Below are 72,089 nucleotides of genomic sequence, written 5' to 3'. Positions count from 1 at the left end.
CATAAATTCGCACAGATGTTATAATGATTGCGTAGTTACAGCCTTGTTAGTTGTATAAGTCAATAGTTAGTACCTAGGTGATTAAATGAATGCACGGTTAGTGCCTGCATAGTTCAATGACTACATAATTTCTGCCTGCCTGATTGCAAGAGTACATGTGTAGTGTCTGGGTAATTGAATAACTCCATGGATAGTGAATCACTGATTTGATGACTGCCTGAGTAGTGGCTGAGTGACTGTATAAGTACCTGAATACTGCCTGGCTGTCTGTGGAAGTTTTCTTCTGAGCTATGTGTGAGTGAAATCTAGGTATCACAGTTAATATATAATTGCATACACGGCTCTCTAGAAACATACATTTATGTTGTTGCTAAGCGTGCACATGCATCAGTAAGTTTCTGTAACAGAAAATAACATTTCAAAATATTTTGAAGCATTTCAAAGCACAAAACCTTTTGTGAATGGCATACCTACATCATTCTCAAATACTTCTGCTTCTAAAACATATAAATAGCATATCTCAAACAAAAGTTGCACTTGAAATGAAGCGAGCGCAAGAACACTGCAGGCATTCTGCCCTATTAATCCTTCTCAATTTTAAACAAACCATGCTTAAAGAAAAGCACTGCTATCACCATATACATGAAATTTTCATCAGCCCTACTGAACATAGATCACTATGTAAACATATATCCAATTTCTTAATAGATGTACACCTTTAAGCCATCTTTCCCCAAAAATATACCTCTCTGCATCTTTAAGTAAACTTAAAAGTTCCACCGTATATATAGCTATGTGCAAGCAGAAAAACCATATCTCACCATCTAACCCTATACAAAGCAATCATATATGTAAAAAAACACATGGACAAACACTTCCCAATACATACCTAACACGTATTATTTCTTTCTATTTCATATACAGGCAGACAATATGTTTTTATCTTTTATTTACCACTGCACTATTCCTGTTTATTAATGTTACTACAAGTACTACAACTCCCAGAATGTAAATAACGGTTGTATCTATTCTGTGCATGATGTTCAGACGTTTAAAACATTCTTAGTTCCTCATTGCAGCTTTGTACAAGACTATACCATTATCTTTCAATAAATTACACAATGTAATAAAGAGGCACTAATTTATTTTTCTCTTACTTCCCAAAACATTCATCACTAACCTCTTAAACACATACCCTCTAATAGGTACAGTTCATCTCATATATTTTTTCACATCTTTTTAATCAAACTCCCATATACATCTTCATTTCTAATATATAATTTTAACTTAATTGCAAAGTTATACACATACTAGTGAATTGAGTTTGTAGAGTATATTCTTGTTTTAGCAATCTCTGGATAGTTTTGACTCTGTTAAAATTTGTAAAAACTAAGCACAGGAATGGTACTCTACTCTCTTACAAGCAGCTCTAAAATGGCAACTTCTTCAACTTTCCACTCTATCATCTTGAGAAAGGCAGCAAATGCAATCATGTCTTTAATTTTATTTTAGACTACTGCAACTCCATTTGTGAATGGTTAGCATCTGTTAATCCTTTCCCTCTCTTTCAAAACGAGGTTGCTGTCGGTGCGTTTTCACAATGTTTTCACGATCATCATGGAGTGATAGCGAATAAAAACAGGAGTTCAAACCTATATCTAGCTTAATTTTTCTGACATTTATATACTACACAGCAGTTTATTACATAGTCTGGAGTTGCAAATTAAAACTTGCTGTCACTTAAATTGTGTCATCACTACTCAACTTAAAAAAAACATGTTCTGTCTCTTTAACACCCTTCTCCCCAATACAGTCTTAGCACAGTGTACCTAGCAACCCAGTGGAACCAGTAGGTCACAAGTTCACAGCACATTCTAGAAAGAACATGCTGCTTCCAAATAAGAAACAGCAGGTGTGCTTTACTCCACAGAGCATATCAATGGCTGTATTTCATTTCTTTTCTTAAACAACAGCCAATAATAAGACTTCTTGCTAAGGCATCCAACACACTACCTAATTGTATTCACATTCATGCTGACAACATCCAATGAAATGTATCTTTAAAAACAAAATCCTCCATTTTAACTGCTCTTCCTTTGGAAAACTACCTCATTGAGCTCAAGCCTTCTCCAGACTACTTTTGCTCCTTCACTGATTAGAGTATGGATTGTAGGCCACAGCTATATCTATTGGGCTAAAGAGGCTGCAAAAAAGAGAGCTATTGACAGGGACTTGGGTTTGCCAAATGTGAAGATTACTTGGTGTGCCCAGAGAGGGTAAAAGTTTCATCTGTTGCTGGCTTTGGTTAAATCCATTGGGTATTCCCAAGTTCCTCACCTCATGATTGTGCACTGTGGTGTCAATGACCTAGGCACATTGACAGTGAATCCTAAGGAAAGAAACCTTTGCAAAACTGATGTCACTTTTCCCTCACACTGTCTTGGTGCACTCTAATATATGCCAACAACGGAAACTGAAGTGGTCAAATCAATTCTGTCCACAGATTGACAAAGCCAGGAAGCATGTTAATAAAGCTGTTTCTGAATTCCTCAGAGACCATCGCATGGGCTATATCTATAACAACATTCTGGGTTTTGACATGCATGCAATTTAAAGAAATTATGGAGTGCACTTTATAGATAAAGGTATTTCTAAGTAACCTGAAACTATGTATCCGGTGTTATATAAAGCAGCTATGTAGACACAACCAACGCAACTGCTCTTGTCAGAACCACCCTAGTACACAAAATATTGTGAAGCTTTTTTCTAAAGGGTTTTTTTTCTTAATTTTTTTAGGATTGAGCCCTGCGGATATGTCGCGAAAGCGGAAAACAAAAGCAAACATTCAATGGCCACCAAAACATCCAAAAATATTGTGCAAAGAAATCCATTCAGAACATTGCCCTACACACATCAACAACCATGTCATGAGTGATGTAATATGGGACGTCATCAGCAGTGCATTGCGGGGGCCCGAGTTATGGATAGCTGAAATTCAGCTGTTATAGTTAGCATAGCTAACTATAATGGCTGAATTTCTCTGGTTTTGTACAAGTGAAATGTAAGCCTAACTATAAAGTTCCTGTAACTTGTGCTTTTTTCAGTGAATATCTGTTTTTTAAATGCTAATTTTAAACTATAACATCCCTGAAACCTGTGTTTTTTTTCAGTGAGTTTCTAATGCTTTTTAAATGTGAATTTCTGATTATAACACCCTGAAACCTGTTTGTTTTGTGATTATATAAATACATATATAAAAAATATTTGTTAAATACATTTTAATGTTTTTATATACATTTTCTATATAATTTATATATATGACATAAATAGTTTTTTAAAATATAAAAATGGGCTGCAAGATGCTACCTTGCCATATTACAGGGAAATGATTGGATGAGTGCATGGGCATGCAGGAATCTATTGATAGTGCCTGTGTGAATGGTTGAGTGCAACAATAGTACGTGAATCGTTGGATGAGTGCATGGGGAGTACCTTAACTGAATGATTGAGTACAAGAGTAGTGCCTGATTGATTGGATGAGTGCAAGGATAGTACCTGAGAAAATGCAGAGTGCTAGTATACTGACTGAGTGATTGGATGAGTGCATCAGTAATGCCTTGGTGACTGGACGAATGAGAGGGTATTGCTTGGGTCATTGAATGAGCGCATTGGTAGTACCTGGGTGATTGAATGAGTGCATGGGTAGTGCTTGAGTGAACGGATGAGTCCAAAGGTAGTACCTGGCTCATTGGATGAGTGCATGGGTACTGCCTGAGTGATTAGATGAATGCATGGGTAGTGCCTGAGAGAATGGATGAGTGCAAGGCAAGTGCCTGGGTGACTGTATGAGTGCATGAGTAGTACCTGAATAAATGAATTAGTACAAGGGTAGTGTCTGGCTCATTGGATGAGTGCATGGGTAGTACCTGAGTGAATGAGTGAGTGTATTAGTAGAGCCTGGGTGATTAGATGAGTACATGGGTAGTAGCTGAGTGAATGGATTAGTGCAAGGCTAGTGCCTGGGTGATTGGATGAGTGCATGAGTAGTACCCGAGTGAATAGTAGACTGTAATAGTAGAGCCTGGGTGATTGGATGAGTTTATGACTTTTTCATGTTTGATTGTATGAGTGCATTCATAGTGACTGGTTCATTGGATGAGTGCATGGGTAGTGCCTGAGAGAATGGAAGAATGTATGTGTAGTGTCTAACCCATACAGTCACGCATACAGCCACTCACTCACCCAGACAGCCACTCATATGCTTATTCACTCACCAATAAAGACAGTCACACAACCACTCACTCAACCATAGATCTACTCACACACCCACTCACTCTTTCATAGAGCCACTCACACAGCCACTCACTCACCAATGCAGCCAGTCACGCAGTTACTCCGGCCAGGGTACACGTAGGTTCACAGTGTTGGACAGTGAAACCTCCATGTCTGCTCTAGGCAGCGAGGAGAAGAACTTTTCAAAGCCATCCAGATTATCAAACTCTTTATGCTTGCCATCGGTAATAGGTTTCTTAGTGGCCAGTTCCAGGAGGCTGTGATGGATATCAAGGGGCATATTTACAAGACAGTAATGCAGTGCAGTGCCAGAAGCAATTTTGATGGGCTGAGCTGCGTCATTGTCTAAGTGCAGGAATGCACCATATTCACAAGAAGACAGTACATTGCTGTACTCACCCCTGCTCCGGCACACAAACAGCTTCTGTGTGCCAATGCAGACAGCCTGCGTTGCAAAGATGACTGTTGTTGTGCAGTAAGGGAAACCTTCCTGCACAAAAACAATCAATAATGGTGTTTTGCTCTTTCTATGTGTGCTACAGAATGCAGCCCATATAGAAAGAGCAAAGAATGTGGGGAAATAATAGCACTTCTCCTTGTTGTGCCACCCTTATGTCTCCCCTGGGGTGGCCTAAGATTTTGTTGCTGCCTCATATTTACAATTAATTCCTTGTAAATCTGGGGGAGTGTCAAAAAACCATGGGTGTTGCTGGGAATGCCCACTGCACCATCCATTGCACACCCGTTTAACATAGAAAATGTTGTCAAAGAGAACAATATTTACAAGGCCGGGTTAAGACACGCAAAGTGGCTTAGCACTGCCTTGTAAATATGGAGCAGGATTAACACCACCGGAACACTGCAAAAAGTACCACTCTGGTGGCACATTGGCCTGGTAAATATACTCCCATGTTTTCTCAAAGTTGACTAGAGTGCAAAAAATGTCTTCCGGTCGATCACAGTGTCATGTAAGATGTCAGCTGCGGCATGGATTTTGGCAACGAAATAAAGAAAATGGCCATTATGTCCCTTAGGCACCATAATGACCTGTGTGGCCAGCTGATGTCGCGGAACCATGCAATAGTTGACTGTGGTGTGTTTAAACATGCTGGGAGGCATAATGAGGAGAAATATCTTTATTTCTCCTCATTTTGTTTCTCTTTCTATGTGTGCTGCCTTCTGCAGCACACATAGAAGGAGGAAAATACCTTCTTTTATTGTTTTGTGCAGGAAGGTGCCCCTTTCTGCACAAAAACAATACTTCCTACAACACAAACACTATTGCACCATGGTGCAAGGGAAGAGTACATAAATGTGCCATATCTCATACAAAGAGCTCCTCCCTTTTTATTTTGACACAGGACAGTGTAGCAAAGTGACTTGCTGCGCTGCCCTACATCAAAAACTAGTAAAGAAGTCCCTTTGTGTCCATGTGCATCTGATCCATTGGCGTCTTGATGTCTGTGAGATCTCTGATTAATGTTTCCAAGCTTTCATCTGTCATGGTGGACACAACAGTCGTCTGTTTTTCAAGCACCATGACGTGAACATAAGGTGGCATATAGTTTTACCTTTGGACATCAGCAGGGCTTGAGAGGAGAAATCTCAGAAGGAGGTAAGACGTACTTGCAGCACTACAGATCCACTCGGATAGGATAAGAGATGGGGATGTGGCCTGTTATGAGTGCGCACCCCTCATTGATAACCATGGGTAGCTGAACTGGTCTTTGAATCCTATAGTGTCACAAGCACAGAGCCCATCTGATACAGGGAACCAAAATCCCACTCCAGCAACTGTGGTCAAGGATAGAGGGTAGCCAGGGCATGGTCTTGCTGTACTGCAAGATGGCCGAGCAGTAGGTGAGCTCTGCCGGCCAAGTTTTTTTTCATCAGGGTTGCAGTGGGGACACTGAGTGCGGCATCAGGACTGACAGACTTTCACCCTCAGGCAATTTTGTGAGCTGCACTTGCAACATCAGGACATCAGCAGGCTGCGCTCCGCCACTGCAACCATGGGCAAACATGAAGGAGACAAACTGTCCTTTGGGAAAAAGCGCAGAACTGTGCCAGACCACGTGGAAGACTCAGAGGAACAAGAGCTGGACTTAAAAGAAATACTCCTGGATGTAAAAACAAGCCTGAAATACATCGATGACAAGCTGGACTTACTCACTTTGCGCCTAGACAAGGGAGAGTGGATGAGCATGACACGCATATAGACCAGCTATAAACTCGCGTGTTGGACATTGATGACAATAAGGTGGTAGCGAAGGAACAACTGCGCATGGACTAGGTCCTGGAACTTATCAAGCTCACGAACAAAGACCTCGCAGCCCGCTCGAGGTGAAATGACATCTGCATCGTGGGGATGCCGAAAAGCACGGTGATTGCGAAAATGGAGGACATTGTGGATGCCATGCTCAGAGAACACTTTGGATCTTAATTGTCATCGGTCTTCATCGTAGAAAGGGCCCACAGATTCCTGGGCCCTAGGTCCCCTCCTGGTGTGCCCCCAGGGCCATTAGTGGCACACCTGCTGAACTATAAGGACCGCAACATAGTACTCATGCTGGCCAGGGAAAGGGGACAGATCCAGTACAAAGGTGAGAAACTGTCCTTCTATCCTGACTTCACGGTAGCTGTGCAGGCTGTCCGGAGGGGCTTCTTACCTGTTAAGCACCTGCTACAACAGGCCAGTGTGCAATATGCTCTCCTATACCCAGCCAAGCTCGAGATCACACAAGACGGCAAGACTCACTATTATATGGACACAAAACAGGCCCTAAAGTACGCCAAGCAAAAAATTAAATCAGCGAGATCACCAGAGAGCTCATCACACTCCTCGGCAGAGGCACACCTGAGTGACAATGACTAGTAAATAAGTTCTGTAACCAATAGTGCGTGATGCATAAATAGCTAGCATACTGTCGTAGACATCTCGATTTAATCACTGTCTTGTTATATGTAGTTAATGCAGAATGATTCCAGGTTTTTGGATGCATCGGAACGGGTGGATGAGCCCCACCTGGGCCCTTACCTTTCGTTAGAAATAGCACTCACTTCCCCTGTTTAATGTCCTAACTGGCCTGCCCCAGAACAAACACACTCGGCCACCCAGCCTCTAGGGTGGGCAGTTAGTTTGGCGACACCATGCTCCCAATGGATTATTCCCGGATAAAGTTGTTGGGTTGGGGGGTATCACAACCTGATTAGGGGTTGGTGTGGAAGGAGGAGGGGGGAATTTATTCTCACTGATGCTAAGTTGTTGAGGTGGGAGGGGGTAGACAAGCTAGTTTTTAGTGGTTGGCCTATACTTGCAAACAGCCACCTAGACGTTCACTCCTATTATAGATCAGTATTTCATGCGATAGATATATAAATTAGAGTGCGCTCTCCCTAATGCTGTAATAGATGGCCACAGTTAAGTTCCTCACGTGGAATATACGAGGGCTAAATGATAGCAGAAAGGTGCAGCTCATAGATTCATATTTGATCAGACACTACCCAGACATATGCATACTTCAAGACAGTGATATGGGGGGGGATTTCAATATCCACCTAGATGACAGATTAGGAGGGGGAGGAGCACTAGGCAACCACACCCTGCAGCAGCATCAACTCTGCATTCAATTATCACCAATAACCATCTAGTAGAGATTTGGCGGGCAACGCACAGGGAGACCCGGGAGACCCGGAGGGCACCTGTTTATCATTACAACATAAAGTGTGGTCCAGGATTGATTTCTGGCTAATGAATAAATATGCACAGCAATGGGCAGGATCGATCACGCACCTTCCACATACACTCTCACACATACAGTTCCCACAAGCTTTGCAAAAGTATTTGCGTGGTGCCTCCCCACAGGATCCCTATGCAACATTGCATTACGAGTAGAAATACACAATGCTATAAATGAATTTTTTGAACTAAACACAGGGTCAGTAGGCTTACCCTTCATACTGTGGGACACATTTAAATTCATCATAAGTGGCTTCTGCATAGCCTAACAGCATGGCATATTAAAATCATTCGAGGCACGCTGTCAAAAATAGAAAACAACATCACTGCCTTAAAAACTGACTTCATCCACACCAATGATCCAGACACGCTGGCCTGTATCCGGGAACAAATGTCTATCTATCAGGAAGAAGCCCTCCGCGGCACATTTTTTTGACCAAGACACCCAGCGCTGTGTTGGAGCCAGCCTCGTGGCGTGGTCCTGTTCACCCTCGCTAAGCCGCACGAGGTCCCATGCACCTCGGGGCTCCTCCATTTTGGATTATACGTCACTCCACGTGACCACCTACGTGACCCCGCTCCACCCGGCCTCTGTCCCAGCGAGGCCCGACATCGAGGCGCCAACCCCTGGCCCGGGGGATACCACATGAACCCTTCCCACTCCCGGCGGAGGGCAGTATCGATGGGACCCCCAACCGTCCTTCCACACCTAGGTGCGATCACCCCACAGCTCTCTGGGGCCTGGCGCCTCTCCTGCTGGGCATCTGGCCGCTCCCTACCCGGCCTCTCCGCCCCCTCCGGGCGCAAGGGTCCGGACATCAAAGGGCTCCAGTCCTATATCTGGGGCGACCCGACAACAGGACAACAGTTGTATCCTGGAGTCAAGAGCCCTGCTGATCGGATCGCGGCTGACCCTACGGAAGAAGACTCATCCTGAACCCACACTCTGAGCCCTGCTGACACCGTCGCGGCTCCACCGTGCTTAAAGACCTTCACGAACCTTGGGGCCCTGCTGACGCTGTCGCGGCCCGACCTTGTTGAACCTTACCATCAGAGCCCAGCTGACCTCGTCGCGGCTCGACCGAAGCGGACCTACCACCGGAGCCCTGCTGACTGTGTCGCGGCTCGACCCAAGCGGAACTACCACCCGAGCCCTGCAGACGCCGTCGCGGCTCCCCACGTCCGAGCCGCTCTGAGACCAGCACTCAAGGTCTGGCGCAGAGCCCTCCCGTACCTGGTTGGTACTAAGACTGTCCCGCTACCCTATCCCTCTAAAAGACATTGAGACTCTTACTGGATCCCTCGATCCCACTGTAAATATTGAACGTACTACTGTTGATAAAGAACCAAGTCAAGCAACTGATATCGAGTCCTGTGTGGTGGTATTACTGGGCCTAGTACGATCTTAGGAGAAAGACCTCCCCGAGGGGGCTTCTCAGCGGTGCTCGGCTATAACTTTGCGGTAGGAAGGTGCCCCGGAATAGTCTCCCCGACTCCCCGGTGGCCCTCCCTCCAACATTTGGTGGCCAGCGACGGGATCCGAGCCAGACGCAATCGTACAGGCAAGTAACGCACCCACTACCTAACCAGACGGAAAAAGAAAAGGGAACCATGGACGGCCAAGAGGCAACCGTGGCCGCAGCCTTCCAGCCGGAAAGGTTGGAAGAATACACCCACAAAGAACTGAAACAATTTTGCAAGAACAAAGGGATCCCAACCACAGGATTGGGCACCAAGGAATAAATGCAGAAAGCCCTGAAAGCCTGGGCAGAACCCGAGACTACTCCACCCCGAGCCGAAGGGACCTCGGCCCGGGACAGAAACCTGCCGACCCCAACCCCGACAGATGGGGGGCGAAACGTCCCAGAAACCAGCCTTTCCCACGAAGAAATGCGAGAACGGGAGAGGGTCCGGACACACGAAATGGACCTCGCCCGACTCCGGCTGGACGGTGAGCTCCTACTGGCGGAGAAGAAAATAGCCTTGGAGCAACTACGGCTGCAAGAGGAAATCGAGGAAAAGAAACGGCATCGGGAACTAGAGGAGAGACGGCTAACCCTCGAGCACGAGAGGAGCCTCAAGGAACTTGAACTAAAATCTAAAACGGGGGAGACCAGCACCCCCGGAGCCCGGGATGCTCTGCCACTGACCGAGCCAAAGGTTCATATCCCCAAGGATGTCGTCAAGGAGTACTATAAAAATGACGACACCCAGCAATGGTTTCGAGCATACGAAGTAGCCATGGCCTCCCATCGGGTACCCCGGAAGGATTGGGGTGCCGGCCTATGGGGGAGGTTCCTCAGCGAGGGCCGGGATACCCTGCTGCAACTCCCTGACGCGGTAATGACATCATACGACCACATGAAAGAAGCCCTACTCACACGCTACGGACTATCAGCCGAGATGTACCGGCAGCGCTTCCGGGACTGCAAGAAGCTCCCCGGTACCACGTGGGTCGAATACGTGGACTTCTTCAGCCGAGCCTTTGAAGGGTGGATAAAAGGGAGCAAGGTCACCTTGTACAATGAACTGTTCGACCTCATTGTCTGGGACCACCTCGCCAACAACTGCTTTGTTGAACTAAGGCAACACCTCCTGGACAGTAAACTGACCGAGCCCCGGAAGCTCGCCGCCGAAGCCGACCGGTGGGTCAACACCCGGGTCCCCCGGAACCCCGTGGGGGACTACCAACAGAGTACCACGGGACCTCCCCGCCAGCGAGGTGGAGGAGGGGGGTCCCACCGCAGTCGAGAATTCCCGGCTGGTCCGGCCAGAAGCCCGCCACGAGGCCAAGCCACCAACCACACATCCCCGACCCTGGGCCGAAGGGGGACCCCTATCGCACGGCCTGGACCACGACCGACAGTGACCTGCTTCGGCTGCCAGCAGACCAGCCACTATGCGAGCGACCCGGCCTGCCCCGTGAACCGACGGAACGGGACCACTGGGCCCCCTCCCCGGCAAAAAGCCGCCGCAGCCATGGGGGAGGGAGAAGACGAGGAGGAAAACCACGACGGCGGGTCCCCCGAGTGGGAACCAGCTGCCATGTCGCTTGTATGCCTGGGCTCCCGAGAAATGGTGCCCCGAGCTGCCATCCCAAGCAAGACCCAGAAGTACCATCAGTGGGTCACCATCAATGGACGACGGGCTGAAGCCCTCCGGGACACTGGGGCCAGTGTGACCGCTGTCCGCTGCCACCTGGTGACCCCCGAACAAATCCTGCCACATGTCCTATGCCCTGTCCGGACCGCGGACAACACCGAGAGCATGTGCCGGATGGCCAGGATCCCCTTCGAGTGGGGAGGAGTGTCCGGCACCCTAAAAGTAACTGTCCGCGACGACGCCCCCGTGGACTGCCTCCTGGGGAATGACCTCGAGAGCTCCCCCTGGGCCCAGGTGGAACGCCGAGAGCATCTGGGGATGCTAGGGCTGCCCGAGTGGGCCTGCGCCACCACCCGGTCCATGACCGCCCAACCAGCCGCGGCCGCAGCCCTCGACAAGCCGACAGGCCCCGAACTACCACCCTCCTCCGGCACGGAGGAACCTGACGAGGAGGTCGGGCCATCCGAACTTTCTCCCGAAGAAGCCGCCTCCCTCAGCGAGATCCCCGAGCTGGCCCAGTGGCGTCACGACGGGGGCCCCACCCGCGAACAATTCCAGCAAGAGCAGAAGGCCTGCCCGTCCCTCGAGGGGGCCCGACAGCAAGCGGCCGCCCAGGCCGCGGGGGACCCCACGGGAACCCACTGGGTCTATTTGGACTATGACTTATTGTATAGCGAGCAGAAAGTCGCCGAACTAGGGGCCGGCCGGGTGCTGGTGGTCCCCCTCCGATTTCGAGAGTTCCTCCTGAACCTGGCGCATGACGTGCCCCTCGCCGGACACCTCGGGCGGGACAAAACTTACAGCCGCCTAGTGACCCATTTCTATTGGCCCCGAATGAGAAGAGACGTGGACCATCACTGCCGGTCCTGCCCGACCTGCCAGGCTAGCGGGAAGACTGGGGGTCGAGTGAAGGCCCCCCTCCAACCCTTTCCAGCCGTCCACACCCCGTTCGAACGAGTGGGGATCGACATCGTGGGGCCCCTCGACCCCCGAACCGCCCTGGGACACCGCTTCATCCTGGTACTGGTCGACCACGCCACCCGACACCCCGAGGCCATCCCACTCCGCACCGTGACATCTCCAGTGGTGGGCCGGGCCCTGATGGGCATCTTCTCCAGGGTGGGGTTCCCCCGAGAAGTGGTGAGCGACAGGGGTACGAACTTTATTTCAAAGTACATGAGATCCCTCTGGCAACAATGTGGGGTCACCTATAAATTCACCACCCCTTACCACCCCCAGGGGAACGGACTGGTCGAGCGGTTCAACAGAACCCTGAAGGGGATGATCAAGGGCCTGGAAGAGCCCCTGAGGAGGAGATGGGATGTCCTGCTGCCCTGCCTCCTGTTCGCCTATCGGGAGGTACCACAGAAATCCCTGGGCTTCAGCCCCTTCGAACTATTGAATGGGCACCCCGTCCGAGGGCCCCTCAGCCTGGTCAAGGAGGGCTGGGAGGCGCAAGTCCAAGATGCCCCTCCCGACGTCTACCGGTACCTCCTGACCCTGCGGAACCAGACTCGGAAGTTCCGTGCCCTGGCAGAAGCCAACCTCGAAGCCAGCCATGAAACGCTGGTATGACGAAAATGCCTCAACCATCGAGTTCGAGCCGGGCCAGCAAGTCTGGGTCATGTCACCCGTGGACCCCTGCGCCCTGCAGGACAAGTGGACCGGGCCCTTCAAGGTAGTTGTGAGAAAGAGCCCCGTCACGTACCTGGTCGACATGGAGTCCCCGAGGAACCCCCTCCGGGTCCTGCACGCCAACCGGCTCAAGCCCCACTTTGCCCGAACTGAACTAAGCCTGCTGCTGGCTGCCGACGATGGGGGCGAAAGTGACTCCGAGCCCCTACCAGACCTCCTGGGGTCCTCGGGCCAAGACGGCTCCTTGGAGGGCGTCCGCCTCTCCGCCACCCTGACACCAGAACAGCGCCATGACTGCCAGGAGCTGTTGCAACCCTTCGCTGCCCTCTTTTCTCTCACGCCCAGGGTGACCCCCTGGTGCGTCCACGACGTGGATACTTGGGACACCCCCCTGTGCGACACCGCGCTTACAGACCGAGGTCTCCAAGATGCTCGCCCTCGGAGTCATCGAGCCATCAGACAGCCCGTGGGCCAGCCCGGTAGTCTTGGTGCCGAACTGCCCCGGAACTCAGATTTTGTGTCGATTACCGGGGCCTGAACGCAGTCACCAAGACCGATGCCCACCCCTTGCCATGAGCAGACGAGCTGATCGATCGCTTAGGGGCAGCCCGCTACCTAAGCACCTTTGATCTCAGCGCTGGGTACTGGCAGATCAAGCGCACTCCCGGCGCCCAGGAACGATCCGCCTTTTCCACCCCCGATGGGCACAACCACTTTCGGGTAATGCCCTTCGGTATGAAGAACGCCCCAGCGACCTTTCAGAGGCTAGTGAACAAGGTCCTGGCCGGGCTAGAAGCCTTCAGCGCGGCCTACCTCGACGACATTGCAGTCTTCAGCGACCACTGGGCCGCGCACCTAGGACACCTCCGGGAAGTCCTGGCCACTCTCCAAAGAGCCGGGCTCACAATTAAGGCCAGTAAATGCCAGATCGGTCCAGGATCTGTGACCTATCTGGGCCACCAGGTGGGGAGTGGCCAGGTGGCGCCCCTCCAGTTAAAGGTCGACGCCATCCAGGCGTGGGAGCCCCCCGCGACCCAAACCGCTGTCCGGGCCTTCTTAGGCCTCACAGGCTACTACCGACGGTTCATTAAGGATTATGGCAGCATTGTGGGCCCCCTTACGGAGCTCACTTCCAAGAAACAGCCCAAGGCGGTGCACTGGACGCCCCGCTGTCCGGCCGCTTTTGAGGCCCTCAAGGCGGCCATGTGCGCTGCCCCTGTGCTACAGGCCCCTGACTACAGCAAGGAATTTGTAGTCCAGACCGATGCCTCGGAGTACGGGGTCGGGGCGGTCCTCTCCCAGATGGACGCCGAGGGCCTCGACCAACCTGTGGCCTTTATCAGCCGCCGACTGCTGCCACGAGAACAGAGGTGGAGCACCATCGAGCGGGAGGCCTTCGCCGTGGTATGGGCTCTCAAGAAGCTCCGGCCCTACCTTTTCGGCACCCACTTCAGGGTCCAAACTGACCACCGGCCCTTGCGGTGGCTCATGCAAATGCGGGGCGAGAACCCCAAGTTGTTGCGATGGTCCATCTCGCTGCAAGGGATGGACTTCACCGTGGAACACCGGCCCGGCAACGACCACGCCAATGCTGACGGCCTGTCCAGATTCTTCCGCCTTGGCGAGGAGAACCCCCAAGGAGATGGGTGACTCTCCCTGCCTTCAGCTGGGGGGACGCGTGTTGGAGCCGGCCTCGTGGCGTGGTCCTGTTCCCCCTCGCTATGCCGCACGAGGTCCCATGCACCTCGGGGCTCCTCCATTTTGGATTATACATCACTCCACGTGACCACCTACGTGACCCCGCTCCACCCGGCCTCTGTCCCAGCGAGGCCCGACATCGAGGCGCCAACCCCTGGCCCGGGGGATACCACGTGAACCCTTCCCACTCCCGGTGGAGGGCAGTATCGATGGGACCCCCAACCGTCCTTCCACACCTAGGTGCGATCGCCCCACAGCTCTCTGGGGCCTGGCGCCTCTCCTGCTGGGCGTCTGGCCGCTCCCTACCCGGCCTCTCCGCCCCCTCCGGGCGCAAGGGTCCGGACATCAAAGGGCTCCAGTCCTATATCTGGGGCGACCCGACAACAGGACAACAGTTGTATCCTGGAGTCAAGAGCCCTGCTGATCGGATCGCGGCTGACCCTACGGAAGAAGACTCATCCTGAACCCACACTCTGAGCCCTGCTGCCGCCGTCGCAGCTCCACCGTGCTTAAAGACCTTCACGAACCTTGGGGCCCTGCTGACGCTGTCGCCGCCCAACCTTGTTGAACCTTACCATCAGAGCCCAGCTGACCTCGTCGCGGCTCGACCGAAGCGGACCTACCACCGGAGCCCTGCTGACTGTGTCGCGGCTCGACCCAAGCAGAACTACCACCCGAGCCCTGCAGACGCCGTCGCGGCTCCCCACGTCCGAGCCGCTCTGAGACCAGCACTCAAGGTCTGGCGCAGAGCCCTCCCGTACCTGGTTGGTACTTAGACTGTCCCGCTACCCTATCCCTCTAAAAGACATTGAGACTCTTACTGGATCCCTCGATCCCACTGTAAATATTGAACGTACTACTGTTGATAAAGAACCAAGTCAAGCAACTGATATCGAGTCCTGTGTGGTGGTATTACTGGGCCTAGTACGATCTTAGGAGAAAGACCTCCCCGAGGGGGCTTCTCAGCGGCGCTCGGCTATAACTTTGCGGTAGGAAGGTGCCCCGGAATAGTCTCCCCGACTCCCCGGTGGCCCTCCCTCCAACAGCCTGGAACTATGGGGAGAGAAATAGGCATGGTAGAACTCTAGCTCGTCTTCTTCAAAAAATGCACGCCTCCACCTATATTACCTCACTATTAGACTCTGAGGGCTGCAGCCAATCCTCTCCTATTGATATTTTGCGGACAATTGTCACCTTTTATAAGCAGTTATACTCCACCACTCCTGTGGCTGGTGCTGCAGAGCTGCGGGTATATTTACAGTAGTTACAATTGGTTTGACTTTCCGATGCACAGAGAGAATTTTTGAATTGCCCAATCACGATAAAATAAATACACCAAGCAACATTGGGTCTAGCTCCTGATAAGGCTCCTTGCCTTGACGGCCTGCCAGTTGGATTTTACAAACAATTCTCCCAACTCCTCACATCCAAACTACTAGAAATGTATCATGACTCTGTAGAATCAGCCAGCCTGCCCCCCTCCTTGAGAGAAGCAGTCATAATTACACATCTTAAGCCTGCAAAACCATCCGGCCAATGTGATTCTTACCGGCCATTATCTCTAATAAATATGACAACAGAATATTTGCCTAAGTGCTGGCCAACCACCTCCAACTTCTATTATCAGTAATGGTCAGACCGTATCAATACGGCTTTACCCCTGGCAGGTCAACAGCTCATAATCTACGTACGTTATTTGCAGCTCTGCAGCTATGCACTATCTACGCCCAGACACATCCGCAGCTATCACCTTTCTAGACGTGACCAAAGACTTTGACTCACTAGAGTGGACCTATCCATTCCCCTTATTGCAGATGCTTGGACTGAGCCACAGCTTTATAGTGCTAATACGTTTATTATACACATCCCCACTGCTCGGATACGCCTCAATGATCTGCTATCGGACCCCTTTCCAGTGGAGAGAGCAGGGCTGCCCACTTTCACCCATATTATTTGCCATCGCCATGGAGCCTTTGGCAGCATGGCTGTGGCAGCACCATGCCAACAGAGGACTGGGTTTTACAACCCAGGGGGGGTCCTCATATCTCTCCATGCCGACAATGCTGCACTGTACAATAACGACCCGGAGACCAACCATGGTCCTCTGATCCGAGAGGTGGTCCGTTTTGGCCACATCTCTGCAATCCAGGTGAACTGGTCAAAATCTATCCTTTTCCCACTCACAGGCAGGCCGACCCCCTTCGCCACAGAATACCCATTACTGTGCGCCACGGGTCCAGTTAAATACCTAGGTGTAATGGTAAGCAGGAACATCGAGGAGCTCTGGCAGTGCAACTTTGGTACAGCCATGAAGTGGCTGGAGGGGTGAATTCCTGTTTGGTCTTAACTCCCCTTATCTATGGCAAGACAAATCACCATAGCAAAAATGGCAGTGTAACCTAAATTCCTCTATCTGTTCGTGAAAGTTCCACTCCAGCTCACCATTATTTTTTTTAGGCAGCTCTGTTCTAACTTAATAACGCTAATATGGGCCGGCAAGCAGCCACGGGTGAAATACAAACTTTTAACATTACCGCAGTTGCAAGCCGGATTAGGGGCACCAGATTTTTAAATTTATGCACTATGCTCCCAAGCACACTTTCTCCATTACTGGACCCACCCCACACCATTCCAGCCACACATCACGATTGAGATGGAAAGAGTCTCCCCTTGGCCTCTGGCCACAGCGCTGCGTCTCCCATTTAAATCACCTGCTCCAGACATCGACAATAAACAATGCATGCGATGGGCATGGGGGGAATTTAGGAGACCCCCTTTGCAGGACAGAAGCGCAATCAGCCACACACTACGAATAGGCATAAGCACTTTTGCAGATCTATATCCAGGTGATAGCTTCCTTGACCTCACTGGGAAAGAGCTGGCACCGCTGGAGGCCCTGCTCTACTACCAGTCAAGAGCTACATGCTGTGCGTTACATGACAGTTTCCCAGCCCCCCGAAGACTCTACTAGCCCTGGAGCACACGTACACCACCTCCTCACAACATAAGATGATAACGCCCCCAAACAAACACATGCAACAGACCCCACCAATGACCACTCTGACGATGCGCGAGGCCTGGGATGCAGACCTACCTATTATCTTGACGGACGCACAATGGTCATTCTCCTGTAGTGAGCTGGAGATGCTATCTCCCAATTAATGATTGCGCTTGATACACTTTAAATTTATACACAGGATATACCGTACATCAGCATAGTTATTCCAAATGGGGCTGATCCCCGACTCCCGGTGTCAAAGATGCTATGCAGCACAGGCAGATTTTATCCACCTTGCCTGGAGCTGTCCTGCCGTCGCGACCTACTTGGGTGAGGTGTTTCATATAATAGAGGAGATCACGGGGATGCCTGTTGGTTTTTCACCACTAGTGGGGCTGCTTGGGTATGTGGTCGAGGTCGCCTGGAAAGTCCGGAGGTTGGTAGTGATATTACTTCTTCTAGCAAAACGGCAGGTAGCTATGCATTGGGGTATCGCGAGCTTCCAGGTCTCAAGATTGGCTAACAGACATTGTATATTGCCAAGAACGATTGTCTGCATAGTTAGAACTGGGGGTCTCTAGTTGGCAGAGGTAGATACCTTTGACCAAATAGGGACTCTTGCTTCTAGTCAGGGTAAGGGGGAAACACACTGTAGATAACCCCTGCTCACCCCCTTGGTAGCTTGGCATGAGCAGACAGGCTTATCCCCAATGCAATGTGTAAAGTATTTGTACCAACACTCACAGCAACACAGTGAAACACCACAAATGGACACCACACCAGTTTAGAAAAATAAAATATCTTTATCTAAACTAAACAAGACCAAAACAATAAAACTCCAGCATAGACAATTAATGCTCTTCTCTGAATAGTTCTTTGGAATATTCTCTTCAACAACAAGCTTGTAGGTTCTATATTTCCTTTTGCAGATTCAAAACAGTCACAGGTGCACGGTAGGTTACTTTGCAAAGACTAGGTTTGCTTTAAAACGTACTGTTATGAAAACTAGGCACTTGTCACCGGTGCTCAGTGCCCCTCTCAACCTTCAATCTGTTTAAGGGAAATTACTGACTCCGTGGTCAGTTACGGTAAAAGCATGCCCCCAACGGATTTGTCACTAAGCAGATGGCTTCAAACAGGCCCAGGTAATGCACCGCTCCACTATGCCGGTACGGGCCGCTATCGCAGTGAGCCTGAAAACAGTTCTCGTCAACCCAGCTATGGAGAGACAGTGTTGAGCAGTACCCCTGACAGGCCCACACGTTGTGACTCAGGATGGAGCCCTGAGCCTTACATGGAGAGATGATGCATGACCCGGCTTGAGGCTCCTTGGATCTTCGAATCGTAGATCCTCCACGGTGCTGCTCGGAGAGAGCTGGGCAGCTCCTTCTTGGTGGGGTGTGTGTTCACGCTCACTTGGCGATGACGGCGGACGTTCTACGGAGCTGCCATGGGTCGGGTGGCTCTTGGTTGCCGGGCAATGCCTTGTTGCTTCTGTCGATTGAGGCAGGACATCGCCGACAAGCACACAGTGTTGAAGAGACGATCCTTGGGGCACATCATGTGCAGGCAATGCGTGTTTTACGAATGGCACCAGCGGCATCCTGACACACGCACACAGCTATTTAGAGGCGATATGAAAAGCGAAGCACTGTTCAGTAAATGCGAGCCTCACGAAGGTCATCAGCTGAAGAGATGATCTTTGATATACCTGAGTTCCCACAACAGGAGGCCACCTCTCCTCAGGCCCTTGGAGATTTCCTTTTCAGAAGGGGACACAGCTCACAGCAACAAGTCCTTCCCCTTCCCCTGGCAGAATAGCAACTGCAAGTCAGCCGCAGAGCACACAGCAAGGCAGGCCTTTTTCTCAGTTTCACAAGCTCTTCTCCTTGGCAACATTTCTTCTTACTTCCAGGATGATCTAACTTACAGGGGTTTCAGCTCTCATTGTTATACCCCCAAAGTCTTTGTTCTCTATGTGTCAGGGGTCCTGGACCCAGTTCAAATCAGTTCTGGGTGCACTCTGCCAGTGCACAACTTTTTCCTTTGTGAATGTGGGCCAGGGTCCTCAGACGCACCGCAGGAGGTGGAGCCAGTCTTCTGTGGAAGGCAGATACAGCCCTTGTCAGGGACAGGTACTACTTCTCCCACCACTCCGAATGCAGATTGGCCTATTCAGCCCAGGCTAACTCACCCAGACTCCTGGAGCCACCCCAGCCCCTGTCACTCCACAGCCAGACAGTCAATCCACAACCAGGCAGAGGCACACAGAAAGGTTGAACAAGAAATAGCCACTTTCTAAGAGTGCTATTTTAAAACACAGAATTTAAAAACCATCCTTACTAAAAGGTGTGTTCTTAAATTCTGAGTTCAGGGATACCAGACTCAATTCTTCCATCATATTCCCATGGGAAGATATGCTGGTCAAATGTTACACAGCATTCCCCATGTCCTATGGGCAAGGTGGCCCTTCAATAGTGAAAAACGAAATTGGCAGTATTTCATTATCAGGACATGTTACACACATCAGTACATGTCTTACCTTTCACATACACTGCACCCTGCCCAGGGGGGTACCTTGGGCCTGCTATAGGGGTGTCCTATGTGCACGGGAAGGGTAGGACCTGCCAAGTGGGTTCACTTGCCAGGGCAACATGGCAGTTAACAAAATGCTCGCAGGCACTGCGGTGGCAGGCCTGAGACACCTTTTTAGGGCTACTCATGTGGGTGGCACAATCAGTGCTGCAGGCCCACTAGTAGCATTTGAATTACCAGCTCTGGCACACTCAGTGCACTTTACTAGGTACCTACTGGTAAGACAAATATGTCAATCTTGGATAACCAATCACAATAACAATTTACACAGAGAGCATATGCACTTTAGCACTGATCAGCAGTGGTAAAGTGCCCAGAGTCCTAAAGCCAACAACCACAGGTCGGGAAAAAATAGGAGGAAAACGCCAAACATTTAGGGAAAACCCTGCAAAAAGGGTAATTTCCAACACCCTGCTTTGCCATCAATACTTTAATATGATAAGTCTGGACCACCAACATTCCATTAGCTAGGACTTTTCCTCTGCACATCTCTTGCACCCCCTCAAGTACTCTCTTAATTACAGTTACTATTAGGCCTATCAATTGACCACACCACCCTCATTCCTGTTGGATGGGCTCTTTCTGCTGTGTACCTCCTCAACCCACACTCTGTGTTTCACCATATTAAGAACACACATAATTGGTATTGTGTACTCATTTGCACTTTAATAAAATATACCCTGGAGGTGGGCCATGGGTATATCAGGAGCATGTTTCAATGCCTCCTTCAATCACAGAGGAATGTCCTGATATGAGTTTCTCTAGAGGTGTCCTCCCTTGATTCAAGAAAGTCACAACAAAAGATTCAATGCAGGTAGGGAGTATACATGTGCCTTGTATGCACTTTAGAATCCTGCACTGCAGCAATGGCTCAAGGCAGGAATGGTAGAAATGCAATAGGGGTTTCCTTTGTACCATAATTGATTTTATATTTTCCCTATTGTAGAAAAGTAGGATCATTCTGACATGGTTGCCCCCACTTTTTGCCTGATGTCAGTGTGTTTAGACTGTAGTACACTGGGATCCTGCTAACCAGGACCCCAGTGTCAGTGCTCTCTCCTCTAAATTGACTGGTAAGTACTTTGTACACCCCACATTGGCTTACTAGTGTACCCCTGTAAGTCCCTAGTAGATGGTGCTAAGGCACCCAGAGCATTGGTACACCAGAGGTCTCCCCTGGGCTGCAGCATGTATTATGCCACCCATGGGAGCCCATGCAAACTGTGCCTGCCATCAAAGCCTGCATAAAATGGTGCATGGTAACCTTTCACTTCATATATAAGGTTTACCTAATCTCCCGGTCGCTGCATTCAAGACATATGAGTCACCCCTAATGTAAGCCCTTCAGCCCAAGGGCAAGGTACATGGTTCTAAGTGTGAGGGTACCCCTGCATGAGCAGAGGCACCCCCTACAACCCCCAGACTCCATTCTCTGGGCTGTGTAAGTGTGGGGAAGACATTTTAAGGTATGTAGTGGACACTGGCAAACTCAAGATGTCCAACTACATAATGGCTTCACCGAGCCTGGTCATGTTTGTTATCAAACATGTTGGAATCATGCAACTACACCAATTCCAGTGTTAGTTGCATGATACCATGTATTGGCAGCTCCTTAGAGGAGCCCCTCATGTCTACCTGTGTAGCCCTGCAGGGTCTGCGTGCAAGCCAGTGCTGCCGCCAACCCCACACACTGTTCTGCCCTCCTGCTGATGATTCTCAGGCAGAGGAAGGCCGCATAAAGGAGAGGCTTTAGCCCCTCCCCTTTAGAATTAGGTGTTCCTGGGCTAGGTTTTGGGTATTCTGAGTGCCACCAGACTGCTTAGAAGGGCACATTTGGTGCCCTCCTTGCCTAAACCGGTTTGCCTCAGTCTTGGATCCCTTGGCTCCCCTTCGGATGTGAAACCACACAAAGGACAGAAGGAATGACCACCCTCCTGTCCAGCTCCTCCCCCAGGGAGGTGCCCAGAGCTCTGCCGGGTGGCCCCTTGATTCTGCCTTCTTGAAAGCATGATAAGCAGCGGCCCCTGGGAGCATCTGACTTGTCAGTCTACCAGAGTAGCATCCCTGACCCCCACCCGATAGGTGGGTCACTGCAGAATCTGTCCGACCCCCTTCCCAGGTTACTTAAAAGCTCCCCTGAAGGTGGGATCCTAGATTTGTCTGGACCAAGGATTCCACAAGACTGATCTGTTAGGAAGGCTCCAATTCAACTTTGTCTCTGTGCTTTGAAACCATCGTCGCCATCCGTGACTGTGCATCGTTCAGACTCACAAAGACTCTGTGTGCATTAAGGACAGCTAGAAGGAATCTACTTTGGAGTGAAGGAGTCACTTAGCTACAGCCACAGGCACCTCAACGTCGATGACCGATCTGTGGATCCAGCTTTCCCACGGACTCTTCAAGGCATTACACACAACACAGGCAGTGGTTTGGTTGCTCATCCGAGGTCTGATCTGTGTTTTGTACAATTTGGAAAACTGCAACCCCTTGTGGAGACGCTAGAACCAGGCCCTTGTGCACTGCATCTGCCTGCTATTACCGAGGCTTGTTGACTTTCCAGCCTGAAGATCTTCAAGCTCCAAGAAACCCCAGCCTCAAGCATCACCCTGCTGCAAAACCAACATCTTTACTGCATCTCCTGCGACGTGGGCCTCCATCTTTGCTCTGCTGCTGAGGCTTTCCTGTGACTCACTGTGCCTGCTGCCAGAGGGTCCCTCTGGGGTCTTCATCATTTACTTTTCTTGCTAAGGGCTGGACTTAAATTTCCTGTGGTGGATGAGTTCCCTGGACCTTGCTCGTACTCCTCTCTGCAACATTTCCTGCAATGCTTCTTCTGCATTTGCCAAGGCTTGTTAGTGGTCCTGCTGGCGATAGACCACCCTGCATTTCGTGGACTATCGTGAGACAGCTCATGGACAGATCCTGTGCTCCTACATCCTTGCCTGGTCTCCACAGCTGCAACTCCAAGACCTCCATCCTACTGTGAAGTACCTTTGAGAAGGTTGGGCACTGTGCTCCTGCCCCTCCTGGATGCCTCCAGGTAGCGTTGACTCTGTCTCCTCTCTCCTCAGGTGCTCCTCATGCAGAAACCACACCTTGGTTCCACCAACCTCGTCCATGGGTCATGGTAGCAGCCTGGCATCAGTAGATCCCCATTGGCTTCAATGGACAGTTCCAACATCACCCTACATCTAGGCTCCCTGGTGTAGGTATCCTGCATCTCTGGGTATTTACGGGTGGTGGTGCTCTCCTGCCTCCCTGGTTACAAAGAGTTTCCTCTGGGAGGGGCCTGAATCCTGAAAATCCCAACTGCGACTTCCCAATTTTATCCCATGGAATCTGACCCGGGGTATCACCTCTGCAACCGGACGTCTAGGGACTCCTAGTTACTTATCTTTGGGGGTTCCATGTTTCTCCTGTCCTCTAGATCCTTGGGTGTTAGTCTTGGTTTGGTACCCCTTTCGTATTCCACTTACTTATTCTATGGTTTGACCCCCCCATAGGGGCCCATTTGTTTTCATGTGCTTAATTACCTGTCCTGCTGATGTATTTGTTGTGTATGCACACCAAAGTAGTTAGTGATTGGTGTTGTAATATATGGTACCTATTTTTTAGGTCTCGCATAGGGCAGCGCATGCGCTGCCTCTCCGAGGCATTAAGTAATTTGTAAATGTGTTGAATCTCCGCCTACTGCAGCTCTTTGTCAGTAATTGGTTCCTGAGCTTGTCTGTTTTAGTGTGTTGGTTTCTGACAGGCTAATGCCCTTTGTCGATCAGCCTTTACTTTTTTAAGAACGCCCACACAGCACCGCCTAACTACAGTAAACATGCTTTATGTGGCATGAAGTGTTCCAGTTGGAACTCTTTTGTTTCTTTTCGTGGCTATTGCTGAAAGAGTTTAGCTGTGTTTAGTTTGAGGCATTGGAATGAAGTGAATTGGGTCAGTAGCGTGTTTTATTATTATAGCTGTGTTTACTTTGAATTGGGTCCATAGCGTGTTTTATTAGCTGTGTTTTCTTTCAGGCATTGGAATGGAGTGAATTGGCTCCGTACTTTTAGTGTACGATGGTCCGTTTCTGCTATTTATTTTGTTTTCATTTTTTTTTTCAGAACAGTTGCACTGTTATTTAGCGCGTTTTACTTATGTAACTAGAAGGGTTTAGCTGTGTTATTTTGCTGCATTGGAATGGAGTGATTTGGCTCGTACTTTTAGTGTACGATGTTCCTTTTTCTGCTTTTTTGCTTATTTTTATTTATTTTCCCGGGAGAGTTGCATTGCTATTTAGAGCGTTTTGATTTATTTTCCCGGGAGTTTGGCTGTTTTTTTACTTTGTGGCATTGGAATGGAAAAGACCTTTCGCATCACTCTGTGTCTTCATTTGCATCTCTTTGAGGCTGGGAACGAAGAGATTACAATCTATACTGCCCATCTTAATGTACTTCATTATCTTGGCCTGGTTTCGGTTCTCAGCTGTCACAAACAAGTTGACGCTTGACACCATACCAGACTTTCTGTCTTCCGATTTTTTTACCCTTTTCACACATTATTCCCAATTGAAGGGCACTGCGAAGTGGCTGTGTGCGCGTAGCGTGGATGCGGGTAGGAAACCCTTGAATAATAGTGTACATGGGCGCAATGCTTCAGGCTCTTTTATAGTTGTGCCTTGTGCCTTTATGAATATATAACAAATGGCACACCATGTACTGACTTCGTAAGGATAGCAGGATGATTTGATGTGTGAATGAAGTCCCGTAAATATACGATCATACTTGATATCAGCAGCGAGCCTGAAGCGTGTTGATGTGTAAAATGGTATACATTTGCCCAAAACAAACGTTTCTTATTTACAACTGTTCTCGTGTTATAAGGAACATCAGTTTAGCCTTTGGTGCTGTTTTGTTGTTGTAACCACATGGGCTCACTGTTTTCGGGTGTTTTATACTTGCAAGCTCTAACTTTATTAATCCCTCTCGAATCTCATCCCATGTTCTAAGTATGTAAAGACGGCAGGATGATTTCATGTTACAATTTCGTGCTGTAACTATACTATCGCAGCTGATGTTAGCAGTGAGCGTGAAAATTTATCATTTTGTAGACAAGCACGCCGTCGTGCATAAAACTAAACATTTGTATTTGAAACTATGCTTGTCTTATAGTGTATATGGGCTCAGTGCTGCAGGCATTTTTTTTAGTTGTAACTTCTGCCCTTATTAATTCTCAATAAATGTCACATTATATTCAAAGTGTGTAAGGATAGCAGGATGAGCTGAGATAACAATTACGTGCTGACATTATACTATCACACCTGATGTAATCTGCGAGTTTTGCGAGCATTGGAATGGAGTGATTTGGGTCGTAATTACTATCGCAGCTGATGTTAGCAGCGAGCGTGAAAATTCGTGATTTTGTAGACAAGCACGCCGTCGTGCTTAAAACTCAGCATTTGTATTTGAAAATATGTTTGTCTTATAGTGTATATGGGCTCAGTGCTGCAGGCAGTTTTTTTAATTGTAACTTCTGCCCTTATTAATTCTCAATAAATGTCACATTATATTCCAAGTGTGTAAGGATAGCAGGATGAGCTGAGATAACAATTACGTGCTGACATTATACTATCACACCTGATGTAATCTGCGAGTTTTGCGAGCATTGGAATAGAGTTATTTGGGTCGTAATTACTATTGCAGCTGATGTTAGCAGCGAGCGTGAAAATTCCTGATTTTGTAGACAAGCACGGCGTCGTGCTTAAAACTCAGCATTTGTATTTGGGAATATGCTCGTCTTATAGTGTATATGGGCTCAGTGCTGCAGGCAGTTTTTTTTAGTTGTAACTTGTGCCCTTATTAATTCTCAATAAATGTCACATTATATTCCAAGTGTGTAAGGATAGCAGGATGAGCTGAGATAACAATTACGAGCTGACATTATACTATCACACCTGATGTAATCTGCGAGATTTGCGAGCATTGGAATGGAGTGATTTGGGTCGTAATTACTATCGCAGCTGATGTTAGCAGCGAGCGTGAAAATTCCTGATTTTGTAGACAAGCACGCCGTCGTGCTTAAAACGCAGCATTTGTATTTGAAAATATGCTCGTCTTATAGTGTATATGGGCTCAATGCTGCAGGCAGTTTTTTTAGTTGTAACTTGTGCTCTTATTAATTTGAAATAAATGTCACATTATATTCCAAGTGTGTAAGGATAGCAGGATGAGCTGAGATCACAATTACGTGCTGACATTACACTATCACACCTGCTGTAATCTGCGAGTCTTGCGAGCATTGGAATGGAGTGATTTGGGTCCGTAGTTTTAGTGTGCGATGGTCCGTTTCTGCTATTTATTTTGTTTTAATTTATTTTTCCGGAAGAGTTGTACTGCTATTCAGGTCGTTGTATTTATTTTACTGGAAGGGTTTAGCTGTCTTTATTTTGCGGCATTGGAATGGAGTGATTTGGGTCGTAATTTTAGTGTACGATGGTCCGTTTCTGCTTTTGGGTTTATTTTTATTTATTTTCCCGGGAGTTTGGCTGTCTTCACTTTGCGGCATTGGAATGGAAAATACCTTTCGCATCACTCTGTGTCTTCATTTGCATGTCTTTGAAGCTGGGAACGAAGAGATTACAATCTATACTGCCCATCTTAATGTACTTCATTATCTTGGCCTGGTTTCGGTTCTCAGCTGTCACAAACAAGTTGACGCTTGACACCATACCAGACTTTCTGTCTTCCGATTTTTTACCCTTTTCACACTTTATTCCCAATTGAAGGGCACTGCGAAGTGGCTGTGTGCGCCTAGCGTGGATGCGGGTAGGAAACCCTTGAATAATAGTGTACATGGGCGCAATGCTTCAGGCTCTTTTATAGTTGTGCCTTGTGCCTTTATGAATATATAACAAATGGCACACCATGTACTGACTTCGTAAGGATAACAGGATGATTTGATGTGTGAATGAAGTCCCGTAAATATACGACCATACTTGATATCAGCAGCGAGCATGAAGCGTGTTGATGTGTAAAATGGTATACATTTGCCCAAAACAAACGTTTCTTATTTACAACTGTGCTCGTGTTATAAGGAACATCACTTTAGCCTTTGGTGCTGTTTTGTTGTTGTAACCACATGGGCTCACTGTTTTCGGGTGTTTTATACTTGCAAGCTCTAACTTTATTAATCCCTCTCGAATCTCATCCCATGTTCTAAGTATGTAAAGACGGCAGGATGATTTCATGTTACAATTTCGTGCTGTAACTATACTATCGCAGCTGATGTTAGCAGTGAGCGTGAAAATTCATCATTTTGTAGACAAGCACGCCGTCGTGCATAAAACTAAACATTTGTATTTGAAACTATGCTTGTCTTATAGTGTATATGGGCTCAGTGCTGCAGGCATTTTTTTTAGTTGTAACTTCTGCCCTTATTAATTCTCAATAAATGTCACATTATATTCCAAGTGTGTAAGGATAGCAGGATGAGCTGAGATAACAATTACGTGCTGACATTATACTATCACACCTGATGTAATCTGCGAGTTTTGCGAGCATTGGAATGGAGTGATTTGGGTCGTAATTACTATCGCACCTGATGTTAGCAGCGAGCGGGAAAATTCATGATTTTGTAGGCAAGCACGCCGTCGTGCTTAAAACTCAGTATTTGTATTTGAAAATATGCTTGTCTTATAGTGTATATGGGCTCAGTGCTGCAGGCAGTTTTTTTAGTTGTAACTTCTGCCCTTATTAATTCTCAATAAATGTCACATTATATTCCAAGTGTGTAAGGATAGCAGGATGAGCTGAGATAACAATTACGTGCTGACATTATACTATCACACCTGATGTAATCTGCGAGTTTTGCGAGCATTGGAATAGAGTTATTTGGGTCGTAATTACTATTGCAGCTGATGTTAGCAGCGAGCGTGAAAATTCCTGATTTTGTAGACAAGCACGGCGTCGTGCTTAAAACTCAGCATTTGTATTTGCAAATATGCTCGTCTTATAGTGTATATGGGCTCAGTGCTGCAGGCAGTTTTTTTAGTTGTAACTTCTGCCCTTATTAATTCTCAATAAATGTCACATTATATTCCAAGTGTGTAAGGATAGCAGGATGAGCTGAGATAACAATTACGTGCTGACATTATACTATCACACCTGATGTAATCTGCGAGATTTGCGAGCATTGGAATGGAGTGATTTGGGTCGTAATTACTATCGCAGCTGATGTTAGCAGCGAGCATGAAAATTCCTGATTTTGTAGACAAGCACGGCGTCGTGCTTAAATCTCAGCATTTGTATTTGAAAATATGCTCGTCTTATAGTGTATATGGGCTCAGTGCTGCAGGCAGTTTTTTTTGTTGTAACTTCTGCCCGTAATAATTCTGAATAAATGTCACATTATATTCCAAGTGTGTAAGTATAGCAGGATGAGCTGAGATAACAAATACGTGCTGACATTACACTATCACACCTGGTGTAATCTTGGAGTTTTGCGAGCATTGCAATGGAGTGATTTCGGTCCGTAGTTTTAGTGTACGATGGTCCATTTCTGCTATTTATTTTGTTTTAATTTATTTTTCGGGAAGAGTTGTACTGCTATTTAGGTCGTTGTATTTATTTTACTAGAAGGGTTTAGCTGTCTTTATTTTGCGGCATTGGAATGGAGTGATTTGGCTCGTAATTACTATCGCAGCTGATGTTAGCAGCGAGCGTGAACATTTCTGATTTTGTAGACAAGCAGGCCGTCGTGCTTAAAACTCAGCATTTGTATTTGAAAATATGTTTGTCTTATAGTGTATATGGGCTCAGTGCTGCAGGCAGTTTTTTTAATTGTAACTTCTGCCCTTATTAATTCTCAATAAATGTCACATTATATTCCAAGTGTGTAAGGATAGCAGGATGAGCTGAGATAACAATTACGTGCTGACATTATATTATCACACCTGATGTAATCTGCGAGTTTTGCGAGCATTGGAATGGAGTGATTTGGGTCGTAATTACTATTGCAGCTGATGTTAGCAGCGAGCGTGAAAATTCCTGATTTTGTAGACAAGCACGCCGTCGTGCTTAAAACTCAGCATTTGTATTTGAAAATATGCTCGTCTTATAGTGTATATGGGCTCAGTGCTGCAGGCAGTTTTTTTAGTTGTAACTTCTGCCCTTATTAATTCTGAATAAATGTCACATTATATTCCAAGTGTGTAAGGATAGCAGGATGAGCTAAGATAACAAATACGTGCTGACATTACATTATCACACCTGATGTAATCTTGGAGTCTTGCGAGCATTGGAATGGAGTGATTTGGGTCCGTAGTTTTAGTGTACGATAGCTCTAAAATTTACAAATGCGAGACCTGTTGCATTGTAAATGCTTGTTAACACTGGTGTTGTTCTTTTCTGTGTGATTCTCACTGACTGCACCCACATTACACCCTCCTGGATAATTTTTTGCTGCTCTCCACAGCTACCCGTTGAAAGCTTTGGTTATTAGGGACCTCGTTCACTATCAGTAAGGGTTGCCTGGACTCAGTGCAGGGTGTATCACCAATAGGTGTACCCTATATACTGAGCCAGCCTCCCACACCTATTGTTTCAACATTGTCCCCAAACTGATTGTCGGACCATTCAATATTATCTCCTAAAATACTAGCATGTACATGATATAAATATGTGCCATTTCATTTAACTTTAATTTTGTAATGATCAAAATTATATAGTGTCATTTTAATTTGCCTTGCATCATGAAAAGATTCCATTTAACAGGGGCTTGGATTTTGTGCATGCTTTAAAGGAAGACGTGTGCATTATGTGCAGTAAGACGTGGTAAGAACCTAATCTGTGTGGCGTACCTTCTTACACTTGATGTTGCACATTATTTTTATATGTTGGTTCTTCAATAAATTATTATTTTAGAATAAATTACCACCTGTCCCTATATTTCCCCCTCTGCCAATTATCAGCACTATTAACATCCGCCCTGGCACAAGATACTTAGAATGATTTTCCCTCCACATTAATAAGCTTTTATTACATAAAACACCTCAGGGGCCCATCCTCTCAGGGAAAAGTATAATTAGACAAAAATTGATGACTTTAAACTTGTTGCAAAATTAATATACATCATAAGATATATTAAAGCTGTTCGTGGTCTGGTCCAGTGTCACAATTTCTAAAAATGAATAATTTCTTGGAAATTTGCACAACGTTATTCATCAATGTGACATCCTCTGTCATAAACGAAATTATGAGCTGTTGCTTCAAGTGTAATTCTGCTGCTGCCCTTACTACACTGAACATGGTACAGTTTTAACTAATTTGTGCTCATCTATAAAAAGCAGGATTTTCAGCTTTGCGGGACAAAGTTGTGTAGAAGCCCTAGGTGGTGTTAGTGTTGCTAGGATCAGGTGCCGACAGAAGTTCTATCCGAATGGCAGAACCTATTTTAGGCTTTAATTTCTATATATTACTTCTGAAATGTTTAAAGAAATGCCAGCGTTGAGTTTGTTATTCAATAATATAAACAATGACTGCTCCTTTTTTTGCTATTAACCTAGTCCAGATGCGCGACATATCGTACCCGATCTGTGCATTTATTTCCACCATTTATCTCATAGGGCCATGGGTCAAGCTTGCCAGATGATGAGACTGAGATAATGGGTGGAAAATAAATGCCCATGATAAACAATTTTGTTCAAGTGAAGAAGCAGGATTGAGCTCAACCAGTGCAATCAGTGTGACATCACCTCTCCAGAAATTAAATTATGTTTCAACTCTTTCCTAAAAGCACAGGTTAAATTCATTCCTACAGCATTAGAAGCATTGCTCTGTACATTCATTTTAAAACACACACCTAAATTAAGCTTATAGGGATATAGAACAGAAATGGCCATATTCTCAAGGTGCTATTGCTGAGTTATCGGCACCTTAACGCAGCCAAATCTGCGATAAACTTACCACCCCATTCACAAGCTGGTGCAAATAGCCCATATCACCAGTTTTCCGGTGATAACAGCCGCAAAAAACATCGCCAAGGATGACCCCGGCAAATATTACTAATGAGATGCAGAGTAGGTGTTCCCGAACAAAAAGCCGCAAAAACACCTCACCACAACATTCTCAACCACCAGACAGATCTGCGATAAAAACACAAAACATGCGATAAGGCACGTTAGCACCAGGAAACTAACACCTGCTCTGACCTGGTGCAAATGCGGACAGCAGCCTGCACCACAAAAGGGAGCCCAGCGCAGACACACACCTGAACAACAACAGATGCCATGGAGCCACTGAACATGCAGGCCGGACACCCAAGAGGACCACAATATCCACCTCGACCACCCCCAGGATCCTAACTCCCCTCCCCTGGGGCCCACCTCTGGGCACCCCCCACTCACACCCGGACAAAGATATGTCACATCAACCACACAGATACATATACCAGATAACTCGCATGATGTCGCTCAATCACATCTGGTGACATGCATGTATCGTCACAAAAATGAGCATCACGCATTCACCTTTGAAGCAACAAAAGATAATTTATTAAAATAAAAAACAGAACAGAAATGAAGAAACATGGCGGCTCCCCTCAGGACAATCAGTAGGTCACAGCCTGCAAGACAAAAATCATGATGAGAAGGTGTGTCCTGCGCTCATCAAGGGAAATGGAGAGAGCAAAGGAGAGGGAGCGAGAGAAAGATGGACAGAGAGGGTGAGCGAGAGAAAGACGGACAGAGAGGGGGAGTGAGAGAAAGACGGACAGAGAGGGGGAGCTAGAGAAAGACGAACAGAGAGGGAGAGCGAGAGAAGGACGGACAGAGAGGGTGAGCGAGAGAAAGACGGACAGAGAGGGTGAGCGAGAGAAAGATGGACAAAGGGGGGAGTGAGAGAAAGATGGACAGAGAGGGGGAGAGGGAGATAGAGAAAAGAAGAGAGGGACATGGAGAGAGAGAGTGTGCTGACACTGCGCATCCAGGCCACACTGCTCACCTGCTGCCACCGGTGTGTCTCCAACCACATGCCGTTATGTAGTGCAGTTCACCAGGTCACACATCTGAGACAAACCCGTCATCTGAAACAGAGTCCAGATACATGAATGACACAGTACATACAATTGCACAGGACATCATTGCCTGTCCGTCCCTCCGCAGCCCGCCAGCTGCACCCCAGCCCCTCACGCCACCCAGCGGTGCATGCCCGCCCCTGTGCAGCCAGGCAGCTGCACCCCAGCCCCTCCCACCGCCCAGCAGTGCCCGCCCGCCCATGCGCAGCCAGGCCTCACTGCTTACATACGCCACCGGTGTGTAGAAATGAGGGCCCACCAAGTGCCGGTGCAAGCCCCAAACCCGAGTCCTGCTGACATGTCACCCTCCACATCATTCAGCTCCGCTCCGTGGGCCCCCAGGTCTCACATTTGGTACTGGGTCTTGATTTCTCCATGGAAGAGGACATACCAATGCACCCAGTTTCATTGCAGGCTGCGCACCCTCTCAGCCTCATAGGTGCCACTGACTCTGTAATCCAGAAGGCGACGCCACATGGTGGTAGGCCTTCGCTGCCCACTGGCTCAGGCCTACACTATGGTCCAGCAGGGCACACAAAACCTGAGCCGTCCAGACCACCTGGACGAGGCATCATCGCATGTTACACACCCACTCAGTACTTAAGGTGCCCTTACCTCAGTGCACTGAAAGTCACCGTCCCATGGCGGGGTGCCTGTGCCAGCCGCAATGTATCCGGTACCACCAAGTCTGTGCCCTCACAGTCATTGACCCTCTACGATTGCGTATCGTGGAGTGGATGCCATCATGTCCCCTCCGAGCCTGCAGAATGTGATCTCATAGACCCCTGGGCCCGATGCCTACATGCAGAACACACGGATACACCCGGAGAGAGGTTGAAAATGGCGACGTGCACCTGGCCCTTTTTATTGGCAGGGTCACATGTGCTGTGACGCGTGTGCTGGAAGGGTGTGGAGTAGGTGTAAACCAGCCCTGAGGGAGTGGCCGTGGTATGCTGATAACTAGACCTGTGAACAGCAGATCACTACAGGGGAGTCCTGGCACATGTTGTGTTGTTGCACCCCCGGAGCGTAAGCATCGTGGGCTGGCCTGGCATATGCCAGTCCAGTGTAAGGGTTTGAACAATGACCCCAGGGCTCTGAGCGTGGTTCCATACGGGGCTGGACAAGGAAGTAACAAATGCGTGTGTTGCTGTTGTTGAGTAGGTGCAACCCTGACTACAATCAGCAATGTGTCACCCTGTGACCCAAGTCCAACGACATGAGCCACATGGACAAAAGTGGAATTCACTGACCCTACATTCATCCATACTACCACACTTGAAAGACCATAGTGACGACACATCTGTGTGATTCAGAATGTTTAATGCACATTCAGTGGAGTGTTGCATCTGGAGCAGTACAGGGCCATGCAAAGGCCACTTACAAAGGTTGGCCCGTGGAGGGCCAGCCAGAGTCCTTCATTGAATGAAAAGTTCAATGGAAGAGGAAGAGTTTAGTCTGCAGTCTGATAGCTTTGTCATTGGTGTACAAACTGAATATGTCAGTCCATGTCGAGGTCCAAGGTGATTGTCGCAGAGTGTATCGGGAGACAGTGCAAGGTGGTGATGCAGAGGGCAGAACCAAGCTGAAACTGGCCATATGGCGGAGGTGAATGCTACAGTTTCCTCTGTACCAGTAAGGAGGTTTCATCCACATCTTCTTCCTCTGCTGTTTCATGTGCCTCATGTGTGATTGGTGGGGTCTTTCTCTAGCACTGTGGGGCAGTAACACCTCAGGGGCCGGAGGTGGAATGTTTGATGGACAGTGTGGCACTACACTTCAGGGGGTCGGAGATGTGGGTGTAGTGGTAGCAGCAGCATGCATCAGCGCCAGGCCTTGTGGCAGCAAAGCCATGAGGATGGTTTTGAGGTCATTGTGGAACCAGCTACCTCTCGCTGCTGTGCAGCCGTGGCAACTGCTCTTTCCGCATTGGCACGCTCCATGTTCTCCATGAGACTCCGCATGAGTCCCGTGCGAGCTCGATAAAGCCACCCTAAATAGACAGTCGTTCTTGTCTCTGAGTCAGGACTCCGGCGATGTCACCCATGGTTTGTTGGAGGGCATGGAGCAGACTGTTGGTGTCCGTTAGGGACCGTGAGTGGTCCCCGATGGGCCTCAGACACCCACGTATGGCATCTAGTTTGTCTGCCATGTGGTCGAAGCCCACCCTCACCTGTTCAGGCAGCTGCTCCTGGCATCCCTATACATGGCATTGGAAGGCCATGTGTTCTTTTTGGGGGTCCTGGGAGGCAGCCGTGGTGGTTGGTGCTGCCTGCTATGTGGTCTGTGCAGGGGGTGGGCTCTCCTTGTTGCAGCTGGGCTGCCCTGCTCCTCGAGGTGTGCTGCTGAGACTGGCAATGAACTATCGGAGGTCGTCGGAGTCATAGGTATTGTGGTCCTTCATCATCAGAGAAGAGAGGTTGGGACTGCTCTGCTGGAGGTGGTGATTGTCCCTCTGCAATGTGAAGGGGAGATGCAGTTTACCAATGTGTCCACATGTGTGTTATCGCATTGTACATGTTTCCATATAGACTGCATGACTGTGTACATCGTGGCTGTTTTGGAAGGGCTGCTCATTTGCTGCGCGCCAGTCGAAATTTCGACACAATCATGGCTGTGTGTTTGTACCTGTACATTATCAACTCACATTTCCCTGCAATTCCACTTGTGATCGGCCAGTGTCTACACTCAGTTGGCACTACTTGTGTCCTCGGTTCTGTTGTGGACGTGTTGCGGTTTGTGCCACTTCGTTGTCAATGTTGATGTGCTCTGCATGTGATGTGTTTGTGCCGCATTTTGGGGAGTCACCCCTGCAGCTCTGCTTTGGCTGGCCCTTATCCCTTACATACGGTGTGCCTCTGACTTCTGTGCTTATACAGTGTTGACATGTAGCATGCTTGGGTACATTGTTCTCTTGGTGGGAGTTGGGGTCTGGGGCTTGGTTTGTCCGCCGATGTGCTCAGCTCAATTGTGCATGTGTGCCATTGTGCCCATCTCCCCCGTCCCCCCAGTCCCCGGTCATTACTCACCCTGTTGCAGTTGTGTTCCGTCCTGTTGGGCAGTGTCCGGTCCCCCGACTCCTGCCATCGTCTCCCCACTGATGACTGTGGACACCATTTCCTCCATCTCGTCCAGCTCCACCTGTGGTGCCGGACTGCCACCTCCAGTCTGCATTGTTGCCTTGCGGTTGTTTGCGAGTGTCTACTTGGTTTTTCACTTGACATCATTCCAGCGCCTCTTGACCTCATCCATTCTCCTCTTCAGCACTCCAACGGCATTCACCTTGTCAAAGATGGCCTGCCATAGTCGATTTCTTGTCGCCAATGACACAGTGGAGGTGACAAACAGTTGTTAATGGTGTTCGACCACCTCTTTTATCAGGATCCTGTTTTCCTGTGGACTGAAGAACTTCTTCCTACTCTTCTTCTCCTTGCCCTTCCCTGACCTTGAGGTCCCAGGCAGGTCCTCTGGGGGGTTTGTGGGGTTCTGGTTCTCCTCCGTACTTGCTCCGACAACCTCCATGGTTCTTCGCTGTCGTTTGGCATTTGTTTGTCAGTTTTTTGTCAGTATCGCAATTGGCCTCATTGCAGCATTTTTTTGTGTTTGCGTTTTGAATTTGTGTGGCATGGCGTTGATTTTAACGCGGCCATTTGACGCGTTATCTGGTGACTATTGCGTGGTACCACTGTGTTGTGAATACCTGGTTAACACGGCATAAATTTCCCATGATGGACTGCGATGTTGAGGTTTGCGTAAAGTAACTTTTGCGATGGTTATCACACGTTCTTGAGAATATACCCCGAAGTCTCTTGTATCGCAACCTTTTTGGCCAATTTAGCCCCGATCTCGATGTGCTTATATGTTCGCCCATAGCACTATTTTATAATACTCTTATGTCAGTGCTGTTACCATTTAACAACGTCGACACTGGTGCTTAAATGGGAATGTTTTCCCTTTTGTCAGTCGTAGAGCCACATTTGATGAGACCTGTCAGAGTTTACAGCTGCACTATGGCCTTTTTCTTTAGACGCCTTTGTGAGCTGTGTCAAACTTTCACAGAAATTTAAATATTAGATTCATATAAATCTTCTTTCATTTGTAGACACGTTCGATTTATAGCTAGATTGCACATGGCTTTGGGAGACACTGATTTGTTGAAGATCACACATTCTTCTCCTAACTGGAAAAGCTGGAATAGCATGCTCATATTTTTGCTTCATTGCTGACGCAATTTACATAGGCCTTGCCACAATAAAAAAAAGCAGCCGGTACTTTGAAATGCCATTATTGTTTTAATGTAGGCTTCTGGCCGTGATTATCAAGGACCCATACATCTCTGAAATGTGTAGAGCCGCATCCAGAAGAAAAGTGATTCTTAATGATTGCCAAGTTTGTGTGTATACCTGACTGGATCTAAAAATGAGTCAATGAATTCATGAAAGTATTAACCCTGGGCGTGACACTATGCTTCGCCCACGTAGTGTACGTAGCGCTGCCTGCTTCGCAGTTTTCGAAGTAGGCGAAGCAGGCAGCGCTACGCACACTCCAGGGCGAAGCGTAGCTGCCTGCCGCCCACCACCCGCCTCCCGCCCGCCCTCATTTTAAAACATACCCTGAATGTAAAATAAATAAAAGTAAAGACACTTACCTGAAGAGCGGCGTCTCCAGGTCTCCCTCTTCCTGGTTTCCATCTTCTTCTGACAAATGCGCATGATCGGACGCCCGCGCATGCGCATTTCTCGCATTTCTCCACCCTCTGCCCCAATAAACACCAAAACACACACCTACAAATATTTACACAATTTCCATAACTAATTTTACATTAATAAATTAATAACAATTAACAGCAAATCATTAATTAATTTTGATAATGTTTCTTCCCAACATTTAGAACTATAAACGCCACAACTCACACATTAAAATTATTCCACAATGAGCATATTTAATATGTAATTAATTAATTAGCATTAATTAGCAAATAATTAATGAATTATGAATTGTTTACCTACCACCATATTCCCCTATAAATGACACCACCCATTTCATAAAACATGACACAATTAACATCATTAACCAACAATTAATGAATGAATGAATTAATTAATTAATAACAATTAACAAGCAAAAAACAATTAATAATAAATGTATTCACACAATTAACACTCTCGCAACATGACAAAATTTACATAATTACAAGTAATTAATGATACTTTCCAACCAGTGAATAAATAATTACTAATAAATGAATGACCACAATTAAAAATATAAGATATTAAACACATACATATTAATTAATAAAATAGGTTAATTAATTATTTATAATTGAATTACTATTATTCCCTCCATACTCCCATATAAAACCACAACCTGCTCCTTAAAAAATGACACAATTAACATAATTACCAATTAATTCATATGTAATTAACAACCAATTAATACATCATTAATCATAAATTAATTATCACAATTAACAATATAAAATATTAAATTCATAAATATTAATTAATAAACAAATATGAATGAATTAATTATGATTAAATTACTATTCCCCTATAAACCGACAACCCGCTATGGAACTAAAATGCAAAATGTAATTAAATAAAATGAATAACTTCTAAGAATTATGAATACATTTATTATAATTAAATTACTTCCCACCCTAATTCCCTATAAACCCACAACCTGCTACGGAACTAAAACGCAAAGGTGCCGATTCCGATCCGGTAAAACCCGGGTACGAATGGTCGCACGGAGCGTTTTTTCCGTCCGACTCGTACCCGGGAAAAACACCTAACAAACTCGCAAGTACGATTCGCACAGAAATACCATTTCCGTACGAGTCGTAAAAAATACCGATCGGCAAAAAAACACATACAAATCTGATTCTGGACGGCACATACGCGATGTCCGGACGGAGTCAGGCAGCGTTCTACGGACCAGCAAGTACGATTCGTGCCGACGTCACTCCGCACGCAGTATTTTTTACGGGAGCCAAAAACTGCCGGGAAATTGAGGATGACGCGAACAAGGAGCACCGGTACGCGACGGACAGCGATGGACCCCAACCTACGCGTCATCCCGGCCCTCATAGCCTACGACCTCATGTTCAGAAACAGACGCAGACGCCGCAGAAGGTCAGAACAACCCCCAGGGGCAAAGGGGGGGGGTGTGCAAGGGGCAGGAAACATAACCCACACCCCACAAAATACTAATACATCCTGCACATTAATTACCTCCATGGTCTGGTCCCTTCAGGGGGCGTGTCCACCAATCCCACGTCCCGACTCCCGCCACAACGGAAGTGGACGCGTACCCGTCACCACCACAATGGTGGTACGGGACGTACCCACGCCCCAAGAGCGTGGGTACGGGCCGTACCACGCGTACCCCTACATCACCGCCACAATGGTGGTACAGCCCATACCCACGCCCCCAGAGCATGGGTACGGGCTGTACCACGCGTACCCCTACGTCAACGCCACAATGGTGGTACGGCCCGTACCCATGCCCCCAGAGCATGGGTCCGGGCCGTACCACCATTGCAGTGGTAATGTAGGGGTACGCGTATACGGACCGTACACACGCCCCAGAGCGTGGGTACGGTCCGTACACGCGTACCCCTACAGCCCCAATACATGATGGATACAAGGCGTGCACACGCCACGGATGTAGGTGTATGGCTCGGTGCAGCACATCAGCTGTAAATTGGGGTGGTGGGTGCCCAGGACAGCAGTGTACCACAGCAAGGGTGCAGGTGGGTGGGTGGGTGCAGAGGACCCCCAGCAGTGCTCAGACATATGAGGGAGGGTGCCTATCACTCCCAGCAGTGCCCAGACATATGAGGGGTATGTGCCTATCACTCCCAGCAGTGCCCAGACATATGAGGGGTGGGTGCAGAGGACCCCCAGCAGTTCCCAGACATATGAGGGGTGGGTGCCTATCACTCCCAGCAGTGCCCAGACATATGAGGGGTGGGTACCTAACATTCCCAGCAGTGCCCAGACATATGAGGGGTGGGTGCAGAGGACTCCCAGCAGTGGACAGAGACATGGGGGGGTGTACATCATTATCAGATGACCACAGCTCCATGGGTGAATGTATGTATCCCTAACTTAGGACAATGATGATAGTGCCATAACAACACATCACTGACAGCAGTGTCCCACTCCCAGGAGGAAGGAGGTCTTACCCCCACTGCATGACACACCACATGTGGGTGTGAGGACAAATAACACATGCATACCCACCCCTGGCAGATGCAGCACAATACACACACTGAGATCATGCCACAAGACTGTATAGTCATGTCACTGCCTAACAAACTAAGAGAGCCAAAGAGAACACACAATGTCACGCACATCCCAGGACTGATAGGAATGTTCAGGTGCTGGGCTAGCCACCAAGATGTTGTCTGTCATGTAAGGAATAGTGTGGAGTTCCCACAGATACAATGCCCACAATTGTGAGTCAGGTGTTCAAATACCCAGCAGAACAAGTACCATATGTATACTAGGCTGGGATTACACACATGCATTGTGCGGAAAAGGGACCATTTATCCATGAAGGCATGGCAAAATACTCTATACACAAGTACAGTGAGTACCAAGGATGGCACAGACGATGCAGCCGGACACATTGCTGAGCAGGCATGGCCAGAGTTGAAGGGATCCATCACCAACAAAGGACATGTAGACACAGGGCAACACAACAATTGTGCAACTCTCTGCAGGGGAGATGTCAGGTGCCACAGAGGAAGGAACACCCCTTGGGACAATGTCTCCAAACACAAAGAGCATACACGACAAAGAATCTTTGCAGAGATCGCGTGATGGCACGCAGATACCAGGTTCCACCCCATGAGCAGCATACCACAACATTTCCCTGAAACATAACACATGCCCACAACCCCAACTCCTGTAGCATCAGCATCAACATCAATACCTGAAATGCAAGACTTTTCCAAAGAAAAAGAAAATGCTTTATTCAGCATGAAAATAATAATGTGTAAACGAGACTATTCACAAAGGCCAATGGCCAGTCCATATCAGCAGTCCTTGGGGGGGGACACATGGACATGCGTCTCCCCTAGCTTGCCTGCACATCACAAGAGTGTTTCGTCGACTGGGGGGGCATCATGTGGGAAAGGACCAGGCACCGCAGGGTCAGGAGGGGGAAGGGTAGGTGTTGTGGGTGCAGGGATGGACGACTCCACCACAGGGGGTGGGGCAGTGCCAAAGGTGGAGGCGAGCTCAGTGCTGCACACTTCTGCCAGTTCTTCAAGCATCTCCCCTGCACCTGGAGAAACAACAGGCCCCAAGGAGGGGGGGGGGGTCAGAGGGATGGTTTGCAGCGCTACTGGGGGAGGTGGTGGACGGGCTGGGGGACTTACCTCCCCTACCCGTGGAGTGCCGTGACCGTTTGCGTCCAGGTGAACTAGTGGGGCTGAGGCCCAGCCCAGCAAGTAGGCCTCCTTCTCCGAATCTGGGGCAGGGGAGCCAAGGGGAGTGACATCGGAGGGACTGGGGAGTGAGTCATGTGGATGAGGACTGTGGCTGCGTGCCTGCCTGTGTGCCCCAGACCCAGTGGGTGTGCCTGCTACCCCCTGAGTGTGCGTGTCAGGAGGTGTGTGCTTGCCCTTACGTGGTGGTGTGCTGCTTGTGTCTGGTGGGGTGCGTGTGTGTGGATGTCTTGGTGTGCTTGGAACAGGCATGGGTGTTGGACTTGTGGATGGGCCAGGGGTAGGGGGGGAGGCAGCGATGCAGGTGACTCGCTACTGCCGTCAGTGACGAGTCCAGGGACCTCAGCAACATCCGTTGGTCAGACATCGCTGATGACATGCCCTCCATGTACAACACCATCTGGGTCAGCAGTCTGGTGTGGCCACGGAGGACAGTCAGGATCGATGTCTGCCCAACTTGCAACTGCCGCTGAATGTCCACAGACTCGGCAGTGAGGGCAGCAGGGGGGACAGGGGCAGGGGGTGCAGTGCCTGGCACGAAGGAGACATGGTGTGGCCTAGCACAGACAGAAGGGACCCGAGCAAGTGGGAGGGCGGTGATGGGAATGGAGGGGGCGGCGAGAGATGTACTGCTGCTTTCAGCTCTGGGAGCAGCCTCCGCTCCCTCTGAGAGCTCAGCCTCAGACCTGTCTGCCTCGTAGTCTGTGTTGGTACTGAGCAGGTCCTCCGCCTCACTCCCCTCGCCCTCCGTGCCACTAGATTCCACTGACTCCACAGCAGTGGTGGCACCACTGCTCGATCCCTCCTCCACGTCCGTGCCGGTGTCTCCCTCGGTGTCCTCCGATGATGCTGTGGGCAAGGTGAAGAGACAGGAAAAAATCAGTCACCTGTATACATCTTACACATGAGTCCAAACAAAATAGGCAACAGTGCATATCAGGAAAGGCATCAGGAGTAACATCTAGGATACTCCCCACATATGTAAGCCCTGCACTCCCCAGTTGGTTGACGCACCATGCCACTTGCAAACAATGAAAATTAGGACACAACAGCAAATAACTTGAAAGCACAAGAGCATGAGAAGCTAGTGTCTGGGATCAGTTGAGCACAGCAAGACTATGAAGGCATGCCACCTCTTGTTCACTGGAAAACAAACAGTATTGTCGCACCCAAGGCCAAATACCACATGCCAATGCAGAAGGTGTCCCCACACTCAGAGACCTGTGAGTACTTTTGACACCCCAAATAAATACATTGTGACTCCTGGAGAACCACAACCCTTTACAAAATGGACATGTCTAGCATGTGTGCATGTGGCACTCTGTGAACACAACACACATGTGTCTGTATAGCAGAAGTCACACAATGAGGTGCACACCAAACTACATGTACACAGTCATTGTCTGAGCTGCCAGACTCATTCAAATCAGCCACTGTTAGGGAGAAATGGCGTAGCAGTAAGTACATATACATGGCACCAGGGTGGCTGCATGACTTGACACTCGTAATTTGGTATCAGCAACAACCAAGGACTAACCCAAATGCTAGCACACTGTGGGAACATGTATATGTATGAACTCCAAACAAATGTTGTCCAAACTGTGCCTTACTTTAAAATGTGCCAGCGTGTCCCAGGAAAGTGTAAAGGTGGTGTCTTGTGCACTTCCTTGGGAGACATCTGTCATGCAGGCACATCATTGCCCTGCACAACCAAACAACAAGGTCAAGCATCTGAAACATTGAGACATGTTGACAGGTGTAGTGAGTGCCAGTGGACATTTTCCCAGAGTAACAACTTGAATAATGTCATTTGTCACATGGCTATCCGTCACCTGATCACACAGTTGGCTACACATATGACCTACTGACTGTCATCTGGAGTGGCACACATGTCCACACCCAGGACAATGCATAAGCTAATGGGCCTGCAATTGTTTAGCAAAGAAGCCTAGCTGTACAGTGGGTTCCCCCTCATGGCAAGCCAGAATGTACCCACAGATGTCAGCACACAAAGTCACAACTGTGTAGCATCTGAACCACACACAGGTACCACAAATGTCCAAGCAAGATACATGATTGCCAAGAACTGACACAGGCAATGAAGCACCAACAGCAAGCACTGGCCAACATCACAGGGGCACTGCACAATGACTTTCTGTACTGCGAATCATCACACACAAGTCAGAACTGGCAATGAAACATCAGGGTTGAACATGTACGCCCCTCCCGTGTACACCCACCCATACCTGAGTCAATGTGACTGATACCAATCAAGAAGTAAAAGCTCTTATTCAGGGTTACAATAACTGTGCTTGAAAACTACCTTCATTAACACAACATCACCTTGTAGGGCTGGCAAAACATATTGGTCACAAACAAACATCAACAGATTGTTGTGAATAGCCACACAGGCACTGCCCAGTGTGAGTATGCACAAGCAGACTGCTGTATCCCTGTCCAGTGGGCAAATGTATCACACATGTGAAAACTACTACCTAGGCCAGGGAACAATGCCACAGAGGCAGAGCCATTATGAACCCACAGTGAATGTGCACAGTGTTGGATGACACACATGAGTAGGAGGGCAGGCTGTGACAGGGGACTGTAGTGTGCACACTGCTCCATGGTCCTGGAATGAGCTGACTGTTACAGGAGCAACCGTCCCGGCACTATGCATATATCCCACTCATGCACATCATGTCTGAGGCCACAACATTGGTAATGCATGCAGCAAGCCTGTTCATTTGAAACCTCACACACCTATGTTGGGACTCAGCATCAGTGGCAACAAATATGCACCCCCTAATGACTGTACAGGACAGGGCACAGGCAGACCACCCCCACACATTATGCTGAAAGCAGTGTGCACCTTGATAAACTGGCAGCCTAGATGACCATGTGCAATAGTGATCACACACAGACCAGGTAACACATGTCAAGGAGGGGAAGGGAGGAAGAACAGCACAGGTTGACTGTGGGGGAACAGGATATGCACTGCACATATATACCCTGGCAGTGTCTCCAGGCAACTGAGCAGCAACAAAAGCTGGCGACACACAACAAACACACATGTACCTACCCCCTTCCTGCTGCTGTAACTCCTGTATACGCCTATCCAGGTCAGGGAAGACCACCGCCAGGACACGCCGCATCTGGTGGGTCAGGCGCCGGTGCCCGCCATGCTTGCGAGGAGCCTCCTCCTTCAGCATGACCCGGGCGATCCTCCGGGTCCAGCACCGGATGTCCTGCCATCTCTTCCTCACTTGTGGCAGGCGCCGACTGCGACCCTCCGCCGATTGCACGGCCTTGACGGCGTCCTTCCAGATCTTCCCCTTGTGGTAGGGGGATACGTGTGGATGACAAAGTGGAACAACATCACTACACCTGCACCATGTCACAGAGACACACAGTTGAACATCTTAGATTTGTAGAACAGGGCATAGTATGCTGGCAAGTAATAGCACCTTAGTCATAGGGACTTTTTCCACTGGGGACGCAGCAATGCACTACATGGGATAGTATGTACACAGGTGGCATGAGGGGTGCGAACCAATTCCTGATCATGGCACACGCTGTGCATCCCAAGCAACACAAGGCTGATGGACAGCAACGCAAAGCAGTCACATGCGCCAGGCCACTGACGAAACCTCAGCAGAGTACACAGACACACAAAGGCACACATCAATCACCTGCCATTGGCAACAGCGGATGCAAACCTCACTCTGCACATGTGCCACCTGCCAGGGGGGGTCACAGGTGTGGGGCTAGCTCAGCAAGTCAGACACACAGCACGGCGTACTTCACACATCAGATGGATTGAGCAGTTGCCTCCTCCATGCAGCTGTGTTGCAACACTCCACATAGACACTCATCCACATGACAAGAAACATTCACACACATCAATGTCCAGGAGGCGTACTCATCATTTGGACACTCTCACCACTCTCACCACAGCTCCACTCAACTCTCACACACATCTGTGGGTGCAGTCACCTGTCACACCGGGGTGACCACTGAATCACCGCAGGACAATAGAACAAGAATGCCCAAGAGGATTTGACTGGCGGAATGTGCCATGCACTATGCAGTGAATGTCACAGTAAGCACAATGCAAGTGAGGAGTGCACACATGAACTACATCCAACCCTCCATGAGAGACATAAGCCATCCCCCCCCCCGGGACCCACTCCACCCAACATTGCATGTCTGTCACACCTGGCCACAATGCCAGAAGTGACAGACACAATAAAGTTGCACAGGCAAAGGTACTGGAGTCAGCACTCACCTGCTCCCCTGGTCGACCATACAGCATGGGGTACTGTGGGAGGATCACATCCAGCAGTGCCTCGTTCTCCTCCTGGGTGAAAGGCTGAGCCCTCTCCACAGTCCTTGACATGGTGCCAGAGGGAGACAATACAGCAGCAGTGGTATCGAATGACATGTTGTGCAGGCAAGTGCCCTCTCATGGGTTCTGCCTGCCTTATATCTGCCTTGCTGGCCTATTTCATTTACAGGAGTACAGAGTGATCGGTCAGACTCATTTGCATCCTACGTTTCCTGCAATCCCTTTAAACATACACCAGTGACAGCCTTTGCATCTTTCGATTTTGCAGCATCATGTCAAGTCAACAACCACTTTGCAACAATGTTAAATGTGGCCAACTGATTTTTCCAGATCACATGATGTAAAATTTTGAACTTTAAACTCGGTATCCATGACAACCAGCATGCATTTAGGCCCTAATACTTGTCCCTCATGTGTCCCCATTGTAATTTTTAAATCCCCACACAGGTATGGCGCTTTTCACACGTACCCCTAGGGCACCATCACTACAGTGATACGGGCCGTACTCATGCGTGTACGGCCCGTACACACGTGAGTACGTGCCTATCACTATCGTTGGGGGTACCGTAGGGCCTAGTGATACGGCACGTACTCATGCGTGTACGGGCCGTACACGCGTGAGTACGGCCCGTATCACTACCTCCATTATTTTCCATTGGAGGATATTGCAGCATCAATGGTTAAACAGGTGCAGTCCTGAACTTACTACTGTTTCTTATTTGGCAGTAGTAAGTTACACTCGTAAATGTGTCTCTACCCCTGTTTTCAGTTGGTGGAGATCTGTATGTCAGGTCAAATCCACTTATTTGGAATACAGGAATCTGCAGAAGCGACGAGCGGTCTGCCAATGCCCCTATTGACCAATCACCTCCCCACCCGATTTAGAGAAGGCATGTGGAACGAAAAGACCCAAGGGGAGAACGGGGGTGTATTGAACAGGAAGGAAAGAAACCTTATCATCCTCTGTTTCCTTCATCAAAGCCCTTGCAAACTCCAGTTTCATCCAAGTCGTTAAGGCCTCTCGTGTCATTCTCTGGTTCTCAGTTTGTACTCAGGTTCTTGGTTATATCACCAAAGAAGCACAACATCCTAATAAAATATTTGTTAAGTAACTTCCCACCTGTATTTCTGCCAACCCTCCCCTCTGACCGCCAAATACCTGAGAGTGAGTGTGAAGTGAGAATTCTAAGCACTCTTTCCAAGTGTCCTTGCCCATTCAACTGCATTCTATTCACCGCTACAGAACAGAATTAAACCTTAGTACTATAAGTCATCAATTCAGGGACACAAATTAGAGGTGTCAAAGCAACTCTTTATGCTCAACAGTCTCTCCTTGCTCACCTCGTGCGTGCGGTCTCTTTTTCAATAATGCCACTTTCTTTTTAAAGCATGTTCATAGTTCCAAAAGAATATGTAGATCGTTAATGTCACAATGTTTAACACTTTGGGGTCTATTAGGATGGCGGGCGGACTGGAGTCCGCCCGCCACCCTAGTGGTGCTGGGACCAGCCGCCAGTGGTACGGCAGCCCCACTGTGCCAATTAGGATGCGGCCGCCACCATGGTGGTTGCATCCTGTATATTTAACATTGTGGCGGGTGGTGCTGTATTCAGCACCCACCACAATGTTAAAAGTGCATGTTGTGCATTTGCATGCACAACGTGACAGGCACCGCGTGGTGCCTGCCATCTTGTGCATGCAAATGTCAGGGGGTACCATGGTGCAGCCATCCACCCACCCCCCCAACCCCTTGGGGACCCGCAATGGGCCCCCAAAGGCATTCTTCGCATGCCTTTCCATGGCGGAGTCTCCGCCATGGAAAGGCATGAGACCGCCATTATCGTAATATGGATGGCAGTGCCTGGAAGTCACCTCTACCATATTGCAGGTCTTTTCCGCCCGGTAGGCAATCGGACGGTCTTTCCATCCGCCTGGGTCTCCACCGCCATCATAATATGGCGGGGGGAAATGTTAGGCAGGTGGACAGAAATGACGAATGGATCGCCACCGCCATACGGGCGGTGGCGATCCGCCAGCCATCCTAATAGACCCCTTTGTCTCAGATTAGTGCATTAACCTTACTTTTTGCAGCTGTCGATTAAGTGATGCTGCATGATAATGTGTCTTATGGCGCTATTCTCTTTCAATCATTTTCATTTCTAGGAGAGGTTACGGGTTCAGAGGAGAAGCCCAGGGGATTTCCACTGGAAACTCGCCACTGGATGAGAGGTGTCACTGGAGATGGACAGCATTCAAAACCTGGCCAAGGTAAGTTGTGCTTCATGGGAAGACTCCCTTCTCTGGGAAAGTCTCATAACCAACCAAGGCTTCAACGGATTGGTACAGTATAAGTAGAACTGCACCCAAGATGGCAGCTCTTCTCGAGATTTGTTGAGATCTCTGGATGAGCGTGGCACTTCTAGAACCAGCTATCCTCCCGAACAGAGTTCCCTACTGTGGGCAGGAAGGAAGGGTGCTCTACAGCGTCAAGAAGGGAGAAGCAGAGGGGCAATGTTGCACTGCTGGGAAGGAGAATCAAGGAGGTGTGCACTCCCAGGACACAGAGTCGAGGGGATAACAAGTGCAAACCTAGCACATAGACTGGGTCAAGACAGTGTAGGTTTACACTTTGAATAACTTTACAATCGGACTTTGTGAATTGGTAAAAATAGTGAAGTTACTTAAATTGTAAGAGTTAATTACTTTTGTAAATTACTCACAAGTGTAAGTTACCTATGTGAATCACCTGCCTCATATACAGGGCCCGACTGGCCATAGCAGGCATTTCCCTGGTGGCCTGCCAGGGTGGGGGCTAGTTTTAGACCCCTGGGGGTCGTTTTTGTTACCGAGGGCCAGTTTTGCAGCAATTTCCGCCCCAGCGCAACAAAAACGGAAAGCTTTCCACCAGCACCACAACCAGCTCCCCCCCTCCACCGGGGCTGGCCGAGCTCTTAGGCAGGGCCAGTTTCAGATCGCAGTCTGGTCCTGCTCATATATGAAAAAGTAGTGCACCATATATTACAAACTGTGCCCTCACACTGACTGAATGCCTTAAAGCTGTTTCCACCGTGTAGAATCAGCTTCATTTCATATAAGACATGTCAAGGTGTGATTAACATATTTATTTGTCATTATTATATAAATGTTAGAAGTGGCATTCAAGGATATTTTTTCTCATAGTTATAAAATATAGTTAATCATAAAATCAGATTTCTGATACATTTAGTGAAATAAATAACATTACAATAATATACTTTGCCTGTTTGGCCCAGAACTGCAATAAAACCTTTCTAGCTGTGGCTGAGGACACTTCCTGCTAGAGGACACCATCCCACCCTCTGGGTCAAGGAATGCAGAAATGTGGTCTACCACTAGTCTCATAGCAGGTATACCGTATGTGGAACTGTTACAGGGCAGATGGCAGAACAAAGGAAAAACATAACACTTTGGGGCCGATTCCGATAGCCGGTCGGACAGTTGTACGAAGCCTTACCGTGCGACCGACACGTACCCGGAGCCGGGCCAATCTGTAGAGTAAGAATGATGCGCATAACTGCCAAAAACACGACCGACACGTAGGCTGTGATTCAAGCTCCATTCTCCGTCCGAGCCGTAACTCCTAACGATGAACCGAGTCGTCTAGAAGCAGTATCCATAGCAGTTTCCGGCATGCCAAGTATGATGTGTTCTTCCGACGCGCCGGACGGGTCGCCACGTATGGTATGTCACAGCATCCGGAAAACAAGCATATCAGCTATGATTTGCGCCACAACTCAATACATGGCTACGAGACGGACCAGCTTGCAGCGGGTACGAGACGGAGCAACAAGCAGCGTGTACGACCTGAACACATCATGAATCCCATCGCACAGGTCATACCACTACTCTACATCTATGACCAGATCAGGAACCGACGCCGACGGTGCAGGCGGTAAGTCATACCCCTACCACATAAACATATGACACGTACCCGCAAATGGGCACACACACACAGGGGATCCACATCCTGGCCACTAACAACACCCCCACCCATGGGGCTCATGTTGCACATCACACCTGTTCACCCCCACCCATAGGGCTTATTTTGCCCATCACTACTGCCACCCCCAGCCATAGGGACTATGTTGCCCATCACTACTGCCACCCCCACCCATAGGGGACCTGTTGCCCATCACCCCTGCCACCCCCAGCCATATGGCTGATGTTGCCCATCACCCCTGCAACCCCCAGCCATAGGGCTTATGTTGCCCATCACTCCTGCCACCCCCACCCATAGGGCTGATGTTGGCCATCACCCCTGCGACCCCCACTCACAGGGGACCTGTTGCCCATCACCCCTGCCACCGCCACAAATAGGGCTCATGTTGCCCATCACCCCTGCCACCCCAACCATAGGGCTCATGTTGCCCATCACTCCTGACATCCCCACCCATAGGGACTATGTTGCCCATCACACCGGCCACCCCCACCCATAGGGCTGATGTTGTCCATCACCCCTGCCACCCCCACTCACAGGGGACCTGTTGCCCATCACCCCTGCCACCCCGACCCTTAGGGCTTATGTTGCCCATAACTACTGCCACCCCTAGCCATAGGGACGATGTTGCCCATCACTACTGCCACCCACACCCATAGGGCTGATGTTGCCCATCACTCCTGCCACCCCCACCCATAGGGACTATGTTGCCCATCACTACTGCCACCCCCAGCCATAGGTCTTATGTTGCCCATCACCCCTGCCACCCCCACTCACAGGGGACCTGTTGCCCATCACCCCTGCCACCCCCACCCATACGGCTTATGTTGCCCATCACTACTGCCACCCCCAGCCATAGGGACTATGTTGCCCATCACTACTGCCACCCACACCCATAGGGCTGATGTTACCCATCACTCCTGCCACCCCCACCCATAGGGACTATGTTGACCATCACTACTGCCACCCCCAGCCATAGGCCTTATGTTGCCCATCACCACTGCCACCCCCAGCCAGAGGGCCTATGTTGCCCATCACTTCTGCCACCCCTACCCACAGGGGACCTGTTGCCCATCACCCCTGTCACCCCCACCCATATGTCTGATGTTGCCCATCACCCCTGCCACCCCCACTCACAGGGGACCTGTTGCCCATCACCCCTGCCACCCCACCCATACAGCTTATGTTGCCCATCACTACTGCCACCCCACCCATAGGGACAATGTTGCCCATCACTACTGCCACCGCCACCCATAGGGGACCTGTTGCCCATCACCCGTGCCACCCCCACCCATAGGGCTTATGTTGCCTATCACTACTGCCACCCCCAACCATAAGGACTATGTTGCCCATCACTACTGCCACCCACACCCATAGGAACTATGTTGCCCATTACTACTGCCACCCCCACCCATAGGGGACTTGTTGCCCATCACCCCTGCCACCCCCAGCCATAGGATGGGTGATGCGCAACGCATCCAGCATACTCCAACATCTGGCATGTCCGCAAAATACATCCCCCCCTAACATCATGTCAGTAGTGTGTAGTCTGTGACAAATGCCCACAACAGTGATTATGGCTACGAACATACAATGTAAGTAACAGCACATGTGTGACCAACACATGAGTGTGACATACGCAAGGCAAGCATCACCATAGCACTGTGGCAATGTAAAAAGAACACCCCCTCACTGTGTAGAACAGAAGTTAAGTGTTTGGCCAACAAAATGCAGCAGATGTTGAGCATTGTGGTGATGGGGACTAAACCCCCCTCCTCACAGTAACCAAAAGGTAAGTGTCATCATGGTCAAAGCTGCAAATAACAAACAGCATGTATGATCCCTGCTCCCAACACATCAAACACTTCTGGGGCAAACTAGTGGTTGTGTCCCATACACACAGAGATGTGGTGAGGCTAACAGTGCTGTGAAAACATAACACACTCTCAGCCTTGTGCAGACAAGCACCACACAGGGGGGTTGACAATGCATACAGTGTACAATGACACAACAGCAGAAGTGTATTAACAAAAGAGAGGGACTAGTGGGCTTTTAAGGGAGGTCCAGCATACAGGCCCAGTAAATCATTTATAAGAAATGAGTATGCAGTTCCTCAGAACAACGGGATAGTAAGAGTGTGAGGAAGAGACCGTGTACAGAGGAAGGGGAATTCCTCTAGTCGGAACTAGGGTCCTCACACACCCAGCAAGCTAGGTGTCATGCTTCATCATATGGACCTGCTCCTCGTCGGGACGGCGCTGCAATCCCCGACGGGCACCCTTAAAGGGGCTCTTTAGCGGAGATCTTTTGTTCCTGGCCGTATGATGTAATGTGTGTGAGGGGTCTAGTGGTGTAGATGTGGATGTGTGTATGTGATTAAAACAAGTTGGATAGTCCAAAAACAGGACTTTAATAAGAATGGCTATCCACTTGATGAAAAAACAGGAAACAGAGTGGCAGCTGACTGACGTTAGGGTTCAGCTTAGCTATGCTCTTCTGTGATGGTCAACATGTTTCATGCCTAGTGGTCTAATGATCCATGGCAATTCTTCAGGACCTAATTATCTGATAACTATCTACACGCTGTGGGAAGTACAATAGTTACTTGCCACGTGTATTATGGGACAACGGACTCGCCATATGTAAGGGGGGAACCTAAGGGAAGAAAAGTGTTATATAAGGTCACCCAGACATCGGTCAGTGTTGATATTTAACTTATTATTCAAACAGTAATCACACACAAGGTCTCTCTCCCTAGACGATGTGACATTGAACTGTGTCAATTGTGACTTAGTGTAGAACAACAAACTATAGGGTTCTTAGGGCTCTACGTGAAAGTGAAATTAAAAACAAGCACCAATTTAAAAATCAGAAGACAGGAGGTGTACTCTTCACTACAGTGAAGTATAGAGAACTAGTGTTCACATTCTGAGTTTACAGGGCACTCACCTCTGAGGGTGTATATCCCTGCTTCTGTCCGTATTCGTTGCGCCACCCGTGACACCAGACTTCTGGTGTCCTGATAAAAAACAAGAGGTAAGATGGAGAACAAAGAACAAATAAGGCCGCACGCCCAGCCTGTAGTGTCATCATAGGTAAGGTACTATCGCCCGTGGTGTGATCCCGTCGTGCGGGCCAGAGTGATGCAGGCCATGACACAGGCCGGGGTTTTTTTAAGTGTCAAGAAAAACCCCACAGGGGACTTAGTTGAGAGTCAGGATGAGGCGTAGGGTTGTAGTAATCAACCACCAACCGGTATACCGGTATAGAGTGTACGTTACCGGACATTACAGGAGCCCCATCGCGTGGTAGCCAGAGCCCCCAAGTGGAATGCGGGGTACGTCCAGTCCACACACAATGTATCCAGGGGACCCACGGTGTGGGGAGGGGAACACAAGCATGCATACCCGGGCGGATCCCCGTTGTTCCTCAAGTAGAGGTCGAGCAATGCACGCTGCAGTGGTGCCTGACAATCAGCTAGTCCAACGCACTAACACCGCCAAGTGTTGAGGCTGAGACCACCACGTCTCACCTGGCACTCACGAGTCCAGTGTAAGACTCAGTGTACAAAACACCGCCGTACCCGTTAATCACGGGTGTATACTCATGCCGCTTAAAGGACCCATCGTAACCACCCGGGAGCACCGAAATGCTAAAGTAACACTTACGTCTAGGTTGCTGCCGGGATGGGCCGTTAACCTACCCTGGCGCCACACGAACCGGGAAGGATGGCTCCACTCGGGTTCCTTCGTGGATATACAAGTTGGTGTCATGGGGGCGGGCCAGCTAACCGGAAGTGTTCACTACGTCAGTGCGTGAGTGGTGAGGCTGATTCTATGGTGTGGATATGTCGTCTACGGCGGCCATCTTTGGATGTGGTTGTTTTAATGTTAAATAAACAAAACCCAGTAATTAAGTGGAGTCCGACCTAGATCGAATGAGGGGAAAGATCACAATCATGATGTGTCAAATGTGATCGTTTAGGCTACCATAATGTATGGTGTAAAACACAATGGAAGGCAATTATATGAAATAGTGAGCTTAAAAATTGTCCACATGGTAAAGTAAGTAGAAAATGAGCTCAGTTTGAATGAAGGGAGGCAGTAGCCCAAAACAAATCCCCAAGCTGAAGAGCAATGAGACTAACGACTCCGTGTAGGATAATGACCCAACAAGCAGAATAATCAAGAATGTAGGAATCATTTATTATCTATCCGTGAGTGATGCCCATGGGATTTGGTCATTGAGGCCTTCACTATCAGCCCTCAGGCGATGTACCCATCTCTGTTCTATCTTGAACAGGGCTTTCTGTGTGATCCTGGGGTGGGCCTCAAGAACTAACCATCTTAGGGAGTCTGATTTATGGTTATTCTCTTTAAAGTGAGTGTATAATGTGGTGGTAATCTTCTGACATCTCACATTGCTTTTGTGTTCTGTTATCCGTGTCTTAACTGGTCTCATGGTCATACCCACATATCTCATTTCGCACGGACAGGTGATAAGATAGATACAGTGAGTGGTGTTACAATTGGTGTGTCTCTGAATCTTCCAGGTGAAGGAGTCTGAAAACACCACCTCTTTCGTCACTGAAGTCTGGTGGCATGCAGCACAAGAACCACAGGGGTAGTGACCTTTTACTGGTGGAAGGTCCCATAGGGTTCTCTGTTCCAGATGGTCAGTGTGTCTAGGTCTCGTGTTGATGAGGATATCCTTCAAATTTTGTGTACGTTTGAAAGCAAAACGTGAGGGTGGAATGGTGAGGTCACCCGTAGTCAGGATCCCCCAATGTCTTTTGATTATGCTTTTTATGTGTGTGGAATCAGGGGTGAAGGATGTGACGCAGGTCAAAGTCTCTGTATTTTCCCTAATATTGGGTTGTAGTAAGGCCTCTCGTGGATTGTTGCGTGCTCTCTTTAGTGAGTTTCTAACCTGACGTTCAGGATAACCCCTATGTCTAAGGTTTGAACTCAAATGGTAAGCTTCAGTTACGTAATCATTGGTGGAGCTACAGTTCCTCCTGATGCGGAGGAACTGTCCAAAAGGTAAATTATCCTTCAGCGCCCTTGGGTGGTGGCTGCTATATAGAAGCAAGCTGTTCCTGTCCGTTGGTTTCTTATACAGTGTAGTACTAAGGCCTGTGTCATCTAGTGTAACCATCAAATCCAAGAATGGCACCTGTGATTCTGAGATGGTGTGAGTGAACTTCAGAAATTGGTTCTGTACGTTAATCCATTCGCAGAAGGCTAGACAAGTTTGCTGGTCCCCCTTCCAGAAGATTAAAATGTCATCTATGAAACGCCTTCACAGGGTTAAGTTGTTGGAGTAAGGATTGTTGGGGTTTCTAATGACTTCTTCCTCAAAAGTGGCCATGTAAATACAGGCCACACTAGGGGCAAAGGTGCTCCCCATCGAAGTGCCCTGTGATTGATGAAACAGTTGTTTGTTATATTCAAAGAAATTCTCCGTTAGGGCCAGTGTGGCGCATTCCATTATGAAGGAGATGGGGGTGGGAGAAGTCCATTCCTCTCTCCTGAGGACATTCTCAACTGCCATTAGGGTGGCACGCTGGGGGATATTAGTATATAGTGCTTCCACATCCAGCGTGACCAACAAGTAACATTGACCTGTTGGTCACGCTGGATGTGGAAGCACTATATACTAATATCCCCCAGCGTGCCACCCTAATGGCAGTTGAGAATGTCCTCAGGAGAGAGGAATGGACTTCTCCCACCCCCATCTCCTTCATAATGGAATAAGCCACACTGGCCCTAACGGAGAATTTCTTTGAATATAACAAACAACTGTTTCATCAATCACAGGGCACTTCGATGGGGAGCACCTTTGCCCCTAATGCGGCCTGTATTTACATGGCCACTTTTGAGGAAGAAGTCATTAGAAACCCCAACAATCCTTACTCCAACAACTTAACCCTGTGGAGGCGTTTCATAGATGACATTTTAATCTTCTGGAAGGGGGACCAGCAAACTTGTCTAGCCTTCTGCGAATGGATTAACGTACAGAACCAATTTCTGAAGTTCACTCACACCATCTCAGAATCACAGGTGCCATTCTTGGATTTGATGGTTACACTAGATGACACAGGCCTTAGTACTACACTGTATAAGAAACCAACGGACAGGAACAGCTTGCTTCTATATAGCAGCCACCACCCAAGGGCGCTGAAGGATAATTTACCTTTTGGACAGTTCCTCCGCATCAGGAGGAACTGTAGCTCCACCAATGATTACGTAACTGAAGCTCACCATTTGAGTTCAAACCTTAGACATAGGGGTTATCCTGAATGTCAGGTTAGAAACTCAATAAAGAGAGCACGCAACAATCCACGAGAGGCCTTACTACAACCCAATATTAGGGAAAATACAGAGACTTTGACCTGCGTCACATCCTTCACCCCTGATTCCATACGCATAAAAAGCATAATCAAAAGACATTGGGGGATCCTGACTACGGGTGACCTCACCATTCCACCCCCACGTTTTGCTTTCAAACGTACACAAAATTTGAAGGATATCCTCATCAACACGAGACCTAGACACACTGACCATCTGGATCAGAGAACCCTATGGGACCTTTCACCAGTAAAAGGTCACTACCCCTGTGGTTCTTGTGCTGCATGCCACCAGACTTCAGTGACGAAAGAGGTGGTGTTTTCAGACTCCTTCACCTGGAAGATTCAGAGACACACCAATTGTAACACCACTCACTGTATCTATCTTATCACCTGTCCGTGCGAAATGAGATATGTGGGTATGACCATGAGACCAGTTAAGACAAGGATAACAGAACACAAAAGCAATGTGAGATGTCAGAAGATTACCACCAAATTATACACTCACTTTAAAGAGAATAACCATAAACCAGACTCCCTAAGATGGTTAGTTCTTGAGGCCCACCCCAGGATCACACAGAAAGCCCTGTTCAAGATAGAACAGAGATGGGTACATCGCCTGAGGGCTGATAGTGAAGGCCTCAATGACCAAATCCCATGGGCATCACTCACGGATAGATAATAAATGATTCCTACATTCTTGATTATTCTGCTTGTTGGGTGATTATCCTACACGGAGTCGTTAGTCTCATTGCTCTTCAGCTTGGGGATTTGTTTTGGGCTACTGCCTCCCTTCATTCAAACTGAGCTCATTTTCTACTTACTTTACCATGTGGACAATTTTTAAGCTCACTATTTCATATAATTGCCTTCCATTGTGTTTTACACCATACATTATGGTAGCCTAAACGATCACATTTGACACATCATGATTGTGATCTTTCCCCTCATTCGATCTAGGTCGGACTCCACTTAATTACTGGGTTTTGTTTACTTAACATTAAAACAACCACATCCAAAGATGGCCGCCGTAGACGACATATCCACACCATAGAATCAGCCTCACCACTCATGCACTGACGTAGTGAACACTTCCGGTTAGCTGGCCCGCCCCCATGACACCAACTTGTATATCCACGAAGGAACCCGAGTGGAGCCATCCTTCCCGGTTCGTGTGGCGCCAGGGTAGGTTAACGGCCCATCCCGGCAGCAACCTAGACGTAAGTGTTACTTTAGCATTTCGGTGCTCCCGGGTGGTTACGATGGGTCCTTTAAGCGGCATGAGTATACACCCGTGATTAACGGGTACGGCGGTGTTTTGTAGACTGAGTCTTACACTGGACTCGTGAGTGCCAGGTGAGACGTGGTGGTCTCAGCCTCAACACTTGGCGGTGTTAGTGCGTTGGACTAGCTGATTGTCAGGCACCACTGCAGCGCGCATTGCTCGACCTCTACTTGAGAAATTACGGGGATCCGCCTGGGTATGCATGCTTGTGTTCCCCTCCCCACACAGTGGGTCCCCTGGATACATTGTGTGTGGACTGGACGTACCCCGCATTCCACTTGGGGGCTCTGGCTACCACGCGATGGGGCTCCTGTAATGTCCGGTAACGTACACTCTATACCGGTTGGTGGTTGATTACTACAACCCTACGCCTCATCCTGACTCTCAACTAAGTCCCCTGTGGGGTTTTTCTTGACACTTAAAAAACCCCCGGCCTGTGTCATGGCCTGCATCACTCCGGCCCGCATGACGGGATCACACCACGGGCGATAGTACCTTACCTATGATGACACTACAGGCTGGGCGTGCGGCCTTATTTGTTCTTCGTTCTCCATCTTACCTCTTGTTTTTTATCAGGACACCAGAAGTCTGGTGTCACGGGTGGCGCAACGAATACGGACAGAAGCAGGGATATACACCCTCAGAGGTGAGTGCCCTGTAAACTCACAATGTGAACACTAGTTCTCTATACATCACTGTAGTGAAGAGTACACCTCCTGTCTTCTGATTTTTAAATTGGTGCTTGTTTTTAATTTCACTTTCACGTAGAGCACTAAGAACCCTATAGTTTGTTGTTCTACACTAAGTCACAATTGACACAGTTCAATGTCACATCATCTAGGGAGAGAGACCTTGTGTGTGATTACTGTTTGAATAATAAGTTAAATATCAACACTGACCGATGTCTGGGTGACCTTATATAACACTTTTCTTCCCTTAGGTTCCCCCCTTACATATGGCGAGACCGTTGTCCCATAATACACGTGGCAGGTAACTATTGTACTTCCCACAGTGTGTAGATAGTTATCAGATAATTAGGTCCTGAAGAATTGCCATGGATCATTAGACCACTAGGCATAAAACATGTTGACCATCACAGAAGAGCATAGCTAAGCTGAACCCTAACGTCAGTCAGCTGCCACTCTGTTTCCTGTTTTTTAATCAAGTGTATAGCCATTCTTAATAAAGTCCTGTTTTTGGACTATCCAACTTGTTTTAATCACATACACACATCCACATCTACACCACTAGACCCCTCACACACATTACATCATACGGCCAGGAACAAAAGATCTCCGCTAAAGAGCCCCTTTAAGGGTGCCCGTCGGGGATTGCAGCGCCGTCCCGACGAGGAGCAGGTCCATATGATGAAGCATGACACCTAGCTTGCTGGGTGTGTGAGGACCCTAGTTCCGACTAGAGGAATTCCCCTTCCTCTGTACACGGTCTCTTCCTCACACTCTTACTCTCCCGTTGTTCTGAGGAACTGCATACTCATTTCTTCTAAACAACAGCAGAAGTGACCATCACCAAGCACGCACACATCTCCGAAAATAGACACACCAATCAAAACAACATGTGTAGACTGTAGGTGTCAGCTCACAAACTCACATTCCATGCCAGCAATGGCACCTAACAACCAGGATGAATGTGCACAATGATGTGATATGACTCGCAGGGACAGCATGCAAAATCACAGGAACAGCATCCAGACAAAGGCCCACAACAGCAATACCAATGCACTGGTGCAGATGCAGAAACACAAACAGGCAAATTCACACTGTACATCTGACACAGCATGTGTGTGTGTGTGTCACAGTATCCCCAGGCAACTACACAACACAGATGTGGACACAGTGCCATACAAAAGTAAAACATCATTTGGGTCACCCTCAGTGGGCAATCAGGAATTGGGAGATGAGAGGGAGCACAACAGACACATGTGACACAAGCTGGAATGAACACCAACTAACACAGCAAGAGACTGACACACAACACCACCACCCCCAGGGAACAGACATTGGGGTGACACAAGCATGCATGACACCTCCACTGTGATGCTAAAGGCAGATGTCGTACAAACTGGGAAACCCAGACATGTGTCCTGTGCCACAAATGTACATCACACATATACAAACACAAATCACTCAGCATGGCCCCTCATCCATGGACAAACGGGAGATAGGGGACCATCCATACAAAAATTCACATCAGTCCACCCTCAACACCAAACACCCTGAACTGCAACAATGTGTATCTGTGAAGCCCACATGGACAGGTGACATTGCACATGCACCCATGGCAAACACAGGAATGTTGGGAGGAACTAAGGTGCACAGACACATCACACAAGGACAGTTTACAACCCTGGTGAATGACAGGCATACTGCACAGTATGCGGTACATGGCCATGACCTCAAAGCTCACGTAACCTTCAGAATCCCTGCCACAGTCCCAGGACAATGCAGATGCCAAGGAGAACCACAAGGCACACATGCTGACACCTGCCAGCATCGCAGCCATGAACCCGACAAGTGGGAGCAGTCACACACACATACAAATGTCTCAATCACTGAAAACTACCACCTAGGGACAACTACATGATTTAGCAAATAAACAGGTGCCTTGAGGAACCCTGACTGTGTCCCATCAGTGTCTGACACCATCATCACCACTCAGAACTGACAAATCCCAATGATGATACACCAATTAACAGTAGTGTGTCATGCAACCACACATCTGGTAGCTCATTGGAAAAGTAGTGGGATGAACCCAGTACCACTCAGCAAGCATCAATAACAAGAACATATCAAGGGAACACTGTCTGTGTATGAACAGGGATGTTGACACACACACATGCTCATACAACACACACCATGGGCCCAGGCCATATCACTGGACAACACACTTACTTGGGGGAACACAACTCCTGTGGGAGCCCAGCTGTGCCAAATATATTCACCGCAAGTCCCACTCATGTCTGCAGAACACTTTGTCAGTCAGCCATCAGTTACCAAACAATGAAGGCTCTGGTCACAACAGCCTGGGTACGTGAGTCTCCTCTAAGTCATCTGCACATACCCAAAATATATGTCTAGCAAGTTGCACAGAGGACCCAGTTGCTCCTATTACAATGATGCCCACACCTGTAGGTCCAGTGTTGATGAGCACAAAGTATGTGGAAGTGACAAATTGGACAATGGGAAGCACATCATATGTGCAGGGGTGCAAGCCACAGATGTGACCATGCAAATGAAATGCTCACAGAGAGATGTCCACAAATAGTTGATCCTGACACACCCAGGTAGCTGCAAAGGATGACATGGATACCCACCAGAATAGGATACATACCTCATGGACCACAGGGAGTACCTCACAGCAGCACATCAGAATTCAACATTGTAAACAAAGCATCACAGGTGCAAGGGCATGTTAAACACCATCAACATAATGTTCAGCTAAATCTAGTTCACAGGGATAAAGAAAAAAGCTTTATTCAGCATTCTACAAGTTAAGCGTCTATGCAAACAAAAGGCCAATGGCCAGTCCATGTCCAAATGCCAAGGAGTGAATTAGAGTGACAACTGTCACACCTTGCTTGCCTGCACTGCTAAGGACCGGGGTCATCCCCTCGGATGGGCATACATGGGGGCAGGCCAGGCACCGCAGGGACAGGATCAGGGCGCAGCAGAAGGAGGCAGTGAAGAGGTGGGGTATGCAGGCGAGACACTTGCAACTGCAGAGGAGCTGACTGAAGTGGTCGGTGCTGTCACAACTGTGGGGCACAAGTCAGATGGTGGGCGTGCTGGCACAACTCCAGTGGGCAGGTCAGATGGAGTGGATTGGCTCACCACTGCAGTGCCCAAGTCAGACGGGGTGGTCATGGACTCCAAAGCAGTGCCTACATCCATGGGAGTGGAATTAGGAACAGGTGAGGTCGGCAGGGCAGGGGGGGACACGGTCCCCACATCAGTGGCACTAACTGGCTGACCAGGTGTGGAGGAGCAAGTGCTAGGTGGGGATGGCCTTAGCATTTTGAGGATTGTGTATCTGTGGGTGGGGGAACCCAGGGTAGGGAGTGGCGGGGGAACCTCTGGAGTGATGGCCTGGGGGATGGAGGACAGAGACTTTGCCTTGGAGCTGCGTGGTGGTGGGGGGGTCTTGCTCTTCTTGCGCCGGGGGGACTTGCGGGTGGGGGTCTCTGTCTGACTGCACCTGGGGGAGGGTCTCTGGGTGTGAGGGGCACTCCCCTCTGTGTGTGGGGACTTCCTCTTCCCCTTGTAATCAGGATCTGCAGGGTCAGTGGGGAAGAGGCCAAGGTCACAGAGGAAGAGCTTATGGGGGATGGGGTTGCAGGTGAGGCAAGGGAAGGGGGCTAGGAGGGAGAGGTCTCGGAGGACTGCAGAGTGGTTGTGGATGACTGTGTGTGTGAAGGCAAACCAGCCCCTGTGAGTGTGGAATCAGTCCCCTGTGCTTGCTTGTGTGCACGTCTAGACCTTGGTTTGGGGGTTTCTGTGCTTGGGATAGGTAGGGTGCTAGGAATCGTGGGTGGTGCAGGGGTGGGAGGGGTGCAGGACTGTTGGAGGAGGGACACTGCTGCCATCAGGGAGGAGGCCATGGTCCTCTGTAGGGCAGACATGCCCGAGGAAATGCCCTGCATGAATGACACCAGTTGTGTCAACAGACCTGTGTGTGCATGGAGAACCTTCAGCATCGACATCTGCCCTACATGGATCTGTCGAAGTAAGTCCACAGACTCCTCACTCAGAGCAGCAGGGGACACAGGAGCAGGGGGTGCTGTGCCAGGCACAAAGGAGACATGCTCACGAACACGGGAGTCCACAGGGACCTCTGGGATGGGAGCCGATGGGAGGGGGTGGTGGTGGTGGCGGTGGCGGGGACAGCCTCACTGGCTGGGGTTTGGTGGCTGCTGACACCCGCATCCACAAGGGAGTCATCCTCAGAGCTGCTGTGGCCCTCAGCTGGGGGGATGGTGCAGACAACTCCTCTGTGTGGCTCCACTCGCCCTCCGTGCCACTGGGTCCACACGACTCCTCTCCTTCTGTCCCTGTAAGGCTCTGTGGCTCCTCCTGGTCTATGGAACTGTCCCCTCCTGTGGCCGTGGATGTATCTGGATAGGAATAGGAAGTAAGACAACAACATCAGTCACCTGCACCGACTGCACACACCACAGTGAGTACATCACATCACAGGGCAAGCCCTGGCATCATCGGCTGAACACAGCTCAAAGTGCCAACACTGTTTAGGATAAGACAATTGTTATTCTCAACATCAACCATGGCACACATATCCCTTCTTGACTTTCACACATATGTCTGTTGCATGTTGGATGTTAACACCCTAATATGTCAATATGCACCACCCACACATTATTTGTACATGCAAGTGATCATGTAGGAGTATGTCACTATACACACCGCACATCTCTTGCTACTGACTCAGTACAGGTGTCCGGATGAAGGGATGGGCAGAGACTCATTTCAAATGCTTAAGATGCATGCCAGCAACACACACTATGATGTACTCATGTCCTGATGGGCAATGCCACAATGGGGTGCATGGTGCACACTTGAACACAATGCAGGCTCACTCATAGCAAGTTAAATGCCATGGCACTGGGATGCCCTGAAAGTCAGTCAACACTGTCTCCTGTCACAGGGGCAGGGCATCCAGACAACAACAATATGCACTCACACACAATCCTAGCTTAGGGGTAAAGCTAACTCTGCAGATGACCGGCGCACTTGCCCATCCCATGCAAACAACATATCCAGGACCCAGAAGACCCCACATCATGCAAATCATACATATGAGTCTCTGCAAACACTAATCCCTGTACATTAACACATCACAGTCTGCCATGCATGTAACCCGGCTACATGAAGGACACAGTTGCATACACCATTGTGCGCTGTCAGATGATCACACACCTATATGTCACACAGGTCTTGTCTCTCACAGTTACATCGCAGATGTCATGCTGGCCCTCTGAACCATGGACACCCCAGTTGTACGTAACAACACGCCACACCCTAATAACACAGAGGCAGACACCTGAGGGCACATGTCACTAAGCACAACCTGCAATTTTATACACAGGAGTGGGATTACAAACTGTTTCTAAATGGCCTTGTGGAGGCATGACTGGCCAGGTCTACGTGAAACAGTGTTTGGCCATGGACAGTAGTCAGGTGGCTAAGCAAGTGTGACATACACAATGCCTGAGATATCACATGTGATCTGTGTGTGCCCTTGAGATGTGTACCAATTGCTGGTCTGACTCGCAACATGTGTCTGGGGTATTCCAAACAAATCCATGCAGCAGGGGACTCCAATTTTTGGGCCTCAGGAGTATGTATATCAAATACATACCCATGAAACACTCAACAGAGTCATGGGAACTGATGCTGACCGGTAGCTGAAGCATAGCTGACTGCAGGGACACAGTGATCTAGTAACACAAGCAACAGACTGGAGGGGCCACACCTGTGGAACAGATGAGGAGGGTGCATCACACAATTGAGGGACCTGAGTTTTGGACTACAAGACCTACGTAATGTGGAAGTGTGACCAGGACAAAAGACTGCTATTAGCATTTCAGACATAGTACACAGATCAGCCATGGACTCACCCCCTTCCTGCTACTGTCTGGCCTTCAACTGCCTATCCAGGTCTGGGAAGACTACCGCCAGGATCCGGAGCATGTGGGGAGTCAGGGTCCAGTGTCCGCCCCTCCTGCGTGGAGGTGACAGCTTCAGCTGGACTCTAGCTATCCTCCGGGTCCAGCCCGAAGGTCCTGCCACCTCTTCTGGCAGTTGCGGATCCGGCGCTTGTAGATCCCCACAGAATGAACAGCCCGGGCGATGGTCAGCCAGATCTCCTGCTTCTGGTGGATATCAACCTGTGAGGAGGACAAAGTGAAAAGTACATTAACACACATGCCCCAGATTTGTGCAGCACACATTTGGATATACATGTCATCATCACAAAGGGAAATGAATTACACAGGTAGTGCAACCATGGGGAAGTAAAAATCACCTGCTTGTCTGACATGTTAACAATGCCTGGATAGTTGAAGCTTGCAATAATGCAATTTAGCAGCATGAAAACTATTCATTACATGTACCTACACACTTTGGGGGATGAAAGTAGTCAGTGAGAATGCTTGCCACTGGTGTACATACTGCTAGTACTGCTAGTCAGACAACATGCACAATTCGGAAGGCAGTGGACTGCAGACTCACCTTCTCCCTGGTTTCCCATAGAGATTGCTGTACTCTGGAAGGAGCCTGTCCAGCAGGGCCTGGTTCTCCTCCTCAGTGAAGGCTGGGGCCCTCACCAGAGTACATGCCATAGCAGGAGCCAGAGGATGCAGAGACAGCAGCAGTGGTAGCAGGGATGTGGTCCAGTAGTATGTAGTGCAGGCAAGTGAGCTCCCTGGGGGCCAGACAAACTTATATCTGTGCTGCAGAGGCAGACTCTGTGCCATGTGTCCCAAGTGATAGGTCCAACACGGTTGCAATCTATGAATCTGGCCAATCCATTTGAAAGTACGACTCGTACACACCTTCCGCATCATTCAAATCTTCACCTTCATGGAACACTTGAAATTGCAACATTGTTGTAGGCATCCAACTGAATTTCCATTGCACAACTCATACAAGTTTTGAATCCGCATCACATCTCCATGACAGTCCTGAGCCAATGGATGCGCCCGGCTCGTTCAACTGACTGTACAACGCGTATTTTGAATATACACATGCACCCGTCTCCATACGATTCAATGGCCAAGGCGTACGCCTGTCTCGGACCATGCCTGTCCGACGCGTATGCATGATAGTCACCCGCCTAGGACCTCATTGCATTCAATGACAAAGCGCACGCACGGCTCGGACATGACCCATGCAATGCATACGCATTGTCACCCGTGTCGGACCTCATTGCATTCAATGACAAATCGTACGCACGGCTCGAACATGACCTGTGCAATGCGTACGCATTGTCACCAGGGTCGGACCTCATTGCATTCAATGACAAAGCGTACGCATGGCTCGGACATGACCCGTGCAATGCGTACGCATTGTCACCTGCTTCAGACCTCATTAGTGTGACTATTATACGGATGCAACACACATATCCTGTGCACATCTACCACACTACAGGATTGGCCACACAGTGTCCCATGGCATGTAAGGCTGCATTCCCTGGGTGTTTGGGGGGGGCACATTTGTTTTTTTGGCTGGCACTTTGTGCAGCCACTCCCAGGCTGTGCACGTGTACATGGGGGCAGAATCCTTTGTGTGTTGTGCACATTACCACTGTGATGTGCAGTTGGACAGTAATGGGCATGAGTCACGGCCACAGTGTCAGGTTGGATATGTTTAGGACAGGTCACATACACCCTGAGTCCTGGGGTGATGGCATGTACGTCACAGTGAGACCTGTAGCCACAATACTGATGTGCACACACAGTCTGTGTGCATGTTGTGTCTCAGATGTGTCTGATCAAATGTTCCCAATGGGTGACAGTCTCCATATCCATGTGGTATATGCATCAACCTTGATGGGTGCGTGTCTAAGAGACATACATGTAGGGCCGGCAGGAACAACAGTGGCCACTACCTGTGGGACTTATGCTTGCCTTGTGGTGTGTATGTGGTATGCCATGTCCATTGCTGTGTTGATGTGGCAATACAGGGAGCCTAAGTTTCTGCATGGCAAATATCTGTGATGCCTGGGAGACCTGAGGCCTCAATTGTCACTGTGGTGTGTGCTTGGAACGTTGCAGCAGCACATGGGTTGGGTGACACAGCCAGATGATTGGCCATTGCACTACATGGGACTCATGTGGACATGTGGAATTGAGATGTGAGGTGGTGGTCATGTAGGTGATATATGTGTCCATGACCAACAGCACACACCTCAGTACATTGTGTAATGTCATGAACTAGCATATGATATTAATCATGGTCATGGCCACATGGGTGGATGTACTGACAATCTTCCTTTGTGCATCTCTGTACTGCAGGGCACCAGCTGTCCATCGGCCGTTCACAGACCTTGCAACCATGCAGGAACGCGTCTGCATCAGACTGTACCGCTTCACCAGGCCACTGATTGCGGAGTCAGCGGAGCAGTTGGCGCCACATATGCTACCTGGCCGGACATAGCCTACAGCACTGACCCCAGAGGTGAAGGTGATGGCAGCCCTGCACTTCTTTGCTACTGGTACCTTCCACTACACTGTGGCTACTGCTGGTGGGATGTCGCAAACGATGTTTAGTCGGGTTTTACGCGATGTCTTGGAGGGGATGTTGCAATTCCTCGACCTGTATATCAAGTTCCCGAGCCCAGCTGAACTCCCTGAAATAAAGGATGCCTTTTATACACTGGGGATGATGCCGAACGTCATCGGATCTATTGATGGGACACATGTTGCCCGGATACCACCACAGGCACATGAGCAGGCATACCGGAACAGGAAGCACTACCATTAGATCAATGCTCTGGTGGTCTGTCTTGCTGACATGTCGATCACACATGTGTGTGCATGGTGCCCTGGTTCTGCACACAATGCCTACATTATGAGGAGTAGTCGCATTGCAACGGAGATGTCACAGATGCCAGCTCAGCATGCCTGGCTTGTCGGTGTGTACTGACTGTTTCTCATTGTGTGTGTTTGTCAATGTTGTATCCCGCACTCCTACAAAACTCAGCTACTTGTTCATTTTTGTGTGTGTAGGTGGCTCCAGATACCCCAACATGCCATGGTTACTGACACCCCTCAGGAACCCTGTGACACGAGCCGAGCTGCGCTACAATGAGGCACATGGTCGGAGCAGGAGGATGATTGAGCGGACATTTGGCCTCCTGAAAAGCCGCTTTTGCTTCCTGGACAAGACCGGAGGGGCCCTCCCATATGAGCCTGCAAAGGTGTGCAAAATAATCCTTGTCTGCTGCATGCTACACAACATGGCGGTGTGGAAGGAGGTGCCTCTCATCCAGGATGACGATGACGATGACGATGACCAACGTCCGGCACCTGTGGAGGATCCCGGCCTGGGCCAAGATGCCAGTGATGATGAAGATGATGGTGATGTCTGCTCACAGCTCATCAACAACTTCTTCACCTGAATGTGAGTTTCCAGGGTTGTTATGTGAATGTATGGAGGTAGCCTGGAATATGTTGTGCCGGCTCTGTTGCTGTCTGAGTGTGCCTGTGTGCCACTTGACTGGATGCATGCTGTGATGTGTCCATTTAGCTGGCGTGTACTCCACAATAGGGTAGTACTGCTATCTAGTGTTTGTGTAGGTGTCTTGCAACATGTTTTGTGCATGTGTATTGCATGTCTCTCCTGTTCTTCTGTGCTTTTGACTGTATCTTGTCTGTCCTTCCCAGGGTACTTTGCCTGTTGTGTGGTCAACACTGACCCCCGAGACCCGGAAGCCAACACCAGTGTGGAAGTTGACATTTCCCATCAACTGATGTACCACACATCCCTGGACTTCCATTCTCCCAACACATTGAGAGTGTGTGTCCACTGTTACTTAGAATTACCGTGCAACTATTGTGGAATAAACATGTTGCTGATGTGTAATGAACCTGTGCTATGCTTTCTCATGCCTGCCCCTCACTGACCGCTAGCCTTTTTCTACAGCGCCGAGAGATCCCCTGGGGGATGATTCGTGCGCGATATAAGTGACCTAAATAAATGTGCGTTGTCTGTCTTCCCACATCCGAGTGACATCTGCTTACCTCACCTGTGGACTTGTTACCACTGACTGGGGTTGGTGTGTCTGTGCATGCCACTGCGTTTCAGGTCAACATCATTGTGTGTGATGAGTAACATGGCCATGGTGAGTATGTTTTGTGTTGCCATAGGGGTGTGTCTCTCTCACATGTGTCACATCCCCATGACTCACCTTACATTGGTCACATTGTTGCAGTATTTGGCATGCACTGTGTTGTGTAGCAGATCGACATCTCCCAACAGGACAAGTTGGAATCACAACAGAGGCAAGTATGGTGTACTGGTGAGTTTATTTACAAACATGTGTGAGGGAAGTGCACAGGATGGTGGGTGCTGTACATTTGTTTGGGAAACCAAAGTTCACATTGAAGTTGGAAGTGCTGGTAGATGAAATGTCCAGAGTAAAGTCCACAGTCATCTGATACATTGGCCCTACATGAACCCTCCATAACATGTGGGCGAGTTGTGTGCGATTGGACAAGGTGAACGGGTTGCGCACAAAGGACATTGTCCAGAACAGGTTTAGAGGCCCTGGGGGATGTGCTGGGACATCTGCCTCTCACATGTCCTTCTTCAGACGACCCCTCTTCTTCCGGGGGGGATCCTCATGTGCAGGTCTCTGCGGTGCAGGGGACTCTCCGCCAGAGTCCTCCTCCCTCCCTGTGGTGCTGGCAGATGGTGTTGCGACAGATGTTGTGGGCACACAGTGGGTGTGGACAGGTTGGTGTTGATCTGGCGGAGGCATTGTAGTATGTCCCGATGCACCGCAGTAATGTCATCCCACTTGGCCTCCATGCGGGCATGGTGGGCGACCTGCTCGTGTTGCATGTCCTTGAAGATCCCCACTACCTGGGCAAATCCTCCAGTGCTATCCTGGTACGCATCTAAGATGCGTGCCTGGTGGGGGTCATCATGCAGTCCAGACCCCTCTGCAAGGCGCGCCCTGTGCCTCCCACCCCTCCCGGCACCCCTCCCCACATGGGCAGGACCAGCGTCGGGACACACAGGTGACATTGGGACCCCTTGGGTGGTGTTGCTGGTGGTGTTTTCTGTAGCTTCCAGGGGATCCTGTGTCCCTGTGCTGTGGGTGTTGATTGGCCTTGGTCTGTCCGTGTTGGCGGGGGTGCCCTGTCACTGTCCAGATGCTGGAGGCATGGGTACAGGGGGTGCAGATGTTGATGCTGCTGGTGCTGCATGATGGCTCACACCGGAGGGGCCAGGTTGGTTTTCGTCATCCGAAGAGGACAGTGAGAGAGTCAGACCAGAGAGCTCAGTGTCCACCAGAGTCTGGGACTGGGTATCCTTATCATTTGGTGCTGGGTGCCCAGCACCACCTGTGTTTGGAAGAGACACACAATGTGATTTATGTTTCTACATGCATTGTTGGCTCACAAACATGACATTTTCTACTTTTCGAACAGATGCCTGCCTGTACACTGCTTTTTCCCAGCTTGTCACGGACGGAGTTTGATATTGTTGTTGGCCATTTGCCAGCATGGCCTTGTGCTCCCCACAACAGATCCCAGTGTCAGACATCTTGTCAGTCCCTTCCCACTCCCTGTGAGGCAAGTATGGTTCAGTTTGATCTTGCTGGGCCATGTGGGTGGGTGTAGGTTGTCTGTGACAGCGAGTCTCATCATACTCTTGGCTACACCCCCTTCCCAGCATGCCCATACTTCCTCCCTCTTGACTCTGCTTCCCTGTGAGGGGGTGTGACCGCAATGGCAAGATGGCTGACTGTGACATCTTGGGGTTTGTTCGGCTACACTTCCAAAGTGAGCCCCTGTGCTTCACACAGCAGCACCCAGTACGGGCTATCTTTTGCTGATATTTCAATGAGGTGTGTGTCAATGCATTGTACCCGGTGAGTTGTGTGGAGTTTGTGTTGGGGGGGGGGGTCGCCCCATGCTGATTAGTATGGTCAGGTCTGTCAGTCCTCCTTCCTATCATGACACGTGCTTCCATTGTAGGGCGTGCAAGTTGTCTTTCAGGATGTCAGTCAGTAGTGTCCTGCTTCTAATTTGCACACAAGCCCTAGCAGGGCCTTGTGCTGCCCACAGCAGGAGCCAGTGTCAGCCATCTTGTCAGTCAATCTCCACTCCCTGTGGTGTGGGCATGTTTCTGAGAGGTCTTGAAGGGCCAATCAGGAGAGGGAGCATTATCTGTGACTACAGGCCACATCATGCTTTTGGCTACACTCACTTCACCTGCATCCCCACTATTCCTTCCTGACAGTCAGCTGCACTGTGAGCTGGTGTGTTTGTGGTGTCAAACTGTCTGGCAGGGTCTATTTGGCTTAGTGCCACTGGCTTGCTCTATTTGTTTGTAGGTTGGTGCATGTCATGATACAGTTCCCAATCACTCTGAGATGGCAGGTATTGTGTTTGTCTGACTGGCATACACATCTTGGGCTGATTATCTATTGGTTAGTGTAGCTTTGCTTGCGGTGCATGGTTTCACTGTCCCCTTGCCACACAATCTTGGGTATGTTGTTTGTGTACTCACCAGGCTCTTGGATGTCTGTTAGGCCATGGACGCTCTCTGGTGGTAGGATGGCCCGCACCTTCTCCTCCCAGGTTCTAAAGTAGACTGGTTTGGCAGGAGGGCCACCGTCGGTGCACTGACTCAGGGCGTGATCTTTTTCGATGAGTTTCTTGACCCTCCTGCGCACGTCATACCACCTGTTCTGGATGTCGTCCTTTGTATGCCTTTCTGGTGCTTGGGCATTCACCTTGTCCACAATCCTCGCCCACAACTTGGTTTTCTGTGAGATGGGGGTCCTTTGGACCAATGTACCAAACAAATTTGGCTCTACTCTGATGATCTCGTCTACCAGCACTACTCACTATCTGTGAACTCTGGATTCTTCTTTGGAGGCATGGTGATGGGTGGTAGTGGTGGGGGATGTGTGTGTGAGGGTGCAAGTGATGGTGGTTTGGTGTTGGTTTTGCTGGGTGTATGTGTGTGTGCTTTTGTATGAGGTGCTGATGGTGTGTGAGTTGCATGATGGGTGAGTTGTGAGTGTGTCTGTGGTTGCTGTGTACTGGTGTTTGCTGCTGGCTGTGTCTCCTGTTTGCAAGGGATGATGGTAGTGATTGTAGTCCTTTATATAGTTGCAGTGGTGGGTGTGTCTTTGTCCCATGTTTTTTTTTGGGTATTTATTGGCTTTGTCATTGCGTGTTTGGTCCTTTTTTTGTCTTTTCTCCTTTGTGTTTTGTAGGCATGAAGGAGACGTTCATGTAACGGAAACGGATGCTGCTGTTGTCTCGTGCGGGCTTCTCCACCTCGTTCATGCTGCCTGTCTTCTGTGTCTGGCACGCGTCGTTCGCGGCAGTCTCTATTGCTTGTGTGCCGGGTTGTCTGTGCGTGTCGGTCGTGCGGCTTGGTCTCCGTGCGAGTCGGTCTGGTTTTGCATGCATTGCATCGCACTGCGCAAATCGTACATCGCGGGTACGGGTTGGTCGGCTTCATTCCGGGTTCGTGTCGGTCGGAGATATTCGCGCCGGTTTTCCGGCCGGATCACTATTTTCCCTATGGCTCGGTCGTACGGCTTGTATTCCGTACGTGTCGGTTGTAATTCACACGCGTTGCATCGTACTGCACAGGTCGTACAGCGCTGGTCCGTGTCCGTCGGTGTTCAGTCTGGGTCCGTGTCCGTCGGTTCGTTTTGCGGCCGGAATTGGAATCGGCCCCTTATTTGTTTGACTTGCTAATCCCAAGTGGGAATGAACATTTTCTCCCATTCAATAACAGAATCTTGCTAGACCCTTTGGCATCAACCCCAGTAGGAAGGAGAATCAGTTCTGGCCATGAAAAAGAGATTCAAGCTTATTACATAGAAGTGTGGCTAAGGGTGGCAAAGAGTTCATCCACCTAAAAGACCGAGTCAGCTATTGTAGACTTAGGGCCTCAGAGTGTCTCTATAGTTAAACAAATAGAAAGTGCTGAAAAAGGAGTAGTCAAAAAGGTAAGAAATTAACCAGTATTGGGTAGCGAAAATTCTCTTTACCAATTACTGATTAGTGCTCAGGAAATGATTGGCAGAAAACATTCCTGTACTAGGGAAGTCTCCATCTGAGAAGAAGGAAGACCCCTGACTCCTGCCTTACTTCTACTATCACCCAAGCACTGGAACAGCTTTTCAAGGGTCAAGTGGTTGGACTCCTGTTTTCCTGCTTCAGGGTCACAAGAAACCGATGGATTTTGAGTTTAACAGGGACCAGCTGACCACAGAGGACTGGTTCATACAGGAGCCTTGACTTGAAAGAGATGTAGTGCTTAGAAGCCTGCCTTAAAGAGGTTGGCACTGAAGAACTGATCAAAAAGTACTTTCCTAGCAGTTAGAGAAAAGTAGGGCTTATTCATATTTCTTGCATTTGTTGGACTGGGACAAGGTGCTGAGGCCGGCCCAGTAGGGTCACCAAGGCGAGCAGGAAAATAAGGGTGATCTCACGCTGAGCTTTTTGCCTGGTTGAAAGCAGGTTCAGGACAACCTTGTGGTATAGGTATTTGGCTCTCTGGAGTCCAGCTTCAACTTCCAGACTTGCCTTGCTCGGGATTTTTATGAAAGAGAAAAAGTGACAAAGTCTGAAGGTAAAACCTTGAACTGGGTGAGGTGACAAATCCATCTTACCAATGAAGCGATATCAGTAGCTAACAAATTCTGCTTTGTCATCATCATGCACTTCTATGGGAATCACCTGCTGCATGTGCCATTGTTACCAGGGGTTGAGCTGACATTTTCTAAGAACCGGCTTGGTGGCTCAATAAATTAATACACCCACTCCAGG

This window comes from Triturus cristatus, chromosome 5_2 (assembly GCF_964204655.1).
Source record: "Triturus cristatus chromosome 5_2, aTriCri1.1, whole genome shotgun sequence".
Classification (NCBI taxonomy): domain Eukaryota; kingdom Metazoa; phylum Chordata; class Amphibia; order Caudata; family Salamandridae; genus Triturus; species Triturus cristatus.
The sequence above is the reverse complement of the archived record's forward strand: the minus strand, read 5'-3'. Positions refer to the sequence as shown.